General features: G+C 41.8%; 2 protein-coding genes across 16 annotated transcripts in view; one reads left to right on the forward strand and one right to left on the reverse strand.

The window, feature by feature from the left end:
- Nucleotides 1-927: 927 nt before the first annotated feature.
- On the forward strand, nt 928-29,935 carry CHDH (choline dehydrogenase). The gene is made up of 7 exons (XM_082266072.1): nt 928-1,683; nt 1,781-1,932; nt 2,343-2,472; nt 7,247-7,381; nt 11,048-11,190; nt 23,931-24,033; nt 29,452-29,935. The coding sequence occupies exons 1-7, from the start codon at nt 936-938 to the stop codon at nt 29,868-29,870; spliced, it is 1,830 nt and encodes a 609-aa protein (XP_082122198.1). The 5' UTR covers nt 928-935; the 3' UTR covers nt 29,871-29,935.
- An 11,612-nt stretch (nt 29,936-41,547) lies between these two features.
- Nucleotides 41,548-72,089, reverse strand: part of CACNA1D (calcium voltage-gated channel subunit alpha1 D) — a 537,366-nt gene continuing 506,824 nt past the window's right edge. For 14 of the 15 annotated variants that reach the window (XM_082266515.1, XM_082266513.1, XM_082266517.1 and 11 more), the window contains 8 exons: nt 64,615-64,734; nt 61,573-61,940; nt 60,413-60,439; nt 56,023-56,166; nt 54,859-55,022; nt 54,482-54,603; nt 47,090-47,410; nt 41,548-42,758 (listed from right to left, as the gene is read on the reverse strand). In XM_082266515.1, the coding sequence (XP_082122641.1) occupies nt 42,456-42,758; nt 47,090-47,410; nt 54,482-54,603; nt 54,859-55,022; nt 56,023-56,166; nt 60,413-60,439; nt 61,573-61,940; nt 64,615-64,734 (1,569 nt within the window). In that variant the 3' untranslated portion in view covers nt 41,548-42,455. The remainder of the gene's footprint in view (nt 42,759-47,089; nt 47,411-54,481; nt 54,604-54,858; nt 55,023-56,022; nt 56,167-60,412; nt 60,440-61,572; nt 61,941-64,614; nt 64,735-72,089) is intronic. The other variant, XM_082266521.1, reaches the window with a different exon arrangement.

Raw genomic sequence — 72,089 nt, forward strand, 5'->3', positions numbered from 1 at the left:
TGTACCATGCGGTACCATGCAGTGGAAAACCAAACCGAGCCAAGCAGGGCTGAGTGGAGCCGAGCCGGTACTTGCAGTGGAAAAGTGCCATATTTGTCCTGTTTACCTTCATCGCTGAGAGTAAAAGAAAATACCAAATTTCTGCATTGTCACCAGAACAGGAATAGAGGGGAAATCACTAGTTCTGGTGACATCCAGGGGTTCCCACTGTAGAGGGATTTGCTCTCACTTCCTGTTCTGGCTGTAGGACAGGAAGCAAAGGGAAATCTCCCCATTAGAACAAAGATGGCAAAAAAAAAACTGACGGGGTTCAGAACCTCCCCTGAAAAAAAAGTTTTGCCTTTAGTTCTAATTGAACTAGGCGATGATGTAATAATTGTGTGTAGATCATGACCTTGTAATGAATTTTATTGTGAACATAAGGCATTCTGCACACACAGCATTGTCTGCCTTACACTTTAATAATTATATAGTATAAAGGCTATCTCTAGCCCTATTTTATTTTAGCTCATTATAGGTGGTGAAGGCTTAGAGAGCTCTTTTTTTTGTTCTATGATGCCCCATTAAAATGTTTTCTTAGTAGTGTAGGGAACAGCTAGAATCTCACTTAGCTTTATAGTGATGTCAGAGTCACCATTAAAGATTTCTGCTCAAGTCCTGTCCTTGGTGACAAAGTTGTCACCTGGTCAGTAAGTGTGGAAATGTGTGAAAAAAATTACCCTAATGAGGCCACAAACCAAAAAAAAAAAAAAAAAAATCCAAAAAACGGTTTCAACACTTTCTCAGTCTATCCACTTATTTGCTTATTATCATATAAGCAATTCAATTTGTATAGTTGATCATGTTGCTACCTTGCTGCACACATAAGTTTCTGCTCCACTAATATCTATATATATATATATATTTTTTTTTATTTAGCATATACACCATATAAGATGGCTTTGGTGCTTAAAAACATTTCCATATATTCAGCCAACAAAATAACTCGTTCCAATGGCTTACTTTGTGATTTACGCAAGATAAAACCATCTTTTGGTCTGAAGTCGCATACATTAAATCTCAGCCCATTCTCTACCCAACCCTCCAATAACAAAGATTCATTTAGCTACATCATCGTTGGAGCTGGTTCAGCAGGTTGTGTATTGGCCAGCAGACTGTCTGAAAATCCTGACAATACTGTCCTGGTTTTAGAAGCGGGACCCAAAGATTTGATTTTTGGCTGTAAAAGGTTGTCATGGAAGATACACATGCCAGCTGCGTTAATGTATAACCTATGTGATGATAAATTCAACTGGTTTTATCACACTGAACCCCAGAAACATATGGACAACAGGGTGATGTACTGGCCTAGAGGCAGAGTGTGGGGTGGCTCTTCCTCATTGAATGCCATGGTTTATATTCGAGGACATGCAGAGGACTACAATCGGTGGAGTGCCCAAGGTGCAACTGGTTGGGATTATACTCATTGTTTGCCGTACTTCAAGAAGGCCCAGACCCATGAACTTGGACCTGATGACTACAGAGGAGGCAATGGACCACTGCATGTCTCAAGAGGAATGACCAACCATCGTCTTCACTACACATTTATTGAAGGAGCTAAGCAAGCAGGATACCCCTTTACTGAGGATATGAATGGCTACCAACAAGAAGGAGTTGGTTGGATGGACATGACTATATACAAAGGTAAGATAAGTAAAGAACACGTTATAATAATATTGAACAATTGTAAACATCTATACCCCATAAACCTTCTCAGTCTAATGAGAACTTTATTGTTGAGGTCAGAGATGGAGTACGGCCAGTGCCTATCTGCGCCCTGCAATGTCCCGTCCTAACGTTTCTGTAAAGGAGAAGACTCTAGTCACTAAAGTACTTTTCCAAGGACTACAAGCCACTGGTGTGGAGTATGTTCAAAATGGACGCAAAAAAAAGGTAAGAATCCAGAAACTTTTTTTTTTTTTTTTTTTATTCTTTGGTTCCTACAAAAAATCTAAATTGAAGGGAAAACAGTTAGCGGTACCTAATTTATCCACATTTTTTGTTCATTACAAGTTTGGCCCTGATTCAAAGTTCTGCACTGATAACAGTATGCTTAGATTGCAGCTTTTATTATTCGAACACTGAGATGGATTAGGTAGTTATAGTGAAGTCAGATCCTTTCTAGTTTTGGAAAAAGCTTAAAAAATCGTCATAACAGGTAAAGATTTACAATTACATTGGTCAAAATCCTTGCAATGCTATTACTTCACCCAGAGGAGATTACATGTTTACAAACCTACACTTTTGCCTCAGTAAAATGGTTGTTTTGCCTTCAACTCTAAAAAAAAATTGTCCTTTACCAGGCATTTGCTAGCAAAGAAGTAATACTGAGTGGTGGAGCTATAAACTCTCCCCAACTTCTCATGTTATCCGGAATTGGAAATGCCTCAGAGCTCACCAAATTAGGAATTCCAGTCATCGCTCACCTTCCAGGTATTTCATGGTACAATTGTGTGTGTGAGTCTCTTATTGTAGTACTTTGGTTGCCCTCAAAGCTTCGGTTGAAAGTAATCCTTATTTTAGAGCAGGGGTTTCAAACTCAATTTCATTGTGGGCCGTATCAGCATTATGGTTGCCCACAAAGCTCCGGTTGTATCTGTAAAACTATATAGAAGTATCTACTCTTTATCATATTAAATAATTGACTCCGCATTTGATTACTGGTTTTAGTAACAACTTAAAGGCTAAGTTAACTTTTTTTTTTTCTAAAATCCTTATGTACCAATATACCATTAATGTACCTCTGTTGCTGAGAAATACAAGCTTTCTTTGATTTTGAGAACAAGGCCTTACCTTAGCCCTTGCTATATTTCTTAGGAAGTTTGAGAGACTCCCTGGTATACAGACAGAGACAGAGGAACCAGTAAGGCACAGGAAGGCATTTACCAGCTGACGTCATTAGCACACACCCTTTCATCCATTAACTAAATTTTCACAACACGTGTGCATTTGCCTGGCTTTTCCAGCAATCCTTCAGACAGGTTTAGGCCACATGATAAACTCCCTGGGGCAGCATGCAGGCCACGGGACACCCCTGATATAGTGCAGGGGCCTGTCTGATTGGAAATCGAGTGATTGGATAGATGGTGTGCCCTCCTATTATATAGTTTTTGTAAACCTAAAGGAGATTAATTGTTAACAACACATCAAACACAGAAGCAAACACACATTTTGCCACATGAAAAAACAGGAGACAAACACAGTAAAAAAAAAAAAACATGCAACTTGCACCACGTCAAAATGTCCTATGAGCTACTTTGCCACATGTAGGGCAGCCTATTGAAATCAACAGGCTGCCCTATGTGTGTCACTAGAAAAACAAGCCGAAAAACATTCGCTTTCACTACCCTAGGTGTGAAGGGGGCCTGAAAGTGAAATTAGTGCGTTTACACAAGAACAGTGAGGCTCCATTCACATCGCTGTGTTTCCAAACGCATGGCAAACCTATTAAATTTTAAAGGCTCCCCAGTGCAACAAATGCATCAAAAACTGGTAACAATTCTCCACTCCTGGAGCTTCTCTGGGGCAATTGTTGCGTATCAGATGAAAATGCTCCATCACACCCAAAACAAAAGTATGCGGTAGTGTGAGTTTTCGCATTGTAGAGTTGTGAGCGGGGCCTGACAACTGAGTATGTTCATCCACTCCCTCCTATGTACTTGTATAAAGATGGCCATACACTATGCACTCTGATTGTACAATCTCTGTATAATTTCCTTTAAATGTATCAGAACTTTGGAATAGGATGACACACCTGAACAATCCATTCAATGTATATCAAATCAGGCATGCCCTTCTACTACATAGCTGATGGGAGACCTAAAGGAGATTGTACAATCAGATTTTATAGGAAGTGGGTGGAAGGTGGTATTGTAATGAGGGAGGTGTGGCCCATAGTGGTGAACATCCACCATTTTCTGTGATGCAACAAGGAAGTGAAGGCTTCTGGGAGATGACCTAAGAGGAAGTAAATGATGAGAGACTCTACAGGAAGTGATGGAATCTGAAAATCCTAAAAATTCAAATAGACTGACAAGATTTTAAACCTTGTAAGGTTTAAGGTAAGGTAAGTGAGAGAAAAGCACATTGGGATCGCTAGGTCAGAAATGGCATTGGAAAATGCTTCTATAAATTATGAAAAGTGTAATTCTGCCCTAAAAGGTGAACATTCCTTTAAGACTTAAAGCGGAGTTCCACCCTAAAATTAAACTTACCTCCATCTTCATGCCCGGGGTCACCTGAAAAACAAATGGATAATCGCAATTTTTTTTTTTTTTTTTACTTACCTGGTTTACAAGAAAATATACTTACCTTACTTCCTCCCCTCGGCGGCCACGGCGATTCGTCACTTCCTGGCATGCAATGATTCCTGGGAGCTGAACGTCATCGCTCCCAGGAATCAATGCGCCTGCACCGGCCCCGACGTCAGTTCCGGTTCAGGCGCCGTTGTTCCGTGAGAATAACTTACCCCGTGAGAAATGCATACCCTCGTCACTTCCTGTCAGGAACAGCTGAGCAGCGTAGCAGTGCGCATGCTCAAAGCTGCAGAGACGTCATTGAACAGCTGAGAAATTGACAAGTGCGCATGCTCGGAGGGTATAAAATGATCACGGCAGTGTGTAACGATACACAGCGGCGGTTACATTAAAACAGCTCGGCTGCAATATGAATCATCTCCCCTCCTATCCCTGTCACTTCCCTGATCTCGGCTACTAAATGTAAAAGCGGCGGCGGATGTATGAAATGTAAATGACGGAGATGTCGGCTCCGTGATCCGCTTTTACATTTAGTAGCCAAGATGAGGGAAGTGACAGGGGTAGGAGCGGAGATGACTCATATTGCAGCGGAGATATTTTAATGTGGTGATGCGGTGTATAACACACTACCGTGAACATTTCATACCCTCTCCTGACGTAGGTGCGCCGGAAGTGACGAGGGTAGGCATTTCTCACGGGTAGGTTTTTTTCACGGAACACTGTCATACCTTGCTAAACAGCTTCTGGGCATGCCCAGAAGCTATGCAGGGATGACGCTGCGGCACCAGAAGTGACGGCGGGGCCGGTGCAGTGCATCGTGGGACCGAAGAAGACGGAAGAGGACACAGAAGAGGATCGTGCTGGTTACAAGCTGCCCACACCTGAGATGGCAGCGCTGGACAATACTTTTTCAAGGTAAGTATTTCTTCTAAAAGGTAAGTGCAACCCGGGACAGATCAGAGGCTAGCCATTGTGGAATGTACTAGCCCTGACTGTCCTGGGGGTATTTTTGTTAAAAAAAGCTTTCCCAGGGTGGAACTCCGCTTTAAGCTGTGAAGGGCAGGTGCAGACCGGCATGGAGGCCACTCACACTCCTGTATAATTTTTTTTTTTTCTGGGCAAATGGCACAGTACTGCATAACACACAGTGCGTTGGGTTCAGGACTACATAATAAACAGAGAGTTGGGCTCAGTACTACATAATACACAGAGCGCTGGACACAGGACTACATAATACGCAGAGCACTGGGTACAGGACTGCATAATACACAGAGCGCTGGATACAGGACTGCATAATACACAGAGTGCTGGGCACAGAACTACATAATATACAGAACACTTCTGCCCCCACATCCATAGTTCACCTCTGCACCCTTCTCTCACAGATTATCTCTGCAGCCACCTCTTAGCCCTTCCCCCACAACAGCTAAACTCGCCATCTCTCCATGCAGCTCCATCAGCTCTGACCCCTGCTCCCCCTTTGCCCTCACCTGTGTACAAACAGAACCCACCTCCCTCCATCAATCTGCTAACCCCTCAATCCTCCACAGTAAATTTTTGGCTCTGCCTCTCGTCCACTGAACAGCAGCAGGAGCAGCAGTGAGATCATCCAGGATGCCCTGTCTACGGTAATCCGGCCTTGAATCCGGATCCAGATTCAGGCCACAGACTTGTTTGCCACATGTGGCTTAGAATATGTGTCCACTGGATAGTATTCCCTAAGAGCCTTTTGCAGCAGCAAGCCCCAGAAAGTATTGATCAAACTGCAGAAGGTGCAATTTTATAAGCCATAAGACAGTAGGAAATATTTATTTACACAAGTGTGTTAGCAGGTCCCCAGAATCATTGCCAGCCACTACCATACTGACCAGGGGGCCCCTCCCACTGTTCCCCTGCACAGGGAAAAGAGAGGGTGCACACACACACCTGTAATGTGGGAAAACTCCCCCAACTTTGGTCAATCACATTCTCCTTGCCCAAGGTCCACCTCCAGAAAGGGATGTCCAGTCTTTTTATATTTTTTATTACAGTAGTAGAAGCATAATGAACAGTTCTTGGTCAGCACGCTTTCACCTCCAACCTTTTATCCTGACTTCAAAAACTCTGCACAATGCAAGTCCAACAACAGCACAGAATGGCTGCCCAATTCTTTAATTGTCCTCACAGTAGATCTCCATGAATGGGATCCCCCAAAGAGAGTTCTGTGCCTACTCCAAAGGGTTCCATTCCTAAAGCTGCAAGCTTACATGGCAGTAAACTAGGGGTAGTCTTGCTATCACCCTCTGCTCTAGGCTCTTCCAGCAATAGATTAATATAAGGGACTAAACTAGCCCCACCCACCACATCCACCCAGAGGAATGGTTTCCCCGAAAAGGTACTAACCCCTGCTTACAAGTGTGTCTCAAATCAACAGCGCACGTGCGCATTTTGCTAAAATGTTAGTATTAATGTTTGGCCTGTTTTGTGACCAAAGCTGTTTTGTGTGATTATACAGCCAAATGACAACTGAGCACCTTCATTGTGCCACCATTGTGAGCACTTACTAATGCCCCGTACACACGTGCAGATTATCTGAAGACTTGTGTCTGCAGACTTACCAAAACCATATAATATGAGGTCAAACTTAAACACTTTCAATTTGTATGCAATCCGGCAGGCCCTTGCACTACATAGAAAAGGTAAATCTGAAGACAAAAGTCTTCAGATAATCTGCACGTGTGTACGGGGCATTAGTTGGAAATTTAACCCCAGAACTGTTTCAGAGATTAGAAGTTCCAGTGAGCTCTTTTGAAACATGCACTGATATGTACAGTTTCGTAACAGCTCAAGTTTTCTTAAATGTCCCTCAGTGTATTTCTACCCCCCATGTCATCCCCAGCTTGTAAATGGCCCGTCTTCATACACTGCATGGTCACTGCAGCAGGATGGTTTATAATATTGTTTTGTTGTAGGTGTGGGACAGAATCTTCAGGACCACCTGGAAGTTTACATTCAGCAGATGTGCACCAAACCCATCACTTTATACAGAGCACAAAAACCTCTCAATATGTTGAAGATTGGCCTAGAGTGGATGTGGAAGTTCACAGGTAAGCATGACCTTAGGCTTACTTCCCAACAGTCCCGAATTGGACAATATTTTCTTAAGTTTTCACTTTTGTCCCATGTACAGGGGCTTTGTCCCACATCACTCCATCCATTCATTCTACACTAACTTCCACGCATCTGTCATATCTCTGTCCATATTTCCCCACTACGTTCATATCTCTCGTCCTACTTTCCTCATTTTACCTCCACCATTCTGCCCATCTTACTCTGTCCTCATCTCACACTACATGATTTATATTTCCATCTGTCTACATTCACATACATATTCTACCCCGGTATCTATTGAACAATATAATAGCGCACACATACACAGAAAGAAATGGTTTTCAAAGTTTGCAAGGCTATTTAAAAACACCTGCTCTTATATATTAAATATGGGGATTTAGTCACACCATATGGCCATATTGTGCTTAAGCCCACCACTACGTCAAAGTACCCCATTTTCAGTGGGTCCTACACTATTCATAGAGAAGATAATCCCACTTCTCAAAACCATAGGGCAATACTCACTCTTTTTTTTTCAAACTCAAACTTTTTTTTTTTTTTTTTCTACCCCGGTATTTGACTGATTGTTGTTCACACATCCCCACCACTTTCACATCTTCTCCGTCTTTCACCAGCCTCATCCTGCCTCTACTGGTGTCTCCGCAACCCACTGGCTTATTTATGATTGCACTTCCACTTTCAGTGTACCAGTCACAGTGTGCTCCTATTTACATTCATTTTGTTTGTCATCTTTATCATGATCCCTCTCCCGTCCTCACCTGGTTCAAGTAGAACCCTTCCCATTTCCTCCAGTTACACTCAAGTACTCCATACACTGTTATTTTTATCTTGGTTTACCGTGCATTTGATAATCTCATGGGTCTGTTTTATGGGACAGAGTCCTGAAATGTATGCAGCTTTGCCACACAGAACAGCTCTGTCTAGCAGGGAAAGGGGCCTGACAATTGCAGAACAATGCCCTGTGTCTCTCTCTGCAACAGCTGAAAGCTGGTTTCTCCCGCTCCCACTGTGATGCAGGCACAGGGCATAGTAATGTATTTGCACCACCTGCCCTGCTTCACCAATCCCCTTCTGTTCTTTCCACTTCTGATTCAAGTGTGTGCCCCCTGCATACCCAAGCCCCTCTCCTAGAGCTCTTCCAGCTTCCCTCTGCTGCGGCTACACAGTGGGATGTGTCTGAATGGAGAGCAGTGGAATGGGCTGGTAAATATGTCCTTTTCTGAATGGACACAGTGAGAGATCAGTACTGATAACGCCTGTGTCCATGTGTAACTGAAGCATAGTAAACTGGGTTTACTATACTTCAGTTTATGAATGAACAGAAGCCTCTGTCTCGGCTATCGACAGATAGGCAGATCCCTTGATAACGTGTTTGAGCACGAAACTCGTCGGAAGGGGCCTACGCGCTGACGTCATCTCCGCCACGTCCTCATGGTTTTTCTTTGTAAGTTTTTATGGCCACATTTAAGCTTGAGTACATGTACCTTCTTTTATTTAAATACATACTACACTATATGAGCACTACTCTGGCTCCCGTTGGTGAGCTTCTTAACAAAGTGCATATCCCATTGGAAGTGATCGCGTAACCAGCACACCGGACTACATATTCATCATACCGCATAACAGCAGTTCAAGGCTTATCTTGGTTCATCTTCCGGTGAGTGTATAGATTGGTGGAGGGATATGACCGTGAAGAAGTATCTGACAAAACCTTTGGTGTTTTGTCCCTATTCAATGCTGAAATCAGGATGATATCTGGTGAGTGTTCTGACACTCCATACTTACCAATGGATGAGCTCTTTGGATTTACTGAACAGCCCAGCTGTTTACTTTACATTTTGATCACAATTTGGTTGCTCAGTTCCACTATTCTGATTTTTTCTTACTTATTAACCACTTAAGCCCTGGAAGATTTTACCCCCTTCCTGACCAGGGCCTATTTTGCGATTCGGCACTGCGTGACTTTAACGAACAATTGCGCGGTCGTGCGATGCTGTACCTAAACAAATTTGACGTCCTTTTTTTTCCCACAAACAGAGCTTTCTTTTGGTGGTATTTGATCACCTGTGCGATTTTTTGATCATGCACTATAAACAAAAAAAAAAGCGTCAATTTTGCAAAAATAACAATATTTTTCACATTTTTTTATATGAAATTCCCCCCCAAAAAAATGTAAAAATCAAAATTTTTTAACATTTTATGCCAATTTGTTTTCTGCTACATATGTTTGGTAAAGAAAATCGCAAAAAGCGTATTTTGATTGGTTTGTGCAAAAGTTATTGCGTTTACTAATTAAGGAAAAGATTTTTGTCATTTTTGTTGTTTTTTTTAACGCGTAATGGCGGCGATCTGCGATTTTTTTTTTTTTTTTTTTGCGGGACTGCGACATTGCGGCGGACAGATCGGATCCTTGACTGACATTTTTGACACTTTTGGGGTTACCAGTGACATTACTACAGTAATCGGTGCTATACATATGCACTGTTACTGTAAAATGACACTGGCAGTGAAGGGGTTAACTTTTTAAGAGGGAGGGGTTAAGTGTGTCCCTAGGGGCGTGCTTCTAACTGTGATTGGCTGTGGCTTGAGGTGTAAGAACAGTGATCAACGGTCCTACATAGCAGAACCGTATGATCACTATTCTTACACAGGGGAGAATGACAGGCGGCTTGTTTACATTAGCCGCCTGCCTTTCTCCCGGTGTAACGGACGATCGCGAGTGCCCGGCGGACATCGGGTCCGCCAGGCACACGTGCGGGGGGGTCCGTGACTGAGCGGGAATCCGGCGGCGTGCGCTCGCTCCCCGGAGCCTCACAGGCTAGTGACGTACCAATACGTCACTTTGCCTGTGAGGGGCTGACCGCCGCAGTATATGTACTTGCGGCGGTCGGCAAGTGGTTAAGGTATTAGGTGTACCAATTTCTAACGCTACACAAACTTTATTCATTAAGTGTGGGTGAGTGACCCCAAATACGATCAGTGTTTGGAGGCCATACACCTGCATCCACACGCCTGCCAAATTAGGACCTGCGGCTTTGTTCGTACAGTTGCTGTGTCCCCATAGCGTAACATAGGCTACCTACCTGCACACAACTTCAGCCACATTAGAAATAAAAAGACATAGATTCACACTGTACAGGCCACAGCATCTATGTGAATGAGCCCCAAGACCTCGTTTACACACATAACTTTATTTATTAACTCAAAACAGTTTTAGATTTTGTGGGAATTTTGTAAGTTATGTTTGTGTACCTACGGTTTCCCATAGACTTTATTTTAGATTGTGCATTTTCTGTAAGCGCACCAGAGATGCAACATGCAGGACTTTTGGTGCCCTTTTAGAAAACGCACAATCTAATAGAAAGTCTATGAGAAGCTGCGGGTATACCTGCTCTGAGGCCAAACCACAGCGCAGCAGTGTGAAACAAGCCTGAGTTTATTACCAAGTCATAGTTTATAACCAGGTCTATACATCTCTTTCAAGTAAATGAAAATTTTGCAAAAAGGATAAATCTGTCTTTAAAAAAATGTGGCCGATGGATTTCTAGATACAGTTTCACAAAATAAATTAATAATTGCGTTTCATTATAATGAATTACAAATAATGGAAAAATTCAATTTTTTTGTTCATTGGCCATCAGGAGATGGAGCAACAGCACACTTGGAGACTGGTGGATTCATTCGAAGTGCTCCTGGCGTGGAACATCCTGACATCCAGTTCCACTTCCTCCCATCTCAGGTCATAGACCACGGGCGTGTAAGCCCCAAAATAGAGGCTTACCAGGTGAGGAGATTACAAAATCTTTAAGTACTCTGTCTGCAATCATCATGTGTCACATTGCCAAACCTTAGTCATTCAGGTTTTGGCTGCTTTTACCTCCAATCTCTGTATAAACTGATGAACTAAGCCCCAATCACAAATCTTTTGGACATCTGTCACAAAAGATATGGGGCTCATTTGGGTTATGTATACAAATATCGCATGCGATATTGAAAAGCTAAATTCGCAAATGGTTTATATGGTATTTACGTTCAGTAAATTCCGCTTAAACCTAGTTAAAAGTTAATTCACTGAACTGAACCAGATGGAACACTTAATCCTTTATTGGGGGATATTTTTTTTTCCTTTTTAAAAAAAGGACTTGTCAAAAACTGGCTCTGGGTTTTTATTTACTTTGGCCATTATTTTGGGTGAATGAGTAGGGGTACTATGTACCTTATACTCATTCACATGGGGGAAGCTGGGATCTGGGGGCTTGTTAATAAATCCCCCCCCCCCATGCCCTCGCGACCACCGGGCCCAGGTTGTGGGGAGGGGAAGAGGCCCTTGTCCTCATCAACATGGGGACAAGGTGCTTTGGGGGGGACAGTCTGCCCGTCCGAGCATCCACCTATGTTGAGGGCATGTGGCTTGGTATGGTTCAGGAGGACGAGGGATACTTGGTCATTAACCCCACTTTCCTGGACTGCTGGGCTGTATGCTCATATAGGGGTCTGGTTTGAATTTTGGGGAGGAGTTCATCCCAATTTTTTTTTATCTTTTTGGCATGAGGTTCCCCTAATATCTATACCAGACTCAAAGGGCCTGGTATGGATTGGGGAGGAAACCCCATGCATTTTTTTTGCCTTTTTTTTTTTTTTTGTTTACATTCTGTGAACAGGGAATCCCTCTGACAGCAGATGAGTCATGGTTGTTAAGGACATGGCAGGTGCTGGCCCCTAACAACCAGTTATGCTTTGGCTGTTAAGGACGGCTTTAAAATACCGGAATTTTCACTACTAAAATATGGCATCACTCGAAGAAATAGTGCATGTGATATTGAAGTAGCTTTTTTTAACGAATTGAAAAAAAAATGTTTTGAAAAACTCTGAGGTATTTCACTGCTTATTTTAAAGCGTAACTCCACTTTTGTTGAGAAAAAATCATTCCCCTCTGGGTGATCTCTGTACATTACAAGAATTTTAACAAACTTTGTTGTAGATTCCTACCTTTTGTGATTCTGAAAAAATCATTGTTTGTACCTATGTGCTGAGTGGGTCAAATGGGAGTGGTTTCATAATTATCTGTCATCTGTAGCAGCTGCAGGGCTCTGATGAGGAAATCTGCTGAATCTGCATCCCTTTAGACATGTTCCTATTGGGAGTATCTCACCAAAAAGGACATTTTTGTTGCAGGGGATGCCAAAAATCTTAGGCAGACTTCTGGGAAAATCGGTGAGCCAATCACAAGCAGGAAATTATGTTTTTGGGGTGTGGTCAGTACACATTCAGTGTAGAGAACAGCTCCAGGTAGCCATAATGCATTGCATTTCCAGAAAATTACAACAGCTGCAGATTGAAAAGGAAAGGTAATTTTTAATAACATTCGATTACAATATGATTTGTGTCGCAATTGTATACGCTATATTGTTTTTTTCTTTATTTGCTATTTTTTTACCCCCACGAAAGTGGAGTTACCCTTTAAAGAGGTAGATAGCATTTATTGCATACATATAATGAAAGTATTTAGTGTGTAAAAACATTACCTGGTGCATCATGGCAGCAAACAATTCTCCACCCCCATAACCTGATAGGACTGGTTAACTATAAATCAAAGACAGACCTGGCTTGCAGCATTCTCCCCACCTCACTTAAATGGAAGGTGGAGGCGCGCAAGGTCTCTAACATCCACTATCTCAGTGATGTCATCATGGAGGAGTGGAAGAGGACTCCAATGGCAACCTATGAAGCTCTGGTGAACTCCATGCCCAAGAGGGTTAAGGCTGTGCTGTAAAATAATGGCGAGCACACAAAATATTGACACTTTGGGCCCAATTTGGACATTTTCACTTAGGAGTGTACTCACTTTTGTTGGCAGCGGTTTAGACATTAATGGCTGCGAACCCCGCCTCTGCCAGCTGTCTTCTGGGTTTGGATGGAACCCAAGCCAATTAGCCTGATGATTATACAACTAATTGCAGAATGTAATCCCCCTTGCTTTAATTACCTAACTCTCTGTCTTGCCCTGGATCAAGGACTTTGACAATTGGCAAGTAAAAAGGTTTCTTCTTTTAGTGAGATCAGGAAGTAGACGAAGCCATGATTCTGTATGGCCGACTAATGCACACTATTACAAAGACTAAAGGCTTCCAGGGAAAGTGACCTAATTGCATATTGAAATCACATGTATACCATAGAGTATGTGGGCATAATTCTCACTTGTGTCTCTGCATATCATTTTTTTTCTTGTCCAGGTAATCTAGAACAGGCCAAAAATAAAGACAAAAATGTGAGAGGTTTACTTACTTTTGTGAGATACTGTGTATTATATATACTGTTATCTTTTTCCATAACTCGCCACCGGACCCGTCTACCAAACACCCACTGTCTGTTCTCAGTCCTCCTGTCACTCCTGTGTCTGCCGTGCCCACCGCCTTAGAAAATCCAGCCTGCCCTGCGTGAGATGGAGTGCGCTGATGTCTGGCATCATTTCGCACACCACGGTCATGCGATCCTATAGAACTGGCTACACTGCAATCTAACCCTGAAGACCACATTTCTGGTTGCTACAACCCCCTGTGGAAAAGGGCGCCAGAGCCGCAGGCTTTGTACTCAAGGAGCCCTCACCTAACAGAATAGTCCTAAAACCCCAGACTGCTTTTATCCGTGGGGTGTCTTTTTCCTTCCACTTTAACTAGGAAGTCAATTTACCATCTTTCTTAGTTAAGTGAGAGAACCACATCTCGTGGATGACCTGCTTGGCAGCTACCTTTTCATTCAGGAAAGCTGAAATCTGTGTTTGCTTTAAGGCAGGGTCAGTCAGCATCAACACGTACAGTCACCTCCTAAATTAAAACGGAGTTCTGGCCTGAAAAAAAAAATTTAGATAAAAATATCCCAGGACAATCAGGGCTAGTGCATTTCAGCACTGATAGCCTCTGAACTGTCCCCGGGTTCACTTACCTTTTTAGAAGAAAAACTTACCTTGAAAATTTCTTGTCCAGCGCTGCCATCTCAGGTGTGGGCAGCTTTAGCCAGCTCGATCCTCTTCGGTCCCTGAATGCGCCTGCACCGGCCCCGCTCGTCAGTTCTGGCTCAGGCGCGTCATTCCTGCACAGCTTCTGGGCATGCCCAGAAGCTGTTTAGCAGGGAATGACGCGTCTGCACCGGAACTGACAAGCGGGGCCAGTGCAGGCGCATTGATTCCTGGGAGCGATGACGTTCATCTCCCAGGAGTCAACGCAAGAAGGAAGTGACGACGGCGGCCGTGTCCGCAGAGGGAGGAAGAGGAAGTAAGGTAAGTATATTTTCTTTAAAAACAAAGTAAGTGAATTAAAAATATATATTGTGAGGGATTAGCTCGGTGGCGGGTATGGATGACCCCTTGGGGGGTGCGTTTTCCCAGAGAGGTAGCCGACAAGTGCTTGCAAACAAACAGTGTGGTTTATTAAATGGTGTTTTCTTCACCAGGCTGTATGCAGCAAAACATCCAAAATAAAATAAAACAGAAAATAAATCCTTGCCTCTGTGGGCGGCTACCTTCTCACAACTGGAACCTGCCTAAGTGTCTGTCTCCAACCTACCGTCGGGCAGACTTCCTTGTCCCACAGCGGACACTCAATAGTCCTTTTATAATAGCTTCACAGGGCAACACAGTCCTTTGTTTCTTTCACATCAACAGTTCGTCTTCTCACCTTTGAGACGTATTCACCCTTGGTTACCGTCCCGGGCACACATCACTCCGGGGGGTCTTCTCCCAGGCCCACACATCCTGTCGGGAGGCACACGCTGACTGTCCTCCTGCTCCCAGCCCACATGGCTTCAGGACACAGCTTCTGGAGGCAGCAAACAATAGGAATTTCTCTGAACAAATTATAGAGCCTTAACTCCCTCATTCTGAACAGGTGAAGACCTTTCAACTTCCTGCTGGCTAGCTCTGTAGCCAACACCCTAAATTAATTAATGGACTTTCTAAATCAGGTGGAAATGTATCTCCTTCCTGTGACTACATTCCCAGATTTAGCTGACTTCCTGTTACAATATATAATTATCCAATTGTTTTACAGGTAATTAAAAGCAAGCGGACAGGGAAAAAAATATTTTCAGGGTGGAATTCCGCTTTAAGACAAATAAAAGAACCTACCCTTCACAAGACCTTCCTGTTCTGAGTGTCTCCTGAGGCTATTTGCAAGTCAGCGATATGGTCCTCCCAGGACACCTTCATTACACTTTATTAGGTGAACCCGTGGCGAGTCTGCTCATGTGCAAGTCAGGGTCACGCTGGATACATCATCCTTACATAGATGAGGATTCAGGAAATGAAAAGTAAAAAATTAACAAATTGTTTTTATTGTGTAGCACCCTCGATGGTAGGTGCTAGAGAGTGAGTATAGTTTTGACTGTCTGCCTATCAGAGGATCAGCAGGTAAATTCTATATTGCTCTGTGCTTAACAGCCAGCAGGATCTGTGAGTTAGGTTTGCTCAATGTGCACAGTGTGTGATTCATCTTGTCTAGGGAGTGTTTCACACTGGTCCAATAGGGAGGCATATTGGACAGTGGAGAAAACCTGGCCAATGAGGACACAGGCTTTGACACAGACTGCTGTCTCAGTGCATTGTGGGGTGTGGTATAAAAGCCAGGAGCACATGTGCTTGGGGTCTTTGGCTGGTGAGCAGAGTCCCGGAAGGAGGGTGGGGGCTGCCTCCTCTTCTGCAGCAGTCGGTGTATGGTCACAGGCAGTCGGCCTGGTGAGTCAGAAGGAAAGAGCTGAACCCAGAGGTCAAGAAGAGCTGACTAAAGGAGTTGAGACACTGGAGAACCTAAAAAGCAGTATCGTGAGTTCAGGGGATTGTGTCTAAGGGCCTGACCAGGAAAGGGGCCATTCTGGAGTATAGTAGTCTGAGAATGGGTGTCAGCTGGTGGAGTAAATGGGGGTGCTAGGCAAGTACCCTGAAGATAGGTGCTAAGCAAGTGTTTATTCAGGAGCTTTACCTCAGATTCATCTAGTGGCAATTGAAACTGCGGCCTTGCTGCATCCTCAGATAGAAGTCCTCAACATTGGGAATAGTTCAAGTTCTGCAGTATCCCACTCATCCCTTCTCCCATCCCCATATAAAATGAAACAACAACCCCTAGACCAGTGATGGTGAACCTTGGCACCCCAGATGTTTGGAAACTACATTTCCCATGATGTTCATGTACTCTCCAGTATAGTTGAGCATCATGGGGAATGTAGTTTCAAAACATCTGGGGTGCCAAGGTTCGCCATCACTGCCCTAGACTGTTCATTGACTGAGCCGGAAAGTAAAGTGTTAGGATTCTGCATGCAGTTGCTACCGGTAACCTAGAGGGACCCGAAAAGGTGAGAAATCCAGCAGCCCTCAAGGGGGCAGTGCTACAAATGTTAAATGTTTTTTTACGTTGTGTAAGACGGATGGGAGAGGAGGCAAAGGAGAGGAAGTCAGATTCATGGGTGAAGATTCTTGGGTTGTCAACCCTGCCTGGGTTCTCCCCTGTTGGACCACAGAATACAGTGCATTCATAAAGCATTCAGACCTGACCCCCTTCACTTATTTTATTACTTTATGAATGCATTATACATCCCCTTTTCTTCACCTCTGTAACATATGGAAGACAACCTCAGGAGAGACCACAGGCATCAGATTTGTGGTTTCTGTGCAGCTGTGGCGTTGTGCGCTCACTTCAGTAAGTTAGGAGCTCGTTGGATTTCTGACAAGATCAACAGATATTTTCTGTGCTTACAATATTTCTAAAGAGACAAAGGTTTTAGAGATATACAGGATGTTTTCCTTTATTTTCTCCAGACATACACTTTAACCCTAATCTTAAAATACAACCTGTTGATTGAACGTAACCCAAACCTCGACCACCAGGCCATGACTCTAACCCTAATCCATAAACGTAAAACCCTTCGCCTTGCTAAAAGTACCAAGCATTTTTTGAATAGAGTAGAACTGAGATGCCAGCACTGAAATCCGTTCTTCACAGCTTGGTGTGAATACAAAGGTTTAAAACTTGTAAATGAAGGCATGTGAAAAAAGCTGCGGCCAGTCCTTAAGGGAATTTAAGGTCAATGCTATGACACCAAGTTATTATTTAATCCTCTTAATCTGAATCTTCATGGTGTTTTGATTCCTGTTATGCTCTCTGGCATTTTCTGATAACAGCGTTATTCTTAGCTGCTCATGCTTGTCTCTGTGATTAAAGAGGATCATAGTGCAGAAATTGGTTACCAATGGCAAGAAGAATTCAGGAGGAATTGGTGGTGATGCTCAGGATGTTGCTTGGGGCGGCGGTGCTCCTGGTGGTGATAGTGGTTACTCAAAAAGCTTAGGAAGAAAAAGGACAAGGACTCTCTCTGTAACCTACCTCTGTTACTTCCTTCCCCTTGTAACCTCTGTTACTGGAGGGAAATAAGAGCTGGTATTGAAGCTAACCATAGATAGTCTAATTATTATACAGATTCAGCAAATATTTAACTATCAGAATTGACAATCAAAAATGAGTGAAAATCAGAAACATCAGACTAAATAATTTTACGGCAGTTGGTCGGTCTATTTATTTGTGTTGGGAATAGGGGCAGGTATCTGAGCTTCAGTACACCAGTTTTGGCTAATGGCAGAGTTGCTTACCCCCGCCTACCATTAGGCTCCATTCACACCTGAGCGTATCGTTTTCAGGCGTTTTCAGACGTTTTTCATGCGTTTTTTTGGGGCTTTTTTCAGGCCATTTTTTTTTTAAGGTGTTTGGAGGCAGGCATTGACATCTAAAAGTGCAAGCTGAATGCACTTGGGAAGCATGTTGCATTGTCCATCTATACAAGCCAGCTTCACAATTATGCACACATAATGGGCGCCCAATGAGCACCCACATAGAAAAAATGCACCCAACCCCTACACGCCCCACAGCGCATACAAGTGAAAACACAGGCACCTGTGGAAAAAAAATAAACTTTTTGCTGGTGTGTGGATTCTTAGGAAATGATTTAGCATAGGTGGTATGGTGCATTTTGAAGCATCAAACAAGGCGCTTCAATATGTATGATTGGAGAACTGGCAAGAGGAGACACAAATAATCACTAATCTCATGTATTATATCAAACAGCTGGTGAGAAACAAAACAGAAATTCCACTGACTTTATCCAATCTTACAGTGGCTCTATTGTGTTATGAGAGGAGAAGCACGCTGCCAAAGTTGCCTGACGTTACATAGTTTGTAAGGTTGAAAAAAGACATCAGTCCATCCAGTTCAACCCATGATGTGTGTGTGTGTTTGCTGTTAACCGTACATTGAATACCCCTGTATGTTGTGGTGCCCATCTAATAGTTTTTTGAAACTATCGATGCTCCCTGCTGATACCACTGCTTATGGAAGAGAGTTCCACATCCTTACTGCTCTGACAGTAAAGAACCCCTTACGTATTTCAACCGTTTGCCAAACGCCAACAGTAATATTACTGCGGCAGTGCGGCTCCCCTGCGTCCAGTCATGTAGTACTACGTGACTGGAGTGCATGTGATTCCGGTGGCGCACGCATGCGCTTTTAGACAAAGCGGGAGGCGGGCCACGGGAGGAGAGGTGGCGATTGCCGCCTACCTCCCCCGATCATCCGGGTAACGGAGAGAAGACCTGCCTGCTTATGTAAACAAAGCAGGTGGGTCTTCTGTGAGACAGACATGGACTGCGATCTGTCTGTGCCTGTCAAAGAACCCCCCCCCCCCCACATACACACACACACAGTCCGTAAGCATATAGGCATACATTAACCCCTTTGATCACCCACAGGGTTAACCCCTTCCCTGCTGATTACTGTGGTAATGTCACTCGTACCCCCCAAAACTGTCAAAAATGTCAGTTAGGGGTCCGATCTGTCCACTGCAATGTCGCAGTCCCGCAAAAAATTGCAGATCGCCGCCATTACTAGTAAAAAAAACAATAAAAATGACAAATCTTTCCCGTAGTTAGTAGATGCGATAACTTTTGCGCAAACCAATCAAAATACGCTAATTGCGATTTTTTTTTTTTAAACAAAAATACGTAGCAGAAAACAAATTGGCCTAAAATGTTAAATTTTGATTTTTAAAATTTTTTTTGCGAAATGTACTATAGCAGAATGATAAAAATATTGTTTGTTTTCACAATTGTTGCTATTTTTTTGTTTATAGCGCAAAAAATAAAAATCACGCAGGTGATCAAATACCACCAAAAGAAAGCTCTCGTTGTGGGAAAAAAAGGACGTAAATTTTGTTTGGGTACAACGTCTCACGACCATGCAATTGTCTGTTAAAGTAATGCAGTGCCGAATCGCAAAATAGGGCCTGGTCAGGAAGGGGGTAAAACCTTCTGGGGCTGAAGTGGTTAAGGTTAAACCATTTTTCCTCTAGTTTTAGTTAGTGGCCCTTGTCTTTTTGTATTCCCTTTCTCTGAAAAGTTTGTTCCCATCACCAGTACAGTATTTGTACATTGATATCATATCCCTTCTCAATCGTCTCTTCTCCAGAGAGAATAGGTTCAGTGCTTGTAGTCTTTCCTCATAGCTGATGTCCTCCATTCCCCTAATTATTTTTCCCCTATTATTTTTATGTCTGACCCTTTTTAGTCACAGATCTGGATGGAACAAGTACGCTGTAAATGAGTTTTATAAAGTGTCAGAATGCATTATCTCTGTACCTGTTCCAGGTCAGTACAGCCAGGGAACTAGCATTGTAAAGGGAAAGATCTGCAACAACAGCCTCCATCATTTTTCATGCCATAGTCCCTTTAAGCAACCCCAACACTTCCGAATGTTTGAACCCCTTCCTAAATTTTAGGAATCCTGTATATTTAGAGGCAGCTTTGGCACTTGCTTGTGTTTACAATGTGTTTGCTGAAGTCTGGAAAAGGGTTTGTGAGATGCGGAATTCTAATTAATGACAGATGAATGCGGAGCTGTGCATTCTGGGAGATAATGTTCTATTAAGAGACAAATGAATGCCATTACACTGATGTCTGTGACAACTTGATGGCTCACAGGTAATTTGTGACAAGTCAAAAATTAGACGTCTATTTAAATAAACCGTCAAGCTATAATAATCTTCCTAAATACCAGATGTCTCAGTCAAATGTCGGGAGTCACTGAATCTGGACATAATGGCTTTACGCTTTGAAGACAGAGGAATACAGGAGAATGTATGTTTTATAGAGGAGGCTATACATAACAGTCTAAGTGTACATTTTCCATACAATCACATTAGGTTAAAAAAAGTAGATCTTTAATAACTAAAAACACTATTCTTACCGTAACCACTTCTGGATCAAGCCCATTTCTGACACATGTTGTTTACAAGTTAAAATCTGTGTTTTTTGATAGAAAATTACTTAGAGCCCCCAAACATTATGTATATTTTTTTAGCAAAGACTCTGGAGAATAAAATGGCGGTCGTTGCAATATTTTTTGTCACGTGGTATTTGCGCAGCGGTCTTTGAAACACCATTTTTTTTTTTTTTTGGAAAAAATACATTTCACTGCATATAAAAAAAAAATAAACAGGTAAGTTAGCCCATTTTTTTGTATATTGTGAAAAATGATGTCACGCCAAGTAACATGTTACGGTTTAAAATTTTAAGATTGCGCACACCCGCGGAATGGACGAAAAACTACGGTCAATAAAAATCTCCATAGGTGACACTTTCAACATTTTTAACGTTTACCAGATTAGAGTTACAGAGTAGCTCTTTTTTTTTTAAATGATTGCTCTCCCTCTGGTGTTTATGGCAATACCTCACATTTGTGGTTTGAACAGTGCTTACATTTGCGGGCATATATGTTTTCTTTTTTGCGCAAGCTCACGGGGGCGCTTTAAAAAATGTTTTTTCCTATTTATTTTATTAAATTTTTTAATTTTAGCACAGGTTTTTTAAAAAAATAAAAATCTGATCATTTTTATTGCTGTCACAAGCAATGTAAACATCTCCTATGAAAGCAATAGGCAGTGACAGGTACTCTTTATGGAGGGATCGGAGGTCTAAAAGACCCTAGACACCTCCACTGCACTTCAATGTATTCAAAATGCTGAAAACTGCATTTTTGAATACTTTTTTAAATTCGGCACCTTTAGCCGCCGAGTAACCCGGACGTGACGTCATGAACGCCGCTTCTGGGTTACATCATCGGAGACCTGATTGAAGCCAAATCTGGCTTTGTTCGGGACTCCAACCAGCCGGAGGTGCCGGCTGGTTGCTCGGGTCTCCTAGTGGGACTGGAGACCCAAGCAGAACCGCGGAAGGCGGTGGGAGGGGGGGGGCGTCCCCTCCCGCTCACTGGGGTGATGACTGAGCGGCTCCCAAGCCGCATTGGCCACTACCACCTAAAAGCTGAACGCCGGCTCTAAAAAATGGTACCGGGATGATGTTGCTATGCCTCTAGCTGCAGGCATCACCCCCCGGTACAACTACTTCTTGCAGCTGATGTAGGGCTATGTCAGTTTGCGGGAAGTGGTTAAAGTGGTTGTAAACTTCAGACATGAAATATGAACAAAGCATATCCAGCTATAGTGTGTCTCAATTAAGAGCACTAAGTGTAATTTCTATTTTCTGCCTCATTCCTCTTCTATCTACTTCATCAGTTTTCCTGACACCAATAGAAAAATGGTGACGGGGGGGGGGGGGGCTCCAGCTGATTGACAGCCTCAGCTCTGTTGCTGTATGAAGAGGGGGGGGGTCCCTTCCCTCCCCTCCCCTCCAATCAGCTCTCAGAGCTCTCCTCACTGAGCTCTGCAAATTGTCATTTCAGCTCTCCCCCTCCCCCTTTTTTTCCTGAATTTTTAGACAAGCTTTTAAATTCTGGACTTTGATAGGCTCTACAGAAGAGAAAACTGCAGATAAACAGGTACATCCTATTTAGGAGTATTTGTTTCATCTCTGTGTATCACCTGAGGCAAGTCACTTCACTGGGTGTATGTGAGGGTTTACCAACCACTTTAATTCATTTTTAATATTCAGAGCAAACTCACCTATCTATCCATGTCTCCATGCTTTATTTTATTAAAACATGAAAAACACCCCTCTAGCATTTCTAGTAGCAGCCATCTTGAGTAAGGGCAGATGATTCATGTAGCATTTACTTCCTGGAATTTATCGGCCCTTAGTGCAGGCATACAGGCAGGAGGGCGTGCTTAGCTGAAAAAACCTCCTCCCCTAACAGGCAGCATAAGGAATAAAAATAGGTAATGTTGAATAAGAGAGTTAAGTTCCACCTTTGCAATGTAGCACAAAGGCCAATGTTAACGATCCATCCAATTTATTTACAGTCCTGCACGTATTCCCATTTGTTTATCTCTAAGCTGCATGAAGGATGATTGCCTGGGATCTGAACGGTCCCCTCTTACTTTCTTCTATTTTTTATAATTCAATGTTCTTTCTGCTATGGGTGTAAACTGTAAAAAAATGAATATAATTAGGCTTATTTATGAAGGGACCTTCCAATATGACTTTGCTTACTGCCGTAGACACATGAATGTCTTACATATCATTGCTGTGAGCATAACTGTATACCTTCACTACAGCAACCAGGAACATCCAGTATATGAAATATTGCTCCTGCCCACCGACTACTAACACATGACCCATAATGTTGTGTAGAACAGTGGTTCTCAACCACCAGGCCATGGCCCATTCCTGGGCTGTGGCTCCCCTCCTCCTTTGCCTTCAGCCTTCCCTCTGAATGTTGCATTGCCCATTTTGATAAGTAGAAGTTGTAACACACATGAAGACACATGCATACATGTAGGCCTCATTCACATAAGCAGACACCTGTTTTTTTTTAGGGGAAATCCAATTGCCCCATGCTGCAACCATGCCGAATTTGCATGCATTAGATATGGTTGTGGCCAGGACCGCTGATAAGGCAATACAATTGGTCCTGTTGTACTGGGCCCAGAACTCATCAGCTAAACAGGGGGCCCAGGGAAACTTTATGTAATTTCTGCCTAAATGAATATTCCTTGACCACACCCCCGCTCCTACTTGCTTACCAGGGCCTAAATTACATTTCCCCGGGGCCCTATCAGGTCAACAGAGGGGCCCAGGAGGTGGGACTTTTTTTTTTTTTTCATTTTTTGGGGCGTAGGGGGATCAAGTTAGTGCGTGCCGCTGACTTTTGCTGCACCCCAGGGGGATGGTTGGGGTTTGGGGGGCCCATGCAGCCTTCCTGATGATGATTTCCAACAGCAGCCCTGGTTGTGGCACAGTACCTTTCACTTGAATTGGGTGGATTTGTCGGCAGACCCATCTATCGGCAGCAACATACTGTAAGAGAAAATTCTGCAACTACTACAATGTATAGGGTTGGGGGGAAGTGGGGTAGTGTTGGGGGGTAGTGGGGTAGTGGGGTTTAGACCTCGGCCCCTGGTAACATGTGTGAATTCGACCTTAATGCCACAATTCTTGCAGCATTGAGCAAGTTCTGGCATACTATTGTACAGTATATTTAGTTTTTTCTACGAAAAGGGCAACGATAGTAATTCAAAATCGATTGTCTATACCAGGTACACGTTGGAACTATGAGAGCAACCAGTGTGGGGTGGCTGAAACTTAGGAGTACTGACCCACGAGATCATCCTATTATCAATCCAAACTACCTTTCTACTGGTGAGTATAAAAATCTCAATCATCATTTATATACTTATAATAAAATGTGAAATTGAATTCCAATATTAGAGTTTCCAGTTCAATTTTAGAATGTTCCCTGAATACCAGTTAGCACGATTCAGAATAATGTTTCATCTAATATATAATTAGCATCTTCCAAAGGTAGTGCTTTTATTTTTATTTCAATGTTATATTATTGCTTTATAGTAGGCAGGGTGTGATTCAGAGTGGGAAGCAATCCTGGACTGATGGTCTGGATCAGGGGTGTCAAACTTAATTTCATTGCGGGCCACATCAGCATTATGGTTGCCCTCATAGGGCCAATTGTATCTGTAGGACTAGATGTCCAGAGCACCCCCCCCCCCTGCCCTTTACATCAGATGTCAAGAGCCCCCCACCATTAGAAGTCGAGTCCCTCAATCTCCCTTACATCACAGTGCACCCCCCTTATTTTGTGCTGTTGTTGGGAAGAGGCTAGGGGTGGAGCTGCAAATCAGAAAGTGCAGGGTCTGGAGAAGGACCAGAGGAGGACTAGAGTTTACTGATTGCTGAGACCAGGGAAGATGAAGACGAGGGGTTGCTGCACAGAGCGGTGGAGGATCTGTCCTCTTCTCTGCTGCCTACTGCTGAGATGGGGAGGAGGGAGGGGAAGAGAAAAGCTTCTTCACACCTGCACAGAGAGGTTCAGGACCTGGAGTCTGGAGGAGGGCCAGAGGAGGACTGGAGTCTACTGAATGCTGAGACCAGGGAAGATGGAGATGAGGGGTTGCTGCACAAAGCGGTGGAGGATCTGTAGGAGGAGATCTGTCTTCTCTGCTGCCAACTGATGAGATGGGTAAGCGGATGGGAAGAGAACAGCTTCTCTACACCTGCACGGAGAGGTGCAGGACCTGGAGGAGGAGTTCTGTCCTCCTTTCTGCTGCTGACTGCTGAGACAAGGTGGAGGCAGAAACAAGAAATTGCTGCAGCTTCAAGAGAGGAGCGAGGGCCACATGAAATGGCCTGAAAAGGCCAGATTCGGCCAACGGGCCTTGTGTTTGACACATGTGGTCTGAATTGTCTGACATTTGCCAGAATGGCTGAACTTAGCAGTTCTGCTTTACCCCCTTCATGACCAGGCCATTTTTTGCGATACAGCACTGCGTTATTTTAACTGACAATTGCACGGTTGTGCGATGCTGTACCCAAATAAAATGTCCTTTTTTTCCCACGAATAGAGCTTTCTTTGGGAGGTATTTGATCACTTCTGCGGTTTTTCTTTTTTGCGCTATAAACAAAAAAAAGACGATTTTAAAAAATATATATATATTTTTTTTTTTACTTTTTTCTATAAAATACATCCAATAAAATAATGTAAAAAATCTAATTTTTTCATCAATTTAGGCCAATGTATTCTGCTACATGTTTTGGTAAAAAAAAAAAAAAAAAACTCCCAATAAGCGTATATTGATTGGTTTGCGCAAAAGTTCTAGCATCTAAAAACTATGGGATAGATTTATGGAATTTTTATTTTTCTATACTAATAATGGCGGCGATCAGTGATTTTTAGCGAGACTGCGACATTGCTGCGGGCAAATCTGACTCTTAAGTGACACTTTTTGGGGACTAGTGACTCCAATACAGTGATCAGTGTACTAATGACACTGGCAGGGAAGGGGTTAACATCAGGGGCAATCAAAGGGTTAAATGTGTTCCCTGGGGATGCTTGCTAACTGTATGGGGGATTCTTTGACTGGGGGAACACAAAGATCCGTGTTCCTGCTTAGCAGAAACACAAGATCTCCATCTTCCCCTCTAACAGAATGGCGATCTGCCTTGTTTACATAAGCAGACCGGCATTCTGCCTCTCTCAGAAATTATCGCCGGGTTCTCCGGACCCGCTGATTGGCTCCCACTGTGTCCAATCACAGCGGGAGCGGATCGCAGGCAGTGCGCATGCATGCCCCAGACCTGAAGAAAAAAAGATGTACAGGTACATGATTTTATGCTGATGGAAACCTGCTGCAGTATATATATGTGGGGTGGTCTGGAAGCGGTTAAAGCTGATCCCCACTTTAATGTCCCTTTAAATTGTTAGCTTTGGCCTGGGTGGCCCAAACCAACATTTTTCTGCACTAACAGGTGCACTTGCTGGAAATACTGTTTTAGTTGTATGCAGCCTCAGCTTCATACAGTATACAGCGCTGTGTTCCGACAGTGGGATGGGAACTTTCCATCCCACTCCTGCAACAAAATCGAGTCAGAGGAAGCTTTGTATATGAATAAATATAAAGCTTCCTCTGAACATCATCCTCTCTTGCTTGGCTCAGAAAAACTATTCAAAAGGACATTAACCACTTAAGCCCCGGAGGATTTGGCTGCTCAAAGATCAGGCCCTATTTTGCGATTCGTCACTGCGTGACTTTAACGGACAATTGCGCGGTCGTGCGATGCTGTACCCAAAAAAAATTGACGTCCTTTTTTTCCCACAAACAGAGCTTTCTTTTGGTGGTATTTGATCACCTGTGCGATTTTTATGTTTTGCGCTATGAACAAAAAAAAGAGCGACATTTTTGAAAAAATAACAATATTTTTCACATTTTTTTTTATATGAAATTCTCAAAAAAAAATGTAAAAAAAGTTTTTTAACATTTTAGACCAATTTGTTTTATGCTACATATTTTTCGTAAAACAAATCGCAATAAGCGTTTTTGGATTGGTTTGCGCAAAAGTTATTATGTTTACTAACTACGGGAAATGTCATTTTTATTGTTTTTTTTTTTAACTAGTAATGGCGGCGATCTGCAATTTTTTTTGCGGGACTGCGACATTGCGGCGGACAGATCGGACCCCTGACTGACATTTTTGGGAGTACCAGTGACATTACTACAGTAATCAGTGCTATAAATATGCACTGCTACTGTAAAAATGACACTGGCAGGGAAGGGGTTAACTTTATTGGTGATCAGTGGGTTAAATGTATCCCTAGGGGCGTGATTCTAAACTGTGGGGGGGCGTGGCTTGTGATGTAACCACCGAGACATACGATCCTATATAGCAGGCTCCTATAGTCTCTGCACTTTAATCAGGGAGAATGACAGACGGCTTTGTTTACATCAGCCGTCTGCCTTTCTACCTCTCCAGCGGGAGATCGCAAATGACCGGCGGACATCGGAGCCGCCGGTCACACGCGCGGGGATCACTGTGAATGAGCAGGGGGCGGTAGCGCGCCTCCGGTGGCACACGCTCGCCCCCTACAGGCTCCTGGGCGAGCGACGTAGCCCTACGTCGGTTTGCCCAGGAGCAGCTGACTGCCGCAGTAAATAGTTGTGTGGCGGTCAGCAAGTGGTTAAACGCAGAGATCAGCTTCACGGGGTTCTAACCTCTGTATGGCTTTTACTGTTGTAACCACACTGGGGGACATTGATTCCTGTCCAAGACGTATAGCAGGAAGTGAGGGGTAATCTCCCCATAGTAAGGGGAATCCCATCTTGGTCACTTGGGCAGTTGTCCACACCGGACTGCTTCCACTCTAATCCTGTGATAACTGTAAAACTTTGGTTTTCACAGTTGGGTCCCAGACCAAAAAAAAAAACATGGCAGACATGCTAGCTCTTTCATGCTCTCTCCACATTTGGAAAAAAATTCTAGCTTGAGTTCCACTAACTAACAGGGTCAAGTTCTGGAGGATTTTGTATATTCCTTATTTGGTAAGTTTTATGTGCGTGATTATATGCCAATGCCCAGCCCTGATCCATTGGGGAGCAGAATTCTAGAAGTCAACAACGGCTATACTCAGGTCATTTTTTCTCAGAGAATAGGTGCAGGAACTACCCCCTTCTGTGTCACCTCTATTCTCCACCCCCTACCCATCCCCGAGGTACCGTTCCTTGGTCCCACCTCCGAGCACCGTTCCTTGGTTACACCCCCCAATAGCGCCCCCTTTAGAGAATACAGAACCAAGTAACATCTTGTGGTGCTAAGTCATTTGTATGGAATTTGTTAATGATAACAAGATAAATAAAAACAATAAAAAAAATCTCCTGTAGCTAGCAACAATGGACCCCCCCCCCCCTCACGACAATAGACCATCCATCAACAGGAGATCCCTCTCAGTATAATCCCCCAGGAACAACAATAGACCTCCCAGCAGCAAAAGACCCCTCCTATGCAAAAATAGACCACCTCTTGCAACAAAAGATTCCAGCAGCCAGCATCAATAGACCCTCCAGCACACCCCAGCACCACTTACCACACTTACCATTACATACATTCAATACTTGAGGTACCGGAACTGCGTTCCCCATGTTCCTGCTGAAAAAAAGCCCTGGCTATACTGTTGATGATGTACTCCCTCTTTGAGATGACATGAAGCATGGAAAATTGACTAAAACAGAATATGAAGTGCTCTACATCTCAATTGTTTCCATATTATGTTGACTTCACCCTGTAAAGACGGAAGACTTTATTAGATGAATATAAAAAAAGAAATCAGGTGCCATGGAAGTCAGAGGTTAAATCAGCCAAAAAAAGGGGACAAAAATGCTGCTAATCTGCTGCAGGTGTGCTACATGTGTATAGAGAAATAAAGTGATCAGCGCAAATTTGTGTTAATCCCAAGGTGTCTAAATGTAGAAAGTGCTAATGTGCAAATTAAATAAATAAATAATAAATTATTCAATGTATATATTACCAATCATATATGAAATGTGAAAATAGGAGACCCAAATGTCTAAAAAAATGCAAGTGCAATATTGCATCAAAACTACTGAAAGACAAGCTCAATGTCCTTAAAGTGCAAGTGCAATAAATCGCTGTGAAAAAAATTTAAATCAAACTGCTAAAAAACAAACTCCATTAAAATAGATAAAAATCAATAAATAGTCCAGTGAAAAAAAGTCCAAAGTGAAAAAAGGTGCAAAATGTTTTTTAACAAAATTCAGTGGGTAAATAATCCTCAGTGATCACACGTGAAGAAATCACACAATATGTACTCCAACATATCCACCAGATCTGACTCACCAGATACGGAGCTGGTCATAATATAAACCAGCAATCGCACTTAGTAAGTATTTCCCATTATGACGGTTAATAAATGTGGCTTCAACTTTAACTCTTCACAAACATATTCTCAAAGTATTGTAAGATGAGGATGATGGATGGGAGGAAAGAGAATGCCAAAAATAGTGTAATTCCGTATAAAAAAAGTAATGTTACACCCACATATTACAGTGTCTGCCTGACACTAGGGATCTCTGACATATGACTTCTACGCTCCAGCTGTGTCTCCGAGCCACGGGCGTGGAGTTTAGTACGTGCGTTTACTAGATATGTAGGTGTAATTTGTGCACTCTTTTCCATGGTCAGTTATCTTTGTAATTATCCTTAAAATTGTCCAAAATGTTGTAAAACTATCTTCTTGTACATATCATTTCACAGAAAAGGACATTATAGATTTCCGGCAGTGCGTGAAGTTGTCCAGAGAGATCTTTGCTCAGAAAGCGTTCGATGAATTCCGGGGGCCCGAAATCCTGCCTGGCTCTAGTGTCCAGACAAATGAAGAGATCGATGCTTTCATTAGACAGAAGGCAGACACAGCCTATCACCCATCCTGCACCTGTAAAATAGGGCCGCCAACTGACACAAGTGCAGTTGTGGACCCAGAGACAAAGGTAATAGGTGTGGAAAATTTACGAGTTGTGGATGCCTCTATCATGCCCAGCATTGTAAGTGGGAATTTAAACGCTCCAACAATTATGTTGGCAGAAAAGGCAGCTGATATCATTCAGAGGATTCCTCCTCTTGTGGAGAGAGATGTACGTGTGTACAGACCTCAAACCCTAGAGACTCAACGATAGGTAATTGTTGTCAATCTCTGTCTTCATAATTGAATGACATTTGGCTTGCTATAGCATTGTGTATCAATCACCTTTTTTAATACTTTGTTGCTAATCTCCTGCAGTCTCCGTACAGCCACTTCTGGTCTACATTAGGGATCGACCAATTATCGGCTAGGCCGATATATTGAGGGCCGATATGCACTTTCCCCGATATATCGGTATCGGCCCCGGAGGTTGCCGATATTACTGTATGTAATATTAGTGTATGTAAAATCCTAGCATCCACTTTATTAGTGTTTTATATAATGTCCAGTGTGTGTTTTTGTAATAGAATAGTGTGCAATACCTTCATTACATCACTGCTCGGCCCTTCCGTGACCCCCGGCTGTCAGTGGGGGAGGAGAGAAGGACAGCAGAGTGGGAGATGTAACGAAGGTATTTCACACTATTCTAATTTAATACCTGGTGCTTCTGTGTACACTGCAGAGGGGAGGGGCTGAAATCCTCCTCTGACAGCTATAAGAGGAGAAAACAGCAGAGTGGGAGATTAGCGAAGGAGAGCCTGGAGCAGCGATGTAATGAACGTATTTTCCACTATTCTATTACAAAAACACACACTGGACATTATATAAAACACTAATAAAGTGGATTCTAGGATTTAAATGACACTAAACTAGGTTCACAGATTCCTGGCAGGCAGGGAGGGAAGGGAAGACAGCACATTACAGCTAAAAGTCCTACCCCACATGTTCAGTACCAGATTTGTGTCAAAAATTGTCTTTATTTTTCAGAACTTTAAATGTACAAAATATCGGCCCATATCGGCCAATACCGATATGCAAAAGCCAAAATATCGGTATCGGCAATGAAAAACCGATATCGGTCGATCCCTAGTCTACATGCACCCCAGTAATGACTGCGTGCCATTTCTCGGGTCAACTTTCCTAATTGTGACAATAGTGGACAATGTCCAGCATCCGCCAGTGTGTACTGCAGCTCTCCTGACAGAAGCCGGCCTGACTGAAAAAGGTCTGCCGGTTGGCATCGGCCAATGGCTGAGAGCGTTGACAGATGTGTTCTGGTGGGGGGGTAATCCCCTTATCAGAACACAATAGCTCAGCAGGGGAGATCGGTGTACTACCATTGCAGTGGCTTCTCCAGCAGGGCTGAACGAAAATAAAAACAAATAGTGTGTACCAGGCTTAAGTAATCTGTTTTGAAATAACTGCTTGTAGTTCCGGTTCACACTATAGCGATGTCAAACATCACATGTGATTCGCACCGCACTGCTCTGCAAATCACTTGCGATGTCTGTTCGATGCAAATTCAGCCATACAGATTGTATGGCTGAATTTGCATTGCATTCAGACCAAAGTCGTGCAGGACCCTTTTTTTTGTTCACACCAGAACCGGATCGCATTGGGTGTTCATGTGATCAGATTCCTGTCCGAATTGACAGTTTGCACTACGATATGCGAAATAATCTGGGGGTGTCATTAACTTTGTATTGACACTCCCAGCAGTTTGCATATGGCAGTGTGAACTGCCTGCGAGTCGGGTGCGATGCAGGAACCCACAGTGGATTCGCAGGGTTCCCGCATCTCACCAGTGTAAACTGGCACTTAAACTCCACTGGGGGAATATGTGACAGGGTAAAAATGCAGAACAATTGGGAGAGGGGAGTGTTGCACCCTGTAACTGAAAGTGCCTACCAAGAAACTTCATGACCGAATTAAAAAGTATTATTTTATCAAGGCCTACAGATTTTAAAACACTTTTCACATTTTTCAGATTTTTTAAAAATTATTGAAAGTGACTTTAGATGTCACTTTACCTTTTGAAAGCTTAAATGACTTTTCAGTGATTGAGTTTACATACGTTTTATATGATAAAGCTCATCCGCATCCAAAACTTCTACGCAACTGTTGAAACTTCTGCCAACTTTTTATTGCTGCTTTTGTTCCCATTTGGAAGATGTATGTATCCTCGCTAAGGTCCCCTTCACCAGGGGGGCCTCCGTGAACCAGGATCTGCTTCCTCAGCGGGGGATCTCTCCTCTGATCTCTGCTGAGCAGGGGGTTGACAGATCAGTGTCTGCTACGCTATGCAGAGCGGACACGAACACAGCCCGCTTTTGCCTATAGGGCAACCAGCTGGAAATGGATTGCCTCTCAGTTTCCATCTGATCCACCAGATGGGGAATAGGCCCCCCATCCGTGTGTTTTTGGCATACATGATCGGATCGGATGGCGGTGGGTGTCAGCAGACACATTTCTGTTGACATCTGCAGCTCCAAAAGAAGACTGAGGGGGGGGGGGGGGTCCAATCAGGTCTGCCTAAAAAACTGAAAGGGGCCTAAGGATAATCTTGGGTTCAATTCAAACCATATTTGGCCAAAGCCAGAAGGAAACTGGCAGTGCTGGACCAATCATCTGCGGGAAAGAGAGGGATGCTCATACCATAATGGATACATAAAACAAAAATCTAATCAGGACAAGATACAGTAATAAAACCCAACAGATATTCTAACTCTTCTCAGCTCTACCCATTAGGGCTTGTTCACACCCGGTGCAGTGGGATTGCTCTGTGCAACTTCCCCCAAGACAGTGCCACTGCAGACATAGCAAAATGTCTTGTCTTTGATCAGGCCATCAGTGGTGTGCACTGAAAAGAAATCCTGTATTTCTTTTTTTTTGTCCCATTGGGGAGATTTCCCATCACTTCCTGTCCCATTGCCAAAACAGGAAGTGCGAGAAAATCCCTGCAAATTAGGGGAATCCCTTAGGGTCACCTAGGTAACCAGAACTAGTGTCCCCATTGGAAAACTCCCCTCTATTACTTTTCTGGGCACAACCCAAAATTTGAGATTTTCTTTTCATTTCACTTTCAACGATAATAGTAAATAGGACAAATAGAGAGGGTGAACTTCCCTAATGGGGGCACAGACAGCAATAAAAACCTAATAGAGGTTCTAATACCGCCAAACTCTATCCAAAACTGAAAAAAACGTTTTTCCTTTCCTTTATCTTTATAAATGTCAAATATTGAAAGGAAATAATATAAAAAATCACACATATAAATACCTTTCTTCCACCAATAAGAAAGACAATGTTGTATTTTTTATGGTTGAAGAAGAGTATTAATATAGATGTGTGATTTTTTTTTTTTTTATATTTTTTTTTTTATTCAATATTTGACATTTATTATAAGATCTTTTATATTTACTTAATTGAACTTAGTTGTTTTTGATACACCACGTGTGTCTTGTGAAAGCATCTTCCCTTTGACTGGTATTCTAGTCACCTTTTTTCCTTATGTATTAATACATATGCTGCAAGGGACCGCCCTGAGTTGGAATATTTCTACAGTTAAAGCCATTTTACCTTTTTATAAGCAATAAAAACGGACAGGGATTCTAATGCTTATCCATTCTATCCATCCTACTGGTTATCTCATGAGATAAAATACCTCATGGTTTCATGAGATAAATACCGCATATTTTGGAAAAATACTGAATTCGGTATTTTAGTAGTGTTTTTAGCGAATGCCATAAAAAAAAAAAAAAAAAAAAAAATTGATGAGCCATGCAGTTTTTTACCACATTTCTTAAAGCAGTAAATACTGCTTCGTAAATGGAGCCCATGTTTGTAACTTTAACTTTCTGTATGATGATTTCCGCTTTAAAAAAAATGTTAATTTTGTTCAAAATGTTTAACTCCACATTAGCTAAAAAAAGTGATACAACATTTATAACTGCTACACAAGAAATTTTGTAATTTAATGGTATTAAAATTACTTTTCTATTTCAATCTGCTGCCTCTTTTATTTTTTGAAATTGTCTATACTTTTTCTCAGGGCACTGTTTCATCTTAGAAGGAAAGCAATGGCATTTGGCTGGAAGAATCAAAACCAGCCAATTATTACTCCTCATAGAGAGCCAGAAGGTGTCTGGAGATGTCATATAGATTTCACATAAGTACGCACTTATTTCTTCACCTGCCCTTATATTAGATGTAAACTCTCACACACTCCCAGTGGATTAAACAGCTTCAGATGATACACAGAGATTAAACAAATCTCCCTACATAGGTTTTATTTGTATATCTGCTGTCTTCAGCTTTCTGCTTAGAAAGTCAACATTGTGTTAGAACTTTTTCTTCCTATTCCAGCACTGGGTGTGGAGTCTTGGCATATGCTGTGTGACAGCTGATTGGAGGAAAGGCACACGGGTGGCCTCCACATAGGCGGAAGAAACATGCAGAGCTTTGCTGGGAATAGACCAGCTCTCTGCTAATCTATCTCTTTGCACCCACCCCAACACAAATTTCCAGCTGCTTTTAACTCCTGTGTCAGATAACTTATCAGAAGTTATCATGCTGATAACAGAGGAATGGAGTAGCAGAAAGACACGGGACTTAGGGCTTTGGAGAGAGATAAGTAAACACTACAGATAAACTACAGGTTAATTTTCATGAATGCGGTTTACATCCACTTTAATGTCTAAAGTCCCCTTAGCCTCCTTACAGGACACTGTTACTTTGCCAATTCAGGGCAGTGGGCAGCCTGGCACTACACTTTTACTGGCCAGGCTGCAAATAATGCAGGAGGCTACAGGCATTAGAGTACAGACCCATGGAGGGGCAGACATACCTAATTGTATTGTGGTTGTTAGACAGGTCAGCTGGTTAAGTTTTGCATTAACCTGAATTTGGACTTTGAATTAGAATTTTGAAAATTTATTAGAGCTGAAATAACTTCCCAAGAACTAGTGCCAAAGAAGCCAGGCCTGTGCATGCAGCTTCCATTGTATTCCAGTCTTGTAAGCTCTTGACTCATGATTACCAAGCCACAAGCTGCCTATTCATTCGGCTTGCAAGTCAATTGAGGCCATGTCCGTGTACTAAAAGACCATTGTGAGGCTGAGAAGTATCTAATTAATTTGCTACTTTATAAACCTCTTTAAGGCAGCCTTCAAATGCAGTGCCTGTTCCTCAGAGACACATTTTTGTATGCACATTTCAAATTGGTCACAATTTTTGCATCTAACTGTTAAAAGCCCTAACTGAATACAGTGAGGGACATGTATCCAGGCACATTAGTGACAAAATTAGATCTACATCAAACTGCCTTGAAAGAAGAAGTCTCACTTGCATTTTTATTGATATATTCTGTTCCCTAGTGGACAAATTACAATTAGTACTTTGCCGTATCTTCCTATGTGCTGTCTAATGGTCCCCCATACACTAGACGTAACTTGTTAGAAAATCCGTCATTTGGACCATTCATTCGATTTTTGTCCAGTTAATAGGCACAAATAGAAAATAGTTTTTGACTTGTCAGAGCCAAAAAATCAAAGGAACAGGTTGGAAAACTGCTGATGATCGAACAATAAATTTAAAGGTTAGTGTGTTTCTCGCCCGTTTAAAAAAATGAAATTGTTACCACTGTAAAACAAATTCATACATTTATTGTTCTTGATTCGGTCATTACATGGTGGCACTATCGTTTGCTCTCACGACCATGTGTTCATTATTCGAAAAAGAGTTTGAACTATTTTTTGCATAGTTTATGGCTAGCATAAGGCTACCTGTGAAATCAGACAGGGTGCCCTTCCCCCTTCCACAGCGGATTGACAATGCGGCTAACAAGGAGACAACAATTTGCTTTGCTTCCAACTACTTACCTGAGTCAAGTGTATCATGAGTAATGCAGGGGGAGGGGACTTGTCTACTAAAATGTTCCAGTCAAGCATGACAGTGCTTAGATATGGAGAAAAGTGCTATGTGTGAAATGAGGTATCTCCTAGTTTGCTGTATTGTCGGATGGACATGGAGGGAGGAAGGGTGCCTTAGACAGCACATATACCTTCACTTATATAACAGCACCTATAACTTCAAAATTAAGTTTTGGTATAAACGAACTGTGGGAGTCACTCTGGTGGGGAGGAGTCATGACGCGATGACGCTCGTGAAGTAGGCGGCCGCCGCCCAATGCCTCACCACCACCTGATACCTGCAGCAGCACAGGCTGAGGTAACTCGTTACCCCACCTCCTGGAAGTTTGATTGGGAGTGCCGTGCTGCTGTCCCTGGTCCTACCGGCTCCCTCTCCAGCAGACAGCTTAGGGAGCAGAGAAATCTGGGCTTACGAGGTCAGCATCAATCTTGGGAATTATGAGGTATGAGAGAGAAAGAGCATGATAGAAAATAAGGGTAGTAGATAATGAAAGAGAAGGATGGGATTGATTTTTTTTTTTTATTGTGGGGGGGGAAGGGAGGGGATATCAGTGTAGAAGCATATATGTAGTAGTTGTATAGGAATGTTTTTTCCTTTTCCTGTATAATGCTGTATATCATGTTATATAATATGTAGAAGAAAACTTAAATAAAATGTTACTAATGTTACTTAAAATCATTTTTTTTCTTTTGGGTATGATAGGAAATTGTTAATCTGTGTCTGATTGAGATTTCCTTTGCCAAAGACACAACAGAGCAGGAAGTATATAGATCCACCGCTCTAGGTAAATACCCAACACCCAATATGTAGACTGAAGACCGGCTGCAGGCCCAGCTCGCAAACAGGGAACACTGTAGAGCAAATGAGATGGCCGCACGCCAGGGTCGTAAATCCAAGTAGAAGTCTCTAATGCAGGAAAATCCAGCAAACACAGTCACAGTAGCTGGGAACGAATGTTAACGCGTTTCACGCTGAACTGCGCTTAATCATAACATTATTTCTACTTGGATTACGATACCGGTGTGAGGCCATCCCATTTGTTCTGCAACAGAACAGGAAATGAGGGAAATTCCTTTTTGGACAGTTGCCAAGCAGGTTTTCCTATTGGAAGATTTCCTTTCACTGTTTTGATGACAACTTTAACATTTTGGACTTGCCAACACAGTGGTCAAAAAGACAGAAAAGTGATACAGATTTCCCTAGAAGAGGTCACAGACTGCAATAAAAGCGAAGGGCCTTGCAGTTAAATTTTTTAACAGAATACACCAATAAAATATTTTAAAAGAAAAAGATGCTGTAGTGCTGGACACCAATAATATAATGCGGAATAAGAAAAAAATTAAAGGCTGGCATATAGTAGATCACACTAGCCCTTTTCCGAATGCACTAAATAATGCTTACTCAAATACACAAAATAACACACCAAACAAAAAGAAAAGAGGTTTATTGATTTTAGGCATAATGTGTCCTCTGTCTGTATTGATGCCTTCTGTATGTGCACACAAAACCATTATAAGATATACATTTTACCAAATTAATAGTTACCTAATGCCATAGCTTCTCTGCAATATAACTGCTTGTACAAGCCCTCAGATCTGCATGTTTTTTCACTCAGTGAACATATATTAGAACATGTCATATATTAAAGTGAGCTCCATTATCAACTGCAAGAATTTCCACCACTGCCAACTAAATGAAACAAGCCATATGATCTCTGCACCAGTGCATATCCTTTGCCAGGAGCCAATCACTTCTTAGCAGCTGTCAGGGCTGGTTTTCGGCACTGGGCAACAAAGACGTGTGCCTAAGGTTAAGCCTGGCTCAAATAGGCATGCATTGATGATAGAAAGAATATGTGGCACCTAAAAGTGTCCTGAGAATAAACAAGACCACTCCACAGTGACCTTAGCTTTAAGCCAGCCTTTCCTGAGAATGGTGGAATTTAAGGAAAAAATAATTGATTTTAAACAGTTTAGGTTAAATTTCCACTTTAATTTTTTTTTAACCTATCTTCTATATCTTTTGTAACTTCTTGCACTGTGCTACTATACCACTGTGTTTGGGAAGCATACTGGGCTTTTTAAAAAGAAAATCCAGCACTAGCTGCTCTCTTTATTGAGAAGCAGTAACAATTAGTAAAAAGGGAACTCTTACTATAACAGAGACCACCGTAGCTGTGCTGGGGAACAGAGAACACCAGCAGTGAGTTGGAAGTGGTAAATATGAAATATTTGTGTAAATTTCATAATTTCACGATACACTCTCTTTTTAAGCTTGGCTTTGCTCCACCATGCTTTGTTGTTTGATTCATTGGTTAAAATAGTAAAATGAACTAAAATCCAGGACAAAACATTGATTGGCGCTGATAAAGTTCCTTTATTCATTTATTCATATAAATCTGTCACAGGGATGGACCCTTTGGGAAACAATCCTAGATTTCTGTAAAACATATTTTTTACTATTTATTACTACTGGAAGATATGTCTGTTGCCTCTTTTTGCAAAGAACGACAGTTCCCCTAATGTCGGGACTTTGAAGAAACTTTGGTCATACGTATGACCAAAGTGCCTTCAAAGTCCCAACATTAGGGGAGCTGTTGTTCTTTGTAGTTATATCTTAGGGATGTGATACAGAGCGGAGCTCAACCACTTATATTTTGGTTGCCTCTTTTTGGTGCTTAGCAAATTTGTACCAACCCATATGATTATTGTATTCCCTATGGCAGCTAGGAAATACATCACAGAGTTCTGGAAATCATTTGGGATGCCTGAAGTATCAGATTGGATTTTCTTTCAAGAGCAAGGTTGTTCCATTATGGAGGAAGTTTAAACAACCTAAAGAATTCAATCTTTAAGGCTTTCCAGATTGTAATGTCCAACATAATTAGAACGAGATGTGGGGTATGGCAGATTGGCTTTATTATTCTATGCTGAGTCTTTTATGAATGTTTTTCCCTCCATTTTCTTCAGTTAGTTTACCTTAATTTTTATTGTTCAAAAAATACAAAAATGTAAGCTAAGTATTAAAATAGTCCAAAAAGTGTGTGATTGGATAATTGGCTTGATGTATTCCATTGGGGTGGTTTCCTGTCCTGGAGAGACAACTGGAAATCTCCTCAAAGTGAAGGAATTTATCATCCTTACACAGTTGTCACTGAAACAGGTGCCCCCCCCCCCCCCAACAATTTGGGAGACAACTCTAAAATGTTGGATTTCCTCTTGCAGACAGTGCCCATCCAGACAAATAAAGAAGGTGATTCTCCCTATTTGGGTAAAGGCAGCATGGATACCTTGAGAGCTGGTCTCAGGGTCTAACCTTTCCACACTTTATCCAAAACTAATAACATTTTTGCCTTTACTTACACTTTAAAGAAATCTTTCCTGAGAAACCTCTGGAGGCTGTCATTGCTAACTTCCCATTCTTCAAATGCTTCAATTGCTTGGCTTCGATAGTTACTGTGCTTGGCTTCGATAGTTACTGAGGTTGACTTACTAAAAGAAAAATAGGCTGTTCACTTTGGAAAGGAATTTTCCCATCATTCAAACGTATGCAAGTAAAACATGTTGTGTTATTTCATTTTTCCTTGCATGTAGTTGGGTCAAAGTGAATTTTTACCACATTCACTAAAATAAGTGCGAAGAAAAATGCAAAGTAACCAGCTCATTTGCCTTTAGTAAATTAACTTCACTGAGTCAGAACAAGGGTGCAGATGATGACTACTGACTAACCTAATCTGCATACTTGTTCTGGGCCAGTGGCTCAAATCATTAAAGTTAGTGAGCCAGTATAGTAGCCTAGCCAAACAACTAGCATATTCAGTAGGCAGTTAGCAACAGCAGCCCACATTCTTCTCCCAGTAAAGTTTACTTTAAAACCTATCTAACACTCCTCCTTCCTACTTATAACAAAGAAAAGAATATATTGCAGCTCATCAATCTGCAGGTGCAGAAAAACGGACAGGCAGACCCGTATGGGCCATCCATTCTCCTCTATGGGGAGGCAGATGTTAGCGGAGATGTGTCTGCTGACACCTGCCTGGCATCTAATTTGACAAGATCCGCTGAAAACAGACGGATGGCAATACGTTCGCCATCCATCCAGTGGGTCGGATCAGATGGGATCAGGTGAAAACAGACAGGCTGTATGTTTTCATCAGATCTCCCCATAGAGCGGAGCGGGACTCTGACAGGTCTGTCTCTGCACAGTGAGCGGAGACAGACCTTGCCATCCACCTGCTCAGTGGGGATCAATTGAGCAATCCCCGCTGGGCAAACAGAGTCTGTCAAAATGGATCCGCCTTGTGTGAAAGGGGCCTTATGTCTACACTCATTTCTCTACTGTATTTATGGGTCGGCCATGGTTCATCTCCATTACATGGTGAGTGGAAGGAACTAGTAGTTTTACATAATAAAGGTAAAGCTTCATGTACATTGGAGGTTTTGTTTCCTTCCCTGGACGCCTTTGCTCCTGGCAAAAAAAGCAGGTTAAGAAACTTGCCTAAAGTTGCCTATTGCACAGCATTTGTACATGTTCATACGTTTGGCATTAACGCAATGTGGGGCTGATTTACTAAAGGCAAAAAGACTGTGTACTTTGCAAAGTGCTTATTAGGTGAGTAAATGAGCTAAGTAAATGAGCAGAGGCTCTGCTGATTTCCATCACCCAATCACGTGCAAGCAACAATGCTGTTTTTTTATTTTCCTTGCATGTGATTGGATATTCTCTGCAAAGTCAAGCTTTTATTTACTAAGCTCTGGAGCAAGTGCACAGTTTATTTGCCTAAATGAACCCCTCTATTGGCCAGAATATGATTTTTTTTTCTGGCCATTAGAATTCATTAATGTGCAAATGCACCTTTACGTGTCTAGAGTTTATGCCTGTAAGCGCTCCTCTTCTAAAAAGTCTGTAAACTCCTATGTGTGCATGAACACATGGGCTAAAATAGAGGTGCTTTTACAGCCTGAACCCCCCCCCCCCCCGTCAAATGCCAGTAAAAGTGGCTTTTTTTAAACCCAGTGTGCATAAGGTTTTAGGATCTTTCTATAAGTTTGGCTTATGCCTGGGGTGGAGCTACTGCCAGCATATACAGGAAAATATCATTTTGTTTCCTAACAACAGCACAGATCCTAATGGGACCAAGTGATCCATGCTTCAAGTCCCCTGGGGTGTTGACAAATTAATTGCTAGTGATCATTTATTTTTAAATGTTTTAATGGCATGGGAGCAGGGTGGATAGTCAGGTGTCAAGAAATCCAACCCTGGCAGCAATTATTTTCATCCAACTAACATTTTCACAATTGTTAATAGTAATGTTAATAACCATGACACCCCAAGTTTTCTGGCTATCAGGCTTTTGTATTGTGTCTGCATTAACATCAGAGTATACAAATCTGATGATCAGTATACACCCTTATGTTATCACAGTATATCCGGACAGTACAGAAGCCATATGAAGAGGTCTATAATCTGTCTTAATAAGAGGCTTGTATTACAAAGAATCCTATTGTACATGAATATCTGTCAAATATTAATACTGCCACCTTTGGGAATACTTATTCTTTGAAATTGGATGGTTATACATCATTAACTGTATTAATTTTCTTGGGTAAATACATGAAAAAACATAATATAAAACAAATCCAACACTAGGTGCTCTTTGGAAACACCTTATTTAATTCAGCACTCTCTCTTAGGATTCCCAACAACATTACAAAATGTTTGCTTGGAAAAAAAATTGATGTAACATTTTTATAAGATTAAAAAGATTGGTTGCTCACTGTCACATGAAAAAACATCCGAAATGAATGGAATAGCTTTTTTCTGTAATAATTGCATATCCTTTTTTTTTTTAGATAGATTAAATTTGACATAAAATATTTATTTTAAAAATTCAGATTTTCTTCATAAATTTTTATTTAAAAACATTTAACCTTTGTTGTGTTAATAGATTGTTCTAGATATCTATGGATTTGCAGAAAAAAAAAATATTTTTATAATCTTTGCGGAGATAAGTGAACTCAGAAACCCTTAGATATTGCTGCAGTTCAATTTGCCATAAATGATTACAAAATATAGAACATCTCTTTACAAATACAAATTAGCATATATTACAGATCATTTACATAAAATCTAAATTGTCATTTTTTTTTTAACAGCTATAAGCTTTTTATCTGGGTGTCAGTGCATTGATTGCAGCGATTCCAGTGTCATTTGCCCTTAATGTGATAGTCAAAAAAAAGTTGACTATTAAAATGATATTTTCACCATGTAAACTACTTTTTACATCATCAGCAGGATTCCTGGGCCTATTGTAATTGTATTGTATTGCGGACCAGCACTTTAGAAGAGGGTGCAACTGAAGAAGCTTGATGGTGGGCAACTCTGGTGGCCATCCTGTTGGCCAAGATTAAAGATGCAGTAAAAAAACGGCCAGACCTAGTAAACGAGTAAGAAGCTGATATGGTGGGTATGGCTGTAGGGTAATGACCAGGGCATTTTGATTGTCATCACCAAAAAAAAAAGTCACATAATTGCATCACTGATTCAGGTGCAACATGCGGTCTACTGTTCACATAGAACACAATATGGTTTGACCATCCTTCCTTGACCACCTAGAACTCCGATACTGAAGACTTTGCATAAGAACACGTATTATCCACCAGAGCCAGGAAAAATGGGAGTTGTTGTCCTGCAACAGCAGATGTCCCGGTAAGTTGCACCTGCAACATGTATCCATGGCATGTACTACGTGTGACCACACAAAGCTGGTTTAATCTTTTTCCCTTTCTAGTGCCATGCTTCATTAACTGAGAGGCACTTCTTTTTTTTTATAGAATCCTAAGTGTCTTTTTTACAGCTTCATTAAATACTATAAAGTTGTTATACAAATCATTTCATCAGCTAGATCTTCTTCGTATTTATCCGGCTCCGGCTCCGGCTCCTCATCACTGTATCCAGGGCCAAAGTCTTGAAGATCATAGTCACTCCTGCTTAGGATAGGCAACATATCGCCCCCTGCTGTCCCATTCCGAATGCTGCCATTGAGAAGATTGCTTGCCGCACTTTCCATCTCATCTATAGTCATGTCACAGGCATCAGCAATCTCGTGTTTTGTGGCAGAAACGAATTTGGGGTCCCTAGCATATCTCCCTAATCCCTCCGAGATTAGAACCTGAAATATACAGAAGATTTAAATAAGGATGGATAGAGTACAACATGGACTGAACACAGATGACACCTAAACCAAGAATAAAAAGATCACATTAAGGTTACTTACACACTAAACTGGTAGAAGATATTCTGATGGCTGCTGTGAGTCAAGGCACTTTGTGCTCAACATTGAATGTGATGAATTTAATTTAAGGTCATCACAGAGGACAAGGGGGCACTCTTTATGTCTGGAGGAAAAGAGATTTTGTCTCCAAACACGGAAAGGTTTCTTCACAGTAAGAACTGTGAAAATGTGGAATAGACTCTCTCCAGAGGAGGTTCTGGCTAGCTCAGTAGGTTTCTTTAAAAAGGCCTGGATTCTTTTCTAGGTGTACATAATATTTGGGTACTAATGTTTATCTTTAGCAAATTGGATCATGCTTTGCTGGAGTTTTTTCGCCTTTCTCTGGATCAACTGTGGGTATAGCATTGTGTATATGGGATTTTATGATTGTTTTTTTTTTTTTTCTTTCTATTGGATGAGCTAGATGGACTTGTGTCTTTTTTCAACCTGACTAACAGTGTAACTATGAAATTATCTGCCCACCTTAAAAGAACATGTAAACCCTGAGGCTCTTTTTACAATGGGGCGACTTGTCAGGTGACTTAGTCGCCTGACAAGTTGCGCTCCATTTAGTGCAATGAAACCGTTCTAATCAGAGTGACTCAAGTCACTCCGACTTAAAAAAAGTTCCTGCACTACTCGGGGGTGACTTCAGAGCGGCTTGTATTGATTTCTATTAAGCACTTGCCGACCAGTTACGTTGACTGTACTGTGGCAAAGTGGCTCGATTCCGTCCAGCGATGTAGACCTACGTCGCTGGACTCCTCCCCCTGTAGGCGGCGCGCTCCCGCTGTTTTCAGTCACAGCGGGAGTCAGGCCAGGGGAGGAGCGGCGGCGATCGCCTCTGCTCTTCCCCGATCGTCGGGGAATCGAGTTTGGAGATCCGCCCGCTTGTGTAAACAGAGCGGGCGGATCTCCTAAGTGACAAACAGTGACAGATTGCAGGGTTCAGCATAGCTGAACATGCGATCTGTCCCTGTGTCACTCAGTCACCTCCCCCCACACACGTTAGTAAGCACCAGGCATACATTAACCCCTCCCTCTCCAATAAAATTAACCTCTTCCCTGCCAGTGTCATTTTTACAGTAACAGTGCATATTTATAGCACTGATTACTGTAGTAATGTCACTGGTACCCCCAAAAGTGTCAAAAATGTCAGTCAAGGGTCCTATCTGTCCGCCGCAATGTCGCAGTCCCGCAAAAAAAATCGCAGATCGCCGCCATTAAAAAAACACCAAAATTACAGAAATCTTTCCCTTAGTTAGTAAACGCAATAACTTTTGCGCAAACCAATCAAAATACGCTTATTGTGATTTTTTTTTACCAAACATAGGTAGCAGAAAACAAATTGGCCAAAAATTTAAAAAAATTTAGATTTTTACATTTTTTTGGGGGGGAATTTCATATACAAAAAGTTAAAAATAACGTTGTTACTCACTTGCATTATTCAATAAAATACTTGAAACAGAAAAAAAAAAAAAAAATTATTGTTATTTTTTCAAAATAAACGCTCTTTTTTTGTTTATAGTGCAAAAAGTAAAAATCGCACAGGTGATCAAATACCACCAAAAGAAAGCTCTGTTTGCGGGAAAAAAAGGACGTAAATTTCGTATGGGTACGGCGTTGCACGACCGCGCAATTGTCAGTTAAAGTCGCACAGCGCCGAATCGCAAAAAGTGGCCTGGACGTAAGACAGCAAAATCCTCCGGTGGTAAAGTGGTTAAAGAAGTCGTTTGAAAGCTGTGCTGAAGTCGGGCTGTTCTTCAAAGTCGGGTGACTTTGAAGGCGCCTCAGTGTGAACCGAGCCTAACTAAATGGCATTAAATTTCATAAAGCACTGTGTACCAAATTGTCATGTTTTTGTTTTTTAATAAAAAAAATCATCCTTTCTTGCAGTCCATTCCTGTCTACATGCATGCACTAAATTGCTGCTGGTGAGTTTCCTGATGGTGACTACAATGAAGCATGTCTTTAATCACAGACTGCTGCTAGCCTTCTTTGGGAGAGCGAGTGATGGTGACAACACAAAAGCACAATTAAAAAAAAAGGGGCAGACCATTGTCATCCTACAATGGGAAGTGCCTACACAAGGACTTCCATGGCAGGATATTTTATTGAATCCTGCAGATTTAAAGTGATTAAAAATTATCTGACAATTACAATAACAAATTTGATTTTAGAGGCTGGATTTACATACAGTAATCACAAATATAACTAGAATTTATTTATTTCCATGCTCTAGCTCAATCTCCATCCTACGTTCTCTCAACTAAGCAGAAGGTCTGAGCCAGTAATGCCTAACCTCACCACATTTTTCAAGCACATGTGGGGGGGGGGGGTGCTAAAGAGAACCAGTCACCTAGTGTTTTCAAAATTCACTTCTGCCAGTTGATTAAACAAAAATGAAAGGTCCTGTGGCAGTGTGTTGCCCTGCCAGGGCCTAGAAAGAGATTTTGACCCAGAATTCTCAAGCTTGTGTCATGGAGAGGAAACTGGCTTTTCAGTTTCCTATGTGTTTGGTAAAGTTCTTTTTGGGACCTGGAGCCTGGAGATTTCAAAGTGATCTGGGTGGGATGAATTCTCCAATCCTGGGTCCAGGTATTCAGAACAGCTAGCACACTAATTGTTTAGGTGTGTGCTGGGCTTTTAGTAGTGACCCGATCATAATTCTGGGCTCAAAACCCTGGCAGACAGGAGGTCTGGCCCAGGAGTCAGGAGAGCTCCACCTAGGAGAGAGGTGGGAGTCAGTGCAGCAAGAGTTTGCTAGTTGTGTGCACCCAGTTGGTGAGTGACCAGTCTGTGGGAGACACATAAAGGCCTAAAGGGTAAGGCCAGAGTAGGAGTGTTGCAAGCCTGGAGGATGAGTGATCCTTTGTTTTGAAGCAAGAGTGAAATGTAGAATTACCGCCAGTTCTCTGTATAGAAAACTGGCAGTAAATAAGACCAAATCTGATCTGGCATACAGAGGTAAGCCACTACTCAGAGCAGGCCCTGCCTGTGCTGGGAAGCTGTCATGTCTGTGACAGTTTTTCACACCGTGCTTTCCCCAGCCTTATTTAGCTATTGGCCAGGAGATTCCCCAGCTGAAATCTACATTTAAACAAAAGGGCCAGGGATACATGGGAATATGAGCAAAGACTTGCCACTGGGTGAGTGGAGCCCGATGAGGAACTGATGGACTACTTTCACATAAGGTCAGCTTCACTTTTGAGTGACAGGGCACAGCAGTGGGTGGATTTGAAAGCCACTGTTGGATTTATTAGCGGTTACAGATCTGCCCACCCTCGTGTACTGCCAAGCTAAAGTGCAGTGGACCTGAAGGGGAACTAGTTCTTTATTCCACCCCTAGTATAAAACATCGGAGCTAAGCACTTGTCTCTGACAGGTGAATTGGCTGGCAAGGGAGAGTGTGAATGAGTGCACTGGGGAAGAATCGCCCAGTGTGGACACTCATCCCCCCAGTGCAGACACAGAAAAACTCACATGTGATAGGTACATTATTGGGTGCAAGAACCAACACTTTCAATGCTGCACTGCAATGGAATTCTAAAGGGGGATTATGACACCCTTTATGAATCCCACTGAATATCGTCTGAACATCCTTTCTCCAGTGGGCTGGTCTTTGACACATGTACCTGTTCTAAAGCAGGATCACTGATGTACCCATCCTATACACATACTGCACTGGGACATCTGAGACCATAGCTAAACCAGTGCCATAAGGATAAACAAAAATCCAACAATTTTATACTTCACAGTGCTGATAAGGTTAGGACCAACCGGTAAGCTCTTCTTTCTTCTTCTACTGATTAAGACCTAAAAGGACTTAGGACTGTCAAGGCTTATAAAAGTGGGACACGTTTCAGCTTACCAAGCAGCCCCTACTTGTATGATGAAGAACTAGGTAGCCTAAAATGTGTCGCTGTTGTAGTTAGTAGCTAGTCACATTCATCTGGCCTTTTTCTGTAGTGTTGAAGAGGTTCTACTGCTCATCCAAGCAGTTTCTTCAGTTCTAATGAGTGTCAGGAACCTATCTAATCGTGTGTCACTGTTGTAGGCTTTTCACTGTGGTCAATAAAAGAATCGTGGCTTCAGTGCCGATGACCACTGGGCTTTGCCTGTTATTACATAAGCCCTTACAAGCCACACTAAAGTCCCACAATTGGTATAATACAGTCACATATTTCTGAAGGGCTGTGAAGTTGGCAATACAAGCCAAGGCTACTTACGGCTTCCACTAGGCTGTCTGCACTCCTTTGCTTGTCACTGTGTTTGTTCCTGAAGTCATTGGGTACAGTCAGGTTGGATTGGTTAAATGTCCTGTATGAAATGTCTGTGTCATCTGTGTACCATGAGCTTCTTTGTAAGGATGGGAGACTTCCATTCATCTGCTCCTTAGACTCAGCATGGTCCACCCGGATAAGGGGCGTGTAGAACGGGGTGCGGTCCCTGTTGTTAGGAGTAGCTGGCGGAGTGGCCCAGGATCTTGTGGAGCGACAAGGAGAATGTTTCTGAGCTTTACTAGAGTCCAAGCCAGCCACAGCCATTATCTGAAAATGAGTGAGAATTAGTAATGCATTTTTAGTCAGGAGGCAAGTTGCCAGACTTGGTGACACTATCTTAAGCCTTACTGTTTTTAAAAGCATATCTTTTAACATGGAGCTCCAGGTAAAGCACTAAATACACAGATGAAATACATATAAAGGAGCTACCTTTCAAAGTATTTTTTATCTGTCCATCCAGTTGTACACTAAGATGTACACAGCCCTGCCACACTGCACAGCCAGGAAGATGACCCCATGTTCTTTGTTACAGTTAAGCTGGGTACACGCTATAAGAAATTTAGAAGGCACAACCGTTCGATATTCGTATGGTGTGTACACAGCTTTCGACATCCAAAGGGTTTGAGGGGGAAGTAAATGGCGCTGCCCAGTAAGATGTAAGTAAGTATAAGAAAATAGGGACCCAATCAAAATATAACACAGTGGTATATAAATGCTCTAATAAATAATAAAAAGGAAGTGAAATTCACCAAATCCAATCCAATAAATAATTATGAATGACTTTTATAAGGAGGTGATAATCAATATAGTAGATAAAAGTGACTTGGTGCAACAAATTAAATAAATACATGAATCTGAATATTTATAGATTCAAGGGTGCATTAAGGGACACAAAACAACATCCACATAGGGGTGTAAATAATTGCAAATGTCCAACAGTTAAATTATTAATTGACAAATTCTTGTGCCTCTCCAGGTAAAGAATACACAGTGCAAAAAGTACAATGCTCTAATAACATATAAAGTGACACTGTGCTTTGAAAAAAATCACAAGGTGCTTGTGTCCAAAATAACCCACTAAATATGTTGGCTTCTTATTTGTCTTCCCACATATGGGCTCTATTTACATCTGCATGAGGTAAATGAATAGAGAAGTGAGGAAAAGGAGCACAATATTCTGTTAAAAAAGCTATATTTAATATAAAGTGAAGAGGAGGAGTCCCTATGGTTTGATCCACCACATAAAAGGGATCGCAGGCGTTTGGGGTCCTTGCGACCTACCTGCATTTGGTAAGAAGCAATGAGTGGCACACCTTATCACTGGAGCAGTTGATATCCAAGCAACAATTTTTTGTGCATGAACTGTTTCATCAGCTTGGACTATAGCCCACTATTTAAGCACTTTATATGCACTTAAATAATTTATTAATTTTTATATATTCACTGTATATTTAGTTTATATCAAGCAGTATATGGTATATTTATTATTTATTTTTTGCACTAATAAGCACTTTAATTTTGCACAACACATTTTGTGTGTCACTTGCACCATTAAGTGATATTGGTTTTAGAGATATTTTTTATTGGTCATTTTTTGTGTACAGAACACAGTACACATATGTGCCATCAGCATCTATACCATTTTACGTGATTTTGTATTTTAAGGTTTATATAATAATTTATACAATTTTTATATCAGACAATAGAACCAGGTCTGATACAGTTATTTGAACGTCCAAGATCACCAGCGCCTTTTTACCAATTTTTTATCTTGATATTGTTTTTTACAATTAAAAGGGCAGCAGGTTTTAGCATCTTTTAACCCAGAAGGGCCAGGCGCCTTCACACCATTTTTTATTTGAAGCTTAAATTGTTACTAAAGGCCCGTACACACGTACCGATTGTCGGCCGAAAGATCGGCCGATGTTCGGCTTGTTAGTATGATGCTTCCTACAGTGCACTTTCGGCCGAAAAGAATCTGTCGTGCAAGCATTAAAATTTTTGTTGGCCAACACCAGAACGGCCGATTGTTCGCCAGTCAGTACAGAATTCGGCCGACAGACAGCAGATTTGCAAGACTGGGCATGCTCAGAAAAGAAAAAACACACGGAAAGTTAACCATCACATGATATCACTTCTGCAGTCGGCTGTTGTTGGCCGACAAAATTCGTGTGCAGTCTTTTGCAGTTTTCAACAGACAAGACAGCCCTCGGACAAAAGACGGCCGATCGTTTCGGCCGACGATCGGTACGTGTGTACGGGGCTTTAACCCAGGATCTGCATTCACTATATATGGTCTCCCACAGTACACAGAACATGGAAATGCAATTATTTTAGTAAATATAAACTGTTAAATACCTTTTCTCATCAGCAGTATATAGCAATCTTGTGACTTCTATCATTGTCTGGTTAAAGCTTGTAGGGGGAGTTTTTATTCTCTTCTGACTGTCCTATGAGGCTGCAGGACCCCTGACCCTATGTCTGGACAGTGCTGATTGCCCTGTGCTGATCACATGAACCCTCCCCATTGCCATCTTAAGAGCTTTATAGGCCCCCGGGCAATGCAGTGCACTGGGACCCTGCCTACACAATCGCTCACGAGAATAAAAATGCAAATTATCGATAAGGCGGTCCTGCGCAGGAAGCTGGGGGGCAAGCGTGCGCTGCCGGTGGCGCACTCCTGCCCCCACTTGGCAGCGGGGAAGCTGATGCGCGGGTAAGGCGGCTCCAATTAGGGTGGAGAGCACTGGGGGGACAGGGAAAACCAGGGGGGTGGAGAGCACAGAGGGAAGGGGGGGAATTGGAAATCACTGAAGGGGGAGCCAGGGAGAACAGGGGGGTGGAGAGCACTGGGGGAGCCAGAGATCATAGGGGGGAAACTGAAGAACACTGAGGGGCTAAATAGCATGGGGGGGCTAAAGAGCACTGGGGGTGTTTAGAGCACTGGGGGGGGGGTGTTAAGAGCACGGGGGGGTGTTAAGAGCAGGTGGGGTGTTAAGAGCACAGGGGGGTGCTAAGAGCACTGGGGGTGTTAAGAGCACAGGGGGGTGTTAAGGACACAGGGGGGTGTGTTAAGAGCAGGGGGGTGTTAAGAGCACTGGGGAGTGTTTAGAGCACTGGGGGGTGTTTAGAGCGGAGGGGGGATGTTAAGAGCAGGGGGGGGGGTGTTAAGAGCAGGGGGGTGCTAAGAGCACTGGGGGGTGTTAAGAGCACTGGGGGGGTGTTAAGAGCACAGGGGGGGTGTTAAGAGCACTGGGGGGTATTAAGAGCAGGGGGGTGTTAAGAGCACAGGGGGGGTGTTAAGAGCAGGGGGGTTGTTAAGAGCACTGGGGGGGTGTTAAGAGCAGGGGGGGCTGGAAAGCACTAGGGGGCCAGCAAGTTGTATAGGAGGGGGATGGGACAGCTGCATATAGATTAATTGATCCTTCCATATTCCTCCTGCTGCCACTGAATGACTGCAGGAGGCAGAGGAGAATCAGACATTCAGTGGCAGCAGAAGGAATACGGAAAGATGAATTCCTCTATATGCAGCTGTCCCATCCCCTCTCCTATCCAGTCACACACACAAGGCAGCTCACCTTCCCGCCGGCCGCCGCCCCAGCGATAGAGAGAGAGAATAAAAAAAAAGCAGCAGTCTCATTATCTTCCTGCAGCGGCCGCACACACAGCATGAATGGAGGAGGTGGGTGGAGCCATTCTAGGCACGGAGGAGGACGAGGAGGATCCTCCCCCGCTGTGCATGCCGGGCCCTATCCTCCAGACGTCACTGGTTGCTAGACGCCAATCGGCTGACCATCCTAGCAACCAGTGCAGCGCAGAGCCTGAAGCTACAGCAGCTGGCGCCCGCGGAGGAGCAGGCTGGTCTGGGGGGGGGGGGGCTAGACCACCAGGTAATTTAAACTGGGGGGGGACAGAATTTATTGCCACCCTGCGTGGGGCCCCTTGGCAAGTGGGGCCCCTGGGCAACCGCCGGGCGTGCCCATTCAGAAAGACGGCCCTGCCCTCCCCCCCAAAAAAAAAGCAATACACATCAAACTAGCATGTGCAGAGTGACTTCAAAGGCTCTGTCCCATGAGGAGATGGATTGGGGACAGTGGAAGAAGGGGAGGATAAGAGAAGTCTAGATCAAGCAGCCTTTTTATACAATGCGCAGGATTAACCCCTTAGGTTCCACAGTGAGTATAACAAGCATGTTTTACTGCATATATACACTGATTTTACTGTTGTGGGTTTAGTAACAATTTAAGACTGTAGACTATTCCTGTGCCTGCCCCTCCCTCTCCCAGTCTGTAGCTGTTTCATAGGGGGTTGGAAGAGGCTGATACCAAACATTTATTAACATATTAATGGGCTATATTAATGTATCTTCTAAATCTGCCCGAAGTGGACTCCAAATAACTCCGAGCTCAGTGTCCCTCATTTATCAGTGTATCTATCGACGTAGGTGTACATCGATTGCGCGCGTGGTGCTAGGGGGCAAGAGAGCGCGCGCAGCTGATGACGCGCTCCCACCCCCACTAGGCAGTGGGGATGCTGTTGCACAGGGCCGGCGGCCGCGATGGCTGCCGGCCCCCCGCGACCACTCCCCGTTGAGAGAGATGGACAGACAGTTGTTGTAAACACAGCTGACTGTTCTTCTCTCTGAAATAATCACAGAGTGCCAGTGATCCTTCTATATAGGATCACAGGTCTCTCTGGTCATTTCAAAAGCCCCTCCCCCCACAGTTAGTACTCCCCTAGGCTTACATTTAACCCCTTGATCACCCACTAGGTTAACCTGTTCCCTGCCAATGTCATTATTACAGTAACAGTGCATTGTTTTAGCACTGATTACTGTAGTAATGTCACTGGTCCCCCCAAAAGTGTCAAAAATGTCAGTTAGGGGTCCGATCTGTCCACCGCAATGTCGCAGTCCCGCAAAAAATCCCAGATTGCTGCCATTACTAGTTTGTAGGCGCCATAACTTTTGCGCAAACCAATTAAAATACGCTTATTGCGTTTTTTTTTTTACCAAAAATATGTAGCAGAATACAAATTTGCTTAAACTGGTAAAAAACTTTGATTTTTAAATATTTATTTTTGGAAATGTTATATAGCAGAATATGAAAAATATGTTTTTCTTTTTAGAATTGTCGCTCTTTTTTGGTTTATAGCGCAAAAAATGAATAAATAAATAAAATCGCACAGGTGATCAAATACAACCAAAAGAAATCTCTATTTGTGGGGAAAAAAGGCCAATTTTATTTCGCTACAGCGTTGCACGACCGCGCAATTTTCCGTCAAAGTAACGCAGTGCCGAATCGCAAAAAAATGGCCTGGTCATTAAAGGGGCAAATCCTTCGGTCCAGAACTGGTTAAACAGCAACAATGCAACCAATCTCCTTTTGCATTACAGGAGAAGACCGATGTAATTGCTACAGTCTTTCCTCAGATATTTTAATAAATGAGGCTAAGCAAGGTGTAATTAGAGGTAAGTAAATTAATTTACCTGCATATTCTCAAAAATGCCCTGATCTACCACGCAAACTGACCCACTAGCACGCCCTTCCGGAAGAGAAACAGCTTGAAAAATGGTCAATTATGCAGCAGTATTGAAAGAGTAACATTACAGTCTGATAATGCATAAGGCCCAGTCCTGAGGATAAGAATCTCATTAAGCTATCACACTGTGGGGTGACTGGGATCTATCACAGGAAAAAAAAGTAATTGTTTATGATCGTGGGAGCAAAGATCAGACAATTACAGATTATTAAGAGATACAGAGACTAATCACTGTCATAGGGACAATTATTTGTGCCAGAAAGCACTACTCAGGACTTCTAATGCCCTGCAGTGTCATATTTACTGCCTAGCAGACATCACATTAAACAAGGATGTTACATTAGGCTATGGACAGAATTGTAAAGTCAAAAGTAGTTTTATGGAAATACTGTTGGCCTTATTTATGAGGATGGCTGTACTGGGAGAATAAAGGTGGTCCAACTGGTCAGTTATGGGCACTTGATAAATAAAACGAAGGTTGATAAGTGCTTTGTGTTCCTGTCTTGCTCATAGCACCCAATAACATTCTCACAGGTATTTTCCAATGCAAATAAAAAAAAATAAAAAAGGCCAATAAATGACTCCGATGGGAGAACACATATAATTGGTCTAGTAATAAAACGAGAAGAAATAAAAAATGGGGATAAACACGGAGTGAGAGAAAGAAAACCGGAACCTGACCATTATGGGCCTTTGAAAAAATGTGGGTGGTGTGCTTTTTTATGCATTTTTTCAACAGGGCACCAAGGAGGTAGCATGCAAGACTTTACAAAATTCAGGGCACCCACTGGTGTGAAGAGCTCCATGGGATTTAAAGGGAAATATTTTTATATTAGAGTTGTTGGTTCCAATCCCAACGATGGCATTACCTGCCTGGAGTTTGCACATTCACACTGCCTGTGTGGATTTCCCCTGTGTACACGGGTTTCCTCCCACATTCCAAAGACATGCTGGAAGGTTAATTGATTCCTGTCTAAATTGGCCCCAGTATGTGTATGTATTGGCCCTAGGAATGTGAGTTAGGGACCTTAGATTGTAAGCTCCTTGAGGGCAGGGACTGATGTGAATGTATAATATATATGTAAAGCAATGTGTAAATGGACAGCGCTATATAAGTGCCTGTAATAAATAAATAAAAACAGGAAAATAAAGAGGAGCTGAGAGAACTTCTAGCAGATCAACAGGTATTTTTGAGGAGTCCATAAAGCATGAATACGGGGGGCTAGCATGTTTTGGAGAGTAGTACTGCATACGCTTTATATTTTATTTTGCCTTGGCATACACTTTAAAGTGTATTCCATACCCTTTTTTTTAGACAAAGTGCAGAAGGGTTAGAACCCCTGTTACCGAACTCTGGGGCTTTATTAGAGAGATGTGCCATCATTTTCTGTGTATGGGAGGGAAAATGAAAGTGGGACTCGAACCTTCACCTACTCTACTAAAAAAGCCATTTGAATTTCTGTCTGTGTTACTGTTAGAGATTTATCCTTACTTGCCGTCTGCTGTAGGAAGTGAGGGGAATTCTCTTTTAGTTGTATTATGTGCCCCAACTGGAGAGATTACCCATTATTTTCCATCCCAACAAGAAATTAATGGGACCACAGGCAGCAGTAAAACATGACAGGGGTTATATTTTGGCTTCTCCTCTTATGCAGTTCCAGCAGCTTCACCCCAACTCTTAAGCTATTCTACACATAGTTCACACTATACCACAATCCTAGCTTAGGTACATGTATTTTTCCACCCTAAAGGCCTGTACATCTACATAGTTCTCATAAAGGTGAAGCTTGCACCTACTTGCTGCTGCATCAAATGCAGGGGTAATGCTGTACGGTGATGCAATGTTGGTGATAGAGGTATGTCATCCTGGCTGCTCTGTCTGCGAAGGCATTCAAAATTGAATGAAGATCTTCGATTGGCTGCAATAGCAGAGAAATATAGCAGTGAACAAGCATTCTTTTCATGTCATATCAGACATCTGAAATTCAGAAGCAAATTATGCAACCCGAACCCCTGTTTTTATTCAATCTTACAGTTAGGGCTAATAAACTTTATAAACTATTATTATTATTATTATTTATAAACTATATAAATTATTATTATTATATAATTATTATTATTATTATTACTATTATTTATAAACTATATAAATTATTATTATTGAGGCTTCTCACATGGAGGCGTCGGTGGCAACAGTCTCCGTCTTGGCGATTTCCTTGATTCGTAACACAACTGTGGGTCCTCCTCTTCAAAGAAGCTGTGCGGATGATGGTAGCCTCTGGGTCGCTCATAGTCCAGGTCATTGGCTGAGTATAATGTGGGCTCATCATATATTGGCCTGGTGTAAGGGAGATTTTGGTCAGATGGACTGAAAATGTAGTTCTATATATACGGTTAGCTGCAGTTTCTAAAGCTAGCAAAATACTTTCTTGTATTAAAAGAGGTATAGACTATAGAGAGAGACATCCTTTTGCCCCTGTACAAATCATTAGTAAGACCTCATCTGGAATATGGAGTTCAGTTTTGGGCACCAATTCACAAAAAGGATATTGGGGAACTGGAGAAAGTGCAGAGAAGGGCAACCAAACTGATAATAGGCATAAGAAGCTCCGCTATGAGGGAAGATTAGGGGAACTGAATTTATTCTCTCTTAAGAAGAAGCAATTAAGGGGAGCTATATCAACATGAATATATACATAAGTGGTCCACATAGTGACTTTGGTGTAGAGTTACTCACTTCTAGGTCATTACAGAGGACAAGGGGGCACTTTTTATGTCTGGGGGGGAAGAGAGATTTATCCTTCAACAATTGAAAGGCTTCTTCACAGTAAGAGCTGTGGAAATGTGGAATAGACTCCCTCAGGATGGTTCTGGTTAGCTCAGTAGATTATTTAAAAAAAGAGCTGGATCCATTCCTAAAAGCATAAAATATAACGGGATAATAACTTTTAGAGGTAATAACATGAGGCGTAGTCGAACTAGGGAATATCCAATTGCCTCCTAGGGGATCAGGAAGGATTTTTTTCCCCATTTCATCAAATTGGACCATGCTTTATTGGGTCTTTTTTGCTTACCTCTGGATCAACTATGGGTATAGGATAGTGTTTTTCTGTTTGTGTGTTTTTTTCATTTTTATTTTGGTTGAACTAGAATGACTAGTGTCTCTTTTCAACCTGCCTAACTATGTAACTATAACCCTAGAGGAAATCAAAGTTTGGGTGTTCCCTATAAACACCAATCCAATTAAAGCCGTCATTTTGCTGAGCTGCTATGGACAACACTTCCTATATTGCTCCAGTTTTATTGAAGAGCCTGGTTATACTACTCTAATCATTTACCTGTTTCCAGACAGCATACTTTCCTCTTCATAATACTCCTCCCCACTGTAATACTCTGGCTCCCCCAGGTATGGATCCTCATAGTCCATAAAGTCAGGATCTTCACGGAAGATGACAGGCATGTTCCTCTCTCCAGACTCTGATCTGTGATAGTGACACAAATTTGTCAAAAGAACTAGCAATATGTTTATTAGGCCTACTGCATCTCACCAATGCAGAAAGGTCATTACAAGGCATAGAAAAAAATTGAATGTTCTCCACTGTACTGCCTTTAATAGCATTTTAAAAGGGCCAATAAGTGCAACTCAATATTCCAATAACAAAAAAAAAAAAACATTAAAAATCACAAATTCATCTATGGGGGCATTTAAAGCCCTGTTGACGTTTCAGTTTATATGGGCTAAATAGATTTCATGTGCATCAAAATAAAGACATGAAAATCTAGAATGCTTCAATCAGCAAAGACCATGAGCTTTTTTGACTACAGAGCTTTAAATCTGATCTCTGCAGAGAGACCACTGCTTCCCCACAAACAGCAAGGGTCCAACTCCGCAGCTGTTGGAAGGAAATATTACTTTCTACTGCTGTAACTGGTTTAGAAGTAAAACAAACTATAAGACACGAAGAACCTTTAGTTTTGATGTTCCTAGGAGGTTTTAACTGTTTTAAACAGAAAGTTACACTAAGTGAACTTGTCAGGTCTGAAAGTTTTTTATAGAATTCTAGCAAAGTGAAGGCATTTTGTGTTAAACCAAGAACTTAATCCTGAAATCAATGTCTGTGCATGCAGGAGAAAAGTGACCAAAGGCTATACAATGGCAAGAAAAAATATGTTAGTCCTCTGGAATTACCTGTTTTTCTGCAGAAATTTGCCATAAAAGGAAATCTGATCCTCATCTAAGTCACAACAATTGACAAATATAAAGTGCTTTAAGTGCCGGTTCACACTAGGGCGACCTGTGAGGCGACCTGGTAGCCTCACAGGTCGCCGCAGGTCGCCTCCCATAGGGAAGCTGTGGACCCGTTCTAATAGGAGCGACACAAGTCGCTCCGACCTAGAAAAAGGGTCCGGAGCTTCTTTGGGGCGACCAGGAGGCGACCGCCATAGACTTCAATGTTATGAAGTCCGTGGCGGCCGCTCCGAGGTCGCGGCGCGCTGCTCGCACCGCGATCTCGGAGGTCGCCCCTGCAAGTAGCGTCGCGGTAATGTGAACCGGCGCTTAGTAGAACTATAGACAAAACTTTTATTTTTTATTTTTTGGAAGGAGTGTTATAACCCCTGTCAGTTTATTTTTGGCCATCTTTGTCTCATTGAGATTTCCCTTCACTTCCTGTCCCATAGCCAAATAGGAAGTGAGGGAAAATACCTGCAAATTAAGGGAATCTCTTGGGGACCCCCAGGTGACTAGAACAAGTGTCCTCATTGTAGGGATTCCCCTCTATTACTTTTCCGGGGATTTTCTTTTACTTTCACATTCAATGATAATGGTAAAAAGGACAAACAGAGGATGAATCTCCCTAATGGGGACACAGACACCAGTAAAAACTGATAGGTGTTCTAATTCATCTCCCCTCTATCGAAAACTAAAAATAAAATTTTGCCTTTAGTTATAATTTAAGCTGATACACAAACAATTAAAATGTTTTGTGTTTTTATTGAATACTGCTATTTAACATTCACAGTGCTGGAGGAAAAAGACAGTGACTAATAGACTAATAGACTAATTACTTAAACAAAAGCTAATTGGAGTAGTTTGCTCATCTGGAGTCCAAATAATGAAATGAGTTTGAAGGTGTGGTTTAGAGGTACACTTTGATTGATAAAAGACACTCAAACATTTTAAAATTGCTGTTTATAAGAAGCATAAACTGATGTGAAACCATGCTCTGCAGAAAAGGACCTCTCTGAAGACATACGAGAGTATGTTCAAGAGTGGTTGATCTGCATTAGACTAGAAAGGGAAAGAAAGCAATCTCAAAGTGTTTAGGCATCCATCAGTCAACAGTTAGACAAATTGTCTACAAATAGGGACAGATTAGTACTGTGTCTACTCTTATTAGATATGGGTGCTCAGCCAAGATGACTCCTAAGGCACAACACAGAATCCCCAATGAGGTAAAGAAGAGCACGAGTAACAGCAAAAGGCTTGAGGACATCACTGGAACTGGCAAACATTCCCGTTCATGAGTCTACAATATGTAAGTCTTTGAACAGTTAGGGTGTCCATGGCAGGAAACTGCTGCTCTCCAAAGAAAAAATTGCTGCATGCCTGAAGTCTGCCAAAGAGCACCTGCAAACCGCATCACTACTGGGAAAATGTTTTGCACTATGTACGCTACAAAGAGGACACAGCTTACCAACATTAAAATATCATCCCAACGGTGAAATATGGAAGGAAGAAGGGTTTACTGCCTCATGGCCTGGACCACTTGCCATCATTGAGGGAAAAATGAATTCCCAAGTTTACCAAAATATCCTACTAGGATAGCGTAAGGGTGGCTGGCCACCAGCTGAAGGTTAGTAGAAGTTGGGTGATGCAGCAGGACAATGACTCTAAGCATTTAAGTGAATCCAGAATGAACTGGCTTCAGAAAAAGAAAATGTACCTTTAGGAGTGGCCCAGTTAGGGCCTAGACCTCATGCTGTGGAATGACCTCATACGAGCCGTTCACACCAGACATACTACAAATATGTCTGAGCTAAAGCAGTTTTGTAAAGAGGAATGATCAAAATTTCCTCCCAAAAGTAGTGCAGGTGTGATCCAGAACTACCGAAAGTGCTTGCTTAAAGTCATTTCTGCCAAAAGAGGTTCGACCAGTTATTAAATTAAAGGATTCACTTACTTTTTCCTCCAGCACTATGATGTTTAAAGGGTGTATTCAATAAAGACCCAAGAAATTAGAATTGTTTAGAAAAGTTTGTGTCTATTGTTGTGACTTAGATGAGGATCAGATCACATTTTATGTCAAATTACTGCTGAAAACCGGTTGAATTCAAGGGTTTCCCATATTTTTCTTGACACAGTACATTCCTTAATTCCTTAAATCCTTTATGTCATGACAAGTGAGCTTTAAAGAATGCATATTGATGAATGATATTGGATTCTGAGGAGGAGGGGTAATCTTTAAAAGTAGGGAAAAACAAAGTTACTAAACTTAGCTTTTTATTCCAGTCTGTATGACAGGTTAAAGTTTCCCTTCTTTTCCTGACTGGTTACAATATAGTCAGTGATATAGAAAGGGAAGGGAAATCTTAAATGACCGTATAGAGGTGAAAACCCTTTCCGACCCTAATAAAAGAGTTTTGGCTGGAAATGCACTTTAATAATAGACTATTTGTCTTCAGGATAAATTACCTAATTGGTTTTAGCAATCATGGGGGAGGGAAGTTATATAAAGTACATGAACACTAGTTCCTGCATTTTATGAAAGGAAATACAAGTTCCTACCCTTACCCCACTGCGACTCCCATGCACAAGAGATGTGGCTCAGTAAAGAGGAAGTGGCTCTATCTAATCCCACACGATTTCTATGAAATATTACATGGGCCACCCAACATTTCCGACACAGTTGTGTATGTCTTCTATGAAGACTTTTAGCTACCATACATGTATATATAAAGTTACGTTCAAATTTTTGTACCTTTTTTTTTCTTTTAGATTAAAGGTAAAGGGTTAGAGTAGCTGTCACATTTTGTTACTGTGTCCCTGCTAACCAGAATAACTCCCACTAGTAGAGATGGTGACCATTCCCAGCAGAAAAGAATATGAGGGAAAACCCAAAATGTTATGGTTGTCACCAGAATAAGAGGTAAAGGGAAAACTTAAAATGGGATAACTGTCTAAAAGTGGTTTTCCCGTTGTGATCTACAGATTTCCTTTCACTTCCTGTTGCACTTTCAGGATAGGAAGTGAAGAGAAATCTCCCCACGAGGACACAGAGAGAAAAATATTATTTGAGAAACTCTGCCTACTCTATTGAAAAGTAAAAAGCAAATGTTTTAGGTACACTTTCCAGCACAGGTATTATTAGTAGTGTACATTCTAATGATGAAGAGCTGCAATTTTATACACGCTGTTGGCCATCACCATTTCCCTAGACAGAGAATTCTACATTTTCACAACCTTCTCACTAAGGTTGATGTCACAAATCAATAGTTTACATTCATTAGGACACACCTGACTGCCATGCTGATACTTGGATCAACCCTGTTAGTTGTCAGCCAAAATATAGCATTGTAAACCATCTCTGACATAGAGAGTGAACATCAGATACTACAAATACACAGATCATGCAGAGACTTGGACACTGAAGCAGAGCATGTAATAACCATGGGCTTCGCATATATTGTATGGCGCAAGCAGTTATTGACAGACACAGAGGAACATACCTAATATAAGTCTCATAATAGCGGGTCCTATCCGGAAAAGCCATACAAATATGGGAAGATATTTATTAGACATAAAATAAATATCAGTTATTACATATTTAGACAGCACAACGAAAGGCAGACAAAGTGAAACAGTATTGCCACCAACCTGCAGAGGGTCTAAGAAGAAGAAAAAGATTAATGTTTCATGCAAAAAGTACAGCAAGCTGGGTAAAAGATTAAAATATATGGATTTATGTGTCAGCTGAATCATATTTATTGTGCCACTGAGACATTTTACTTCTCAGCTACAACACTTGTACAGTTTTTATATTTATTCTTAAAAGGGGTCATTTTGTACAGTTTTTATGGATAGCGAAATTTTGGTAAATGTACTGGCGACTGAGTTCCAATATGTGGCCTTTGTTGTCTCAATTCAAAGGCTTGAAAGAGGATTTTTGCCCCTGCGCTCCTATTATAACTTGACTAATATTAAATAGTAAATACATTGATAAGGCAATTTCTGTTTGGATCCATGCTTTTAGAAAGGATAAAGCAACAAGTGTTTAGACAGAGCAGTGTGAGCAGCTAAACGTCAGTTGAGAACAACATCAAACTGTGTTAGAGACATGTGGCTCCCAAGCCACTAGCTGGGGCTTCACTGCTATATTCGAAAATAAAAACAATAGCAATAATCATTTCAAAAAACAGCTAGGTGAGGCAGCTTAGACATAATTGGTTAACTCTCATATCTAACCTGTCCAAAAAATCAATATTCAATACAAGAAGGTAATCAGCAACAGAATGTGTGCAACATTTTGAGGAGCTCCAAGCTAATGAGAATTTATAAATGAGGACATACAAAAAAGCAGTTATAATTTACGTATTTTTCCTCACCTTGCTGATGGGAGGAATAATATCCAAAATCAAAGCTCTCTCAGTTCCTATCCTCAGCCAAGATATCTGTCTATATTAAATTTGTATGTAAATTTGTATGTAATTGTATATAATCTGTATTCTGTAAATCAGAGCAGAACTGAAAGAGTGTGTAGCTTAGAGCTTTGTTACTCAGAACAGAAAAGCTTTTTGAACACACCAAGAACGTTTTTTTCCCCCTCTAATAGAAAGCCACTATGGCCATATTAGATTCGTTTTAAAGAATATTTTGATATCCGGTTTACCTTTTAATACTGGATTTTCTTGGTTTCTCGTAGTCATTCCTTGAGTAGGTATAGTAGCCATTCTCAGACATGTGATTATGAGTGGTGTGGCTAGAATGTTTCCCATTAGCAGGTTTGAACACGTTGGCGTTATTTAGGTTGGCGTTGGTGGAGTTTGGTACATGTTTCCCAGAGTATTCATGGTTATGATGGTTGTGATGCACAGAGTTGCCCGAATGGGAATACATAGATTTGTCAGTGTCGCTCGCAGAGCGGATTGATGGACGTTGCACATGCAGAGGGCGCCGTGTGGTGTTAGTCTGCTGATAGGAATCACGCCTGTCATTCCCCACATGGTTGACATGGTTTCCAAACAGACCACCATTCCTCTGCAATTGAAGTGATATTCATTAACAGTTCTGTAACTAGTTATTTTGAGTGTTATTCTTAATTTTTTACAGTGCAACCTATGCTATCCAAATATACGTTGTATATGAAAATTTCTTGGTACAAATAGTCTTTTAAAAATTTTAGAAAGTGCTTTCTTCCAATGCAATCATTCTCATTTACAAAAATATTTATAAAAGCAACAGAATCTAAGTGCCTAGTATGTGCATCAATTCTCCCAAATTGCATACCCAAACAGGATCATTATAAGCCTGGTTAGAGCTAACTGATTAAAGTGGAACGACAACTAATGATCTTTATTTTTATTTTTTTTGTGTTTCTACCAGGTTCTAACTGGTGGAAACACCAAATACAAGCTTTATAATTTCCCCAGTCCTTCCCTGCTGGTCCACATACTGCATCATCATACAGGCAGTCCCCAGCTTACAAACAAGATAGGGTTTGTAGGTTTGTTCTTAAGTTGAATTTGTTTGTAAGTTGGAACAGGTACATTTTTTAGGCGTAGCTCCAGCCAAAAAAATAATTTTTAAGTTTTTTAGATAGCATAGGGAAAGGTTAACACCCCTGTAACATGTGTTTTGCTGTCTGTGCCCCTGTTAAGAAGATTTCCCCTCACTTTCTGTCCCTATGACAATTGGATTTTGAAAATGTTGGGTTGTTGTGGAAACAAGGATTGGTGATAAAGTTTTGGTGGAGACACCTTTTTCCCATGATAACTTTTACAGGAGTGAATTTCCCTTTCTAGGGGTAGATTTCCTCTCACTTCCTGTTTTCTCCCTCAGTTTGTAAGTAGGAGTCATTTGTAAGTCGGATGTTTGTAAACCAGGGACCGCCTGTATACGGCCTTTCACTTTTCGGATCTGAAGCCCCTACCACCAACAAGTTATTGTGCATGTTCATTGTGCCAGTAAAACCGAGTGCCAGAAGCACAGCTACTGTATCACATGACGTTTTCCTGATGCCAACAGGGTGACCACCTGAATCTTTACACTCTCAGAACACCTCATCCTGGTTTCTCACTGGTGCTGGTTATAAGGACAACATGGTGCATGCACAGTACACTGGATGCATTACAGAAGGCAAGACACAGCTCCCTTTTATGGTTAAAACAAAGCAAATCTGTAGGTGGAAATATGAAACAGAGCTTTGAACCGCAAGGCAGTTACTTAGTAAAGTTCTACTTTAGCTGACCAGTGTATGCAGAACAAACTCCCCAAAGTGACTGTCCTCCAGATGTTGATTCAACACAATGGACAAGCCAGTCATGCAATTATCTCGTTAGCCTATGTATATAGTCATTGCTTAACTTTACTTTGTCCTCAACAAGATCCAATATTCAAGGTAGGTGCCAACAAGAGCTGGTCACGTACATGCAAAGTCAAATATGTATAATATTCGGCTCTGTAGTGTGAATTTGATTGGGATTCAATACGTTATGGCCAACATTAGAACACTTACATATATGATAATGAATGACACCTTTTAGAGTGTCTGTTCGCCTGAAACTTCAGCTATGGACAAACATGGGTGAGCTGAATCTCTCACTGGCCTCTTACATCTCTTGGAGTCTTCAGAGGCAAGACCTTCCTGAATAATGTTCTCAGATCTGCCTTTATTCCACCAACCATCCTTCTGCAATATCTATGATACAAGGCAAGGAAAATAGCCTTGAAATAGCTGTGGGAGGAGCTGGCAATGAATATATCACTCAGATCCCACCAATGGAACCACTATCATCAGATATATGAAGTTCAGGGGACATTCAACCCAATAAAAGACAAAGATTGCAGTGGTTCCCCATGCAAGCAGTTTGGGTTCCACTTTAAACCCATCAATTTATGTGAATTCCCTCTTGTCATGGCCACATGGCCAGTATCCATTAGGAATCCACCGTCTGCCTACAGCACGTTATGCCTGATCAGTAGCCTCTGTTATTTGCTGTATCTGACCACTCATTTGTTTGTGTTGTCACTAACCCAACTTCTGTAAATTTTAAAGTAACATGCTCATTGAATCAAAGGGGGCTGGTCTGAATACATGTTCACTTCTGTGGTTACCCCTGCACCTTATCATGGTGCATTTTAGGCCCCTGTGAAGCAGTGCATCACAATAAATATGCAAAATAATATAGACACTTCTCACCTAATGATTGCATTCCATTCCTATGACTAGGTCATTAAATGAAATGGTCACTAAGTGAGGAGCAGCCCCTTACCAACATTTCAGGCATAATGGACTGGTAGAAAGTTTGTGTCAGCTTTAGATATTGTTCCATGTCATAGTTGCACCATTTTGGTATATTTATAAATGTGTTTACAGTAGTGTACTGTGTAATTCTGTTTCCATGATCAAAGTTCTCCAACAGCATACAATAGTGACTGGTAGGAGAGCTGGTCAGGTACGCTGTTAAGTGAGAAGTGCCTGTAGTTCTAGGTCACCTTACTTATATCCATTGAACAGACTGGCACAGATGCAATCCACACATAATTTAAAGCCAGACCTTTTCTCCTTTTTTTTTTTTTTTAATAATGGTTACTCTCTGACTGCTACTGCAAAAGCTGACTGATGCCAGGAAATTTTCTAAATTACAAAACCATCTACTATACAAAATGTAATACGGCATCCAATACTCCTAATCTACTGTGAGTTGTTTACCCTGTATATATCTTCTTCTTCCTCTTCATGGTTATTTTGCTCTGGCTCATCATCCTGAAGGTCACATGATATGGCTCGTCGAATTTCAGGACCAATGTCATGAAGAGTTCTCAGCCCCGCCTGGATAATGAAAGTCATAGAATTATGAATGTTTCAGAGAGAAATACTATAGGTGAATTTATTTAAGATAATGGAAAGTTGCTTAGTTGGATGAATACATACGTAGATATTTTTAAAGGTAGAGTACTACAACATTATTATTTGTGGAATTGGCTGCCTTAGTGGATGAATGACACACTAGGCTCCCTTCACAGCACCAGATCGCATGCGGAATTTAGGTGTTTTCCCAAATACTGCATGCAATCCTGAAAATGTCAATTCACTATTGCTTTATGCAGTATTTATCACATAAAGCAAAACCACTCGGTAAATACCGCATAAAACAGGAGTGAAAATCAATTAGCGAAAGATAAAATAAATGCATGCAGAAAAAAAAAATGCATGGTAAATTAGTAGTGGTCCTGGCTATTTAAGGAACTGGCATCCGCCGGCATACTTAACAACCAGTACACAACATGGTTGATAAGGAGCAGGGGCCGCCTCGTCCTTAACAGCTGATGAGTCATTCGCTGTCAGCAGGGTTCCCTGTTGACAGCTAAATGTAAAAAAAATAAATAATAAATGGCGGCAATAAAAAATTAGGGAAAAAAAAAAAACGGCATGGGGATATGATTTGATTTATATTGTGTGTCATGCCATATATTAGATATGCCAACTTAACTTAGTACAAACCTACTGACAAAGCTTTTCACTAACAACAATAACCTCTGCAAGTGGCTTATCTTGTAATTAGTTTTACTGAAACAGTCCCAAGCAACGACTCAGAAAGCTTCCGTTAAACAATGTGGAAACACTCAAGCTGTAATAGCCATCTTAGCTCAAAAAAAAATTGAACAGAGCATATGTCAATTGTGAAGCTTTCATTAAAAATTCTTGTTAATAACAAAAAATAAATGTCTAGATTTAGAACACACTTACACACAATATATATATATATATATATATATATATATATCAGCCCTTAAATTTTCTACTCGCCGGCTCGCATTTTGCGAGTGGAAAATGATTGCGGGCGAGGACGAGAGGAGAGGAAGAAGAAAGGCGGCCGGATAATCAGAGCGGGGATCGCTGCACTGTAACATCCTTCATTTGAATTGCCGGGCGCTCAGCTTCACACATAGTCCCACCTCCTGGCTCGGCTCCTTTGATAGACAGAACACCACCAGTACGTGTGACGTCTATCATAGCAGGTTTATGGTCACATGATGGGGGGGGGGGGGTCTCATATAGGTCTACAAGGCACAGCATGTCTTATTTATGGTTACATGATGGGGGGGGGCATCTCCTATAGGTGGGGCAACTGGTGGCGAGTAACCCTCACACTGCTCAAAAAAATATACACACTGCTCAAAAAAATATGAAAGGAGCACTTTTTAAACAGAGTATAACATTGAGTCAATTAAACTCCTGGGATATTGGTCTTGTCAGTTAGGTACCAGTGGGGGTTTTTAATCCATTTCAGCTGCTTTGGTGTTAATGAAATTAACAAAAGATGCACTAGATGGGTAACAATGAGACAACCTCCAAAACAGGAATGGTTTTACAGGTGGAGGACATGACATTTTTTTCCATACTCATTTTTTCCTGGTGTTTTTCACCAGCTTTGCATTTGGCTAGAGTCAGTGATACTACTGGTAGCATGAGGCAATACATGGATCCTATAGAGCAGGGATATGCAAACTATGGCCCTCCAGCTGTTGAAAAATGACAAGTCCCATCATGCCTCTGGGTGTCATGCTTGTTGCTATCAGTCTTGCTATGCCTCATGGGACATGTAGTTCTGCAACAGCTGGAGGGCCACAGTTTGCATATCCCTGCTATAGAGGTTGCACAGGCAGTCCAACTCCTCCAGGATGGCACATCAATATGTGCTATTGCCAGAAGGTTTGCTTTGTCTCTCACCACAGTCTCAAAAGCATGGAGGAGATTCCAGGAGACAGGCAGTTATTTTAGGAGAGCTGGACAGGGCCGTAGAAGGTCCATAACTCATCAGCAGGACCAGTGTCTGTTCCTTTGTGCAAGGAGGAACAGGATGAGAACTGCCAGAGCCCTACAAAATGACCTCCAGCAGGCAACTGGTGTGAATGTCTCTGACCAAACAATCAGAAACAGACTTCATGAGGGTGGCCTGAGGGCCTGATATCCTCTAGTGGGCTCTATGCTCACTGCCCGGCCGATTGGCATTTTCCATTAAACACCAGAATTGGCATGTCCGCCACTGGCGCCCTGCGCTTTTCACAGATGAGAGCAGGTTCACTCTGAGCACATGTGACAGACGTGAAAGGGTCTGGAGAAGCCATGAAGAATGTTATGCTGCCTATAACATCGTTCAGCATGACCGGATTGGTGGTGGGTGAGTGATGGTCTGGGGAGGCATATCCATGGAGGGATGCTCAGACCTCTACAGGCAATGACACCCTGACTGCCATTAGATATCGAGATTAAATCCTTACATACATTGTCAGACCCTACATTGGTGCAGTGGGTCCTGGGTTCCTTCTGGTGCACGACAATGCCCGGCCTCATGTGGCGAGAGTATGCAGCCAGTTTTTATAAGATGAAGGAATTGATACCACTGAATGGCCCCCACATTCACCTGACCTAAATCCAAAAGAACACCTCTGGGACATTATGTTTAGGTGCATCTGACTCTGCCAGGTTGCACCTCAGTCTGTTCAGAAGCTCAGTGATGCCCTGGTCTAGATCTGGGAGGAAAACCCCAGGATACCATCCGTCGTCTCATTAGAAGCATGCCCCGACAATTTCAGGCATGCATACAAGGACATGGGGGCCATACAAACTACTGAGTACTAATTTAAATTGCTGCAATGAAATTTCAGCAAAATGGACTAGCCTCCTGCATCATTTTTTTCACTTTGATTTTTGGGGTGTCTTTGAATTCAACCCTCTGTAGGTTAATAATTTTCAATTTTATCAAACAATGTGGCATCCTTTCGTTCCTAACACATTACTTAGTCCATATCAGTATAGATTTCCAGCCTAATTTTTTTCACTAATGAGATCTCATGTGTTTTCAAAGTGTTCCTTTAATTTTTTTGAGCAATGATATATATATATATATATATCCACATTGGCAAGAAAAAGTATCTAAACCGCTTGGAAATAACTGTTTTTCTGCAGTAATTTGTCATAAAATGTTATCTAATCGTCATCTAAGTCACAACAATAAACAAACACAATGTTCTTAAGCTGATAACACACAAACAATTCTAATTTCCCCTGTCTTTATTGAACACACCCATTAAACATTCACAGCCCTGGAGGAAAAAGTAAGTGGACCCATAGGCTAATTACTTCAGTGGTTTCCAAATTTCAGCCTTTGCTTGCTCTAATCAGGCCCTTGGGGCAGTATTTTATCCACTGATACCAACAATGGGGCATTTTCCCCTCCCCCATGGAGAACAGTGAAAGGGGCACACTTCCTCCCAATTACACCAATAATGGGGCACAATTCCTCCCAATGACACTAACGATGGGGCACAATTTCTCCCACTGACACCAACGAAGGAGCACAATTCCTCCCAATGACACCAACAATTGGGCAAAATGACACCAACAATGGGGCACAATATCTCCCACTGACACCAATGAAGGAGCACAATTCCTCCCAATGACACTAACAACTGGGCCCAATGACACCAACAATGGGGCACAATTTCTCCCAATGACACAAACAATCGGGTCCAATGGCACCAATGATGGGGCACAATTCCTCATGATGAAACCAACAATTGGACCCAATGATATCAGCGATGGGGCACAATTCCTCCCAATGAATGACACCAACGATGGCACACATTTCCTCCCACTGACACCAAAGATTGGGCTTTGTTTATTCCCACTGACGACGGGACATTTTATTCTACCAATGGCCACAGTCTGGCCCCCTAAAGTCCAAGGGACAGCAAACTGGCCCCCTGTTTAGAAAGATTGGAGACCCCTGAATTACTTCAACAAAATCTAACTGGAGATGTTTGCACACCTGGAATCCTAATAATTAAATGAGTTTGGAGGTTTGGTTTAGAGCTACACTTTCATAAGACACTCAAATATTTTACAATTGCTGTTTATAAGAAGCATCAGCTGATGTGAACCATGCCTTGCAAAAGGGAACTCTGAAGACATACAATCAAGAGTAGCTGATCTGAATAAGGCTGGAAAGGGATACAAACCAATCTCAAACTAGACAAATTGTCTATAAATGGGGACAGTTTAATACTGTCTTCTTAGAAGTGGGTGCCCAGCCAAGATGACTCCCAAGGCACAACACAGAAGCCTCAATGAGGTAAAGAAGAATCCATGAGTAACAGCTAAAGCTTTGAAGACATCACTGGAACTGGCAAACATCCCTGTTTGCCAGTAAGTCTTTGGACAGGTAGAGTGTCCATGGCAGAGCACCACGGAGGAAGCTGCTGCTCTCCAAAAAAAACATTGCTGCACGTCTGAAGTCTGCCAGAGAGCACCTTGGCAAACTGCATCACCACTGGGAAAATGTTTGATGGACTGATGAAACAAAAGTTGAATTGTTCAGAAACAATGTTCAGCACTATGTATGGCGCAAAAAGGGCACAGCTTACCAACATCAAAACATCACCACACGGTAAAGAATGGAAGAGGGCACAGCTTATCAACATGAAAACATCATCCCAATGGTGAAGAATGGAAGGATGAAGGATTCACTGCTTCAGGGCCTGGACCGCTTACCATCATCAAGAGAAAAATATCCTACAGGATAGCATCAGGGTGGCTGTCCACCAGCTGAAGCTTAGTAGAAGTTGGGTGATGTAGCAGGACAATGACCTTAAACAATGAAGTAAATCTACCATGGACTGGCTTCAGAAAAAGAAAATGTGCCTGGGAGTGGGAGTGGCCCAGTCACAGCACAGATCTTAACCCCATAGATATGCCGTGGAATGACCTTCAGAAAGCCATTCACACTAGACATCCTAAAATTGTGTCTGAGCTAAAGCAGTTTTATAAGAAGGAATGGTCAAAAATGTCTCTTGAATGCTATGCAGATCTGATCCAGAGCTACCGAAAGAACTTGCCTGAAGTCATTGCTGCAAAAGGAGGTTTGACCAGCTTTTAACTCCAAGGGTTCACTTACCTTTTCTTCCAGCACTGTGGATGTTTAATTGGGTGTGTTCAGTAAACACATGAGAAATTTGAATTGTTTGTGTTTTATCAGCTTAATAAAATGAATTTGTTTATTGTAATTTAGCTGAGGATCAGATTAAATTTTATTGCAAATGACTGCAGGGGTTCATGTACTTTTCCATATACATATATATATATATATATATATATATATATATATATATACTACATTATTATACATGGTAGTGCAGTTAGAAGAAGTTGGCTTTATTTTGTTACAATGCTTTCAGAACTACACCTGCTGCCATCTGTACTTGTCAAGTGTTATTACTGACTAATCTCAAGCTTATAGCTGGAAAAAGAACACTAAATACCAGTGATCAGTATGAAGTTCCTGCTCGGAGGTGGAATATTGAAATATGTAATTATGCAAGCTCTTTACTACATACTTTGCTCAGCTTCCTTTATAATTACACTTGCCAGATACTGCAAGGCCACTGAATGATTACATTGCATTGAAAACAGATACAGAAATCTGTGGTTGATCGTTTTCAGCCAGTGCAGCCAGTGAACAGTATAACGTAAGACTGACTTGATTTTGTATTCTTTGCTGGTTGTTGCCAATCTAAGAAAAACATTAGTAGCTAAAATTGGGTTATACTTTTTAAAAATTTAGCACTTTCTAGACCTTTATTTATTTCAAACAAACTTCAAAAGTGTGTCTGACATAATGCCTATTGTCCCCCCTCTGGCTCCCATTTGGGTTTGGTTCTATGGGTTTGCTAAGGCAGCTTGCTGGCCAGAGGAGACAATGTAAAATGCACTTGTAAAGGTTAAAGTGTGTTTGGGTGCAAGCCTGCCCAGTCATGTCACACACAAAAACTTTGCCAACTGGCTGGATGAAGGTCCTGTTGCAGAACCATGACAACTAAGTAGAAACTTCAGATATGGCACTGATTTGCCAAAATTGCTCTACTATGTGCCCATACGTGGGCATAAGCATACACTCCTTTAGTAAATTGATGAATATTATTAATGTTCTGACTAAATAATTGAGAGAGTCTCTCCACCATGATGTTATTGTGAGTTTAATAAAAAGGGAAGGCCTCAAAAGCTTTGTGAAAACACAGAGGTAGAAGTACGGCACATTTTAGCCTCTAGAACAATGGTGCTATTTGGCACTTTTTGGCCACATGCAGCCCTAACTGCTTCCAAAGAAGCTCTCTTGACCTTGGAGAAATTGTTTAAAAAATCTACTCTACTTGAAATTTGTGAGGAAGGAGCAGATCATGTGGTAGTCAAGTGCATTAATGGTGTTCAGTGCATATAACTACTGATGTACTTACTACTGTTGGTACCAGTTTGGGATTCATTTTTACATAGGTCTCTCCTTGGGAACCAAATTCCCCTGTCCATCTTTCCTTATCAGATGTACCATTTTTTAATTGAATGGACCTCTATAAATCTACTATTTAACTTAAAGCGAATGGGTTTTAGGGCACTAAACATTTCTTTCAATCTCTAAATGATTGCATTTGTTAATTTGAGAAGCCAGTACAAAGTAAAAGTAGTAGTAAAAATAGGCACTTGTTGGTTTAACATATATTTTTCTATATAAATTAATTGTCTATGTAACTGGAGGAGGTTATGCTAAAGGTCCTTCTCTTCCTCATCTCAGAAAGTTGGGAGGTAGGATTTACATCAATTAAAACCCAAACACAGAGGGTTCCACCTTCGCTACAAACTACCTAATAAATCAGAAGTAACAGACTTTCACATCCCTTGATGATCAAACTTAAAAAAAAAAAAAAAAAAAAAAAAAAAGGAATCGTGTGGGTTTTTAGGGGATTCTGACTCAGTGATCACCACTAGCCTAGTAAAATGCTTGAAAACTAAGATTGTGTTGCAACCAATATTACCATGAATTCTGAATCAGACATGGTTATGGCAATGCAGAGCAGTTTATCCTTCACCTACAGTCTGGCACCAGTGGCTTTGTCTGGGTTACTTTAAGCATGACCCTGGTTCTCCCTTGCCAAAGCACTTGATCTAGGAATTATGCCCAATTCAATGTTTACAATGGGATGATACAAACAATAAATAAGCGTATTAATAATGATTATTTTTATTTAGATTGCTTTCAATGCATAAAGATACTGATGGTTCCTGAAGAAGTGGACAATGTCCAAGAAACGCGTCATGCCATAGAAAATCAGTAGCTTTAAAAAAATGTACTA

The sequence above is a fragment of the Pelophylax lessonae genome, assembly GCF_965119305.1.
Source record: "Pelophylax lessonae genome assembly, chromosome: 8".
NCBI classification, from domain to species: Eukaryota; Metazoa; Chordata; class Amphibia; order Anura; family Ranidae; genus Pelophylax; species Pelophylax lessonae.

Coding starts and splice junctions, on each gene's coding strand:
- CHDH (XM_082266072.1), top strand. CDS start 936: ATGGCTTTGGTGCTTAAAAACATTTCCATATATTCAGCCAACAAAATA. Junction 1,933..2,342: donor AAAATGGACGCAAAAAAAAG/GTAAGAATCCAG, acceptor GTCCTTTACCAG/GCATTTGCTAGCAAAGAAGT. Junction 7,382..11,047: donor GTGGATGTGGAAGTTCACAG/GTAAGCATGACC, acceptor ATTGGCCATCAG/GAGATGGAGCAACAGCACAC.